Below are 71,624 nucleotides of genomic sequence, written 5' to 3'. Positions count from 1 at the left end.
AAGGATCATTGTCCTTATCATTTAAATTGTGGAATGGATGCATTCAGAAATGCAGTGTTTGATTTATAACCATCCAGATGGATCCCATTTCCATTATTTTGTTCCTTGAGATAAAACACTTACTAAAGATAATTGTGCCATTAGAGTGTAAATAATTCCTAATGATACAAAATTTAATTATATGTTAAGTGCTATTAAAAATTCTTTTCATTTATTGATCGTTTTTCATAACTTATGTTACTTAAACTTATATGTGTAGTGCATGCTTCATTTGTCACTTCTTGACATGCCAGCATATTTTCTTTTCATGTCTATATGTTTGGTGTTTAAAATGCTATTACCATATTGCCCGTCATTGATGTCCATCGAAAATTTACATTTCATTTGCTCTATGAATTTCTTAATTGTCTTAGTCTTCTTTGTTATATATCATTAGCTTCATTATATCTATTTTTGCTATAGGTTCCACCAGGTAGATAGTGATGATTTGACCATTGCTATTAACTTTTGGTGGAAATCCAACTTAATGTCTTGCATGTCAGAGCACATGGATGCTTATTATTTGCGCAGAATATTGAGAAGGTATTGGTTATGTAGTTCTTTTAAGAATTCTCATTGAATAGATACTTATTGTTAAACTGACTTTCGAATGTTGTTATTTTTCTTTTCAAATATCATTTGCCTGTTGATCCTATGGATACATTCAAAGACTGATTGACAAAGAAATGGTATGTTCTTAACTTTAATATTTCATTTACTGCAGAAAACATTTAAATAAAGGCTTCCTTTTTTATTTACTCTTTTTCTCCACTTGATGGGTGGTGGGGTTTGAAGGATAGATATTGCAGAAAGCTGATATTTTAGTTTTTCTTTTTTTATTAGCTTACTGGTGTACACATCTGCATATGCTTTCATATATAAATAGTTCCCTTTTTCAAAATTCTTCAGATGTGTTGCTTGTTTAACTGCTATTCTTTGCTTTCCTTTTTTTTGCATAAAGTATCACTTGTTTGTATAAAGTTGATTGGTGTATGAATTGGTACTTATTTTTCAGAATTTTTTTGTTGCCAAGTTTGAGTCGTAGTTGATGAAGTAGTAAGCATAGATCTTTTGATCATCCATCATTATCTCTTAAATTTTGTTCTTGAATTTGGAGAGGGGAGGCAATCTGTCATTTTTCTAACTTATCAAAGTTGGTTGATTAATTATCTAGTTGTTGCTTTTCTCCTTCATCAAAGTTTAGAAGTTTTTGTAATGGGCTTGTGACATATTTTTGCAATATAGGACAGGACCAGCTACTGCTCAAGTTGGGGAGGGGGAAAACTAGGACGTTTGAATACAAGCTGCCTAACAATGGACAAGAAAGTAAGTTATTTAGGTGATGGTATTGATGTATTTATTTTCTACAATTTTCTGCTTAAAAGAAAAATAAATTTCCAGCTTATCTTTTTGCCTGTGGCTGTTTAACTGATCTTGATAATCTGATTATCAGATCATGCTGGTGAAAACTATTCTCAGATGTTGAAAGGGATGCATTTAAAGGAGAAAAGACTTAAAGAGGGGAACACGTTGCTAAAACTAGAACCTGCTGCAGTCCAGGTGCTTCATGAACTTGTGTCTTTGGTTCACAACAGTGTTAGTGCCAGCCAGGATCAGCAGTCATTGTCAACCACTATAAATGATTGTCAACTTGTAGGGAATGATAAATGTGAGATAGTGACTGATGACTTGAAAGATGATCCAGTTGCTAAAATTCTATGGGAAGTTGAACCAGACACTCTCCAATATGCCTTTCTCGCTATGGCAGTGAGTTTGTATTACCTACAAAGCTTGCATACTTTAGAAAAGTTTGTTGGTCTTTTTGCACTTCTTGGTACTTTCAGCCTAGGGTGTTTTAATTATGGTTAGACTAAGATATTGATTTTAAGTTGTAAGTTGTAACTGACTTGTCCATGATTTTTTGAACCTAGGGTGTTTTAGTTACAGTTAGTCCATGATTCTTTCGTGTTATTCTTTGGTATGGTAGTTTCCTTGTATTTTCCTAATTTGAGTACTTGTACTGTGTTTGAGCGTTTTGTCTTCTCTGTTTCATGGTTTTGTGTAGCATCAAGCTGCTTTGTTTTCTCTGTTTAGGTGTTCCTATTTTGCTGCTGCTGGTTTGCTGTTGTCTCAGCTTTGTTTTGGTTTTGGGTGTACTGTTACTGGCCCATTATTTAGCGCATGTCCCCCTGATTTGTGGTCTTTCAGCCTAGTTCACTGTATAGTTTTGTTCGCTAAATCAACTGGCCCGCAACAATCTTAGAGAATCAGTTTGTCCTTGCCAAATAATCAGCTAGACCCCTCTTAGTTTTTCTTTTTCTAATGAATAGTTTTGTAACAAACTAAAAGCTAAGTAAGCTTTAGGTGGAGGGAGAGTGTTAGAAAAGAAAAAATATATCTTATAATATCTTGATCATATTTCTTAGGCAAGTATAAAAGATTAGTGGGAAAATTTAACTATCAACTATAGCAAGATCAGATATATCTTTTCTTGTCAATGTTGTTAGTTCCTCTATTTTCCTTGTGATAGTCATTGGGATGAAGTTGTTCGAAGTACATTAAAGGATCGCTTGAAAAAGGGTTGGTTGGGTCACCCAGATACTATTGGATATTCAGATGTAAATTGAGCTGTGGATGCTGGTGGCAGGGGTCTAAATCAAGTATTGTGTTTTTATTAGAGGGAATCTAATCTCATGGAAATGCAAGAAGCAATCAGTTGTTGCGAGATCTAGAAGCTGGGTATCAATCATGCTATTACTCTCACTGAATGTGAGCTTTTGTAGTTAAAACCCTTGCTTCAAGACTAGAAGGTTTGCACTGATATGGATCTTGTTTGTGATAACTTGTAAGCTTTTTCATTTGGAGAAAGATACTTGAAGGTGTCATCAAGACTTCTTCAGCGAGTTCCTAGGATCACCTACCAGATATCTTCCCCAAATTTTGTAGGAGTTCTAGAATAGCATATATATGTATCAAGGTGTGTATGCATATGACATACATGCTTCAGCATGAGAGGTAGTGTGGATTGTAATTGACATGTCCTTTTTATTTCCTGTTATTCTTTGATATGGTAGTTTCCATAGCTAGAATAGATATCTCAGCTGTTATCCTTTTCAATCCCGAAGTTTAAAGGATTCTCTGATTTTGTACAATGTGTATATGTCTGAGTGTGTAATGTTGACTCACAATCAGTGACAGAACTTTCTAGCATTTTCAAATAAAGTTATAGTTGACATGAGGCATTCTTACTTGATCATAACAATGGAGTCCTTCTTTGCAAGTCAAGAGATATATTTTTGTTTTGTGTTCTCATCTCCTTTGGGAATGATTTCAAGTGATTCTACTACCATGAGAATATCTTTGCTATTTGAAATAGTGGCTTTAGTAAGGAGGGTAGATAAGATGAAGGAAAGTTCAATAGTTAGAAGTAGAGGGAAACCCTAGAAAACTGTTGGCCAAACCATTAGAAAGATTCAACTTTAAATGATTTTCCATTAGAAATGATTTATTATAGGACATGTTTTGCTGTCGGTTGATCGAATGGCGGATCTCATAGTTGGGAAAAAATCTTTGTTGTTGTTGAAATGAAACTGCATTTTCTTCACCTTTCGTGTTATTTACACATGATACTTGGTCTGTATGAGATTTAGACACTTATTTATCATATTAGGGTAGGGGACCTGTGGCTAGTGGCTACTTCTTTTAGTTTTCCATAGTTTTCTAGTTGTCAATGCTACTAAGGCTAATCCTACTTCTGTAACTTAAAATTACTTTTAACCCAGTTTGTAACTATTTATCTGATAGTTGTATTATTTTTTGATTTCAAGCATATTTGACTGTTTAATATTTTCAGCAAAACTTCCCAAGAACTTTAGAGGCTCTTGTACTGCATGTACTTTCCCCAGTTGGGGCTGAAGTTCTTACAAGGAAATTTGATGAGATGGATCACCAAACTCTTGAGGAAGATCGGTACTTTCTAAATTCTAATATGTATTTTCTTCATTAGTGTTTCATGTAGTTGTTTGTCAAGAAGATAATATCCATATTTTTGCCACCTCTGTTATTACAGCAATAGATTCTATGAGGTTTTCTACAGTGTATTTGACGACCAATCTGCAGCAATGAATTCAATTCTAAAAGGAAAGGAGTCATTCAATCAACAGGTTATTGCCGCACTGTGCTCTAGATTTATCTTGTGGAATTTAATGTTCTATTCTAGTGTGGTGATTTACTTATTTGTTTTGCTAAATTTAGTTCTATATTTAATCGGGTATTACGGGTTCCCAGGGTTGCTTATTCTGTGACTTCAAACATTTATGAAAACATTTGAATTTTTTTTGCTGTTTAATAATTTGGCTAATAAGCAAGTCAATCATGTGTATTTCCATACAACTGTTCGGGGGGCTGCCTGACAAACTTTAAAAAGCTTTACTGGGGACTTACATCCGTTTCTTTTGTCCACTGGTTCATGTAATACTAGTTAGTAGGGTGAAAGAAAGTGAACCACAATTGTTTATCCATCCAATTTTTTTCTCTTACACACCTTTTATTTTCATTGCTAAAGCCATGAATGTTTAGCAGTGCTGAGATATGGTAAAGCCTTGTTCATAATTTACACCAGAAACACTCTTAAGTATATTAATGTTTTCGTTGTTAGTTCATTATATGGTAAAGCTAGGAAGAAAACTGGGAGGCTATCCTCATTCTTGTCACCACTCACCATTGCTACCTATCTCAAATGAAAAATAATCGGGCATGACAGAGGTTGAAATCATGTCTATCATCTGTGCCACAACTATTTGGCAATATTTCATTATTTAAACCTTAAAATGCATTTCAGTTCATATTTTTGCTATTCTAACTTAGCATCTAGCATTTGCATTCACACCTGTACGTTAACATTTCTATATGCCTGACCTTATTATTTATAACATATTCCTTGTGTCATTTTCAATAAGGATTCAAAATCAATATGATTTTCTGACCAGAAGAACTGTTCTTTGATTTCTCTGCATCAAGTGATTTAGACAATTTTGACTGATTTATTCAAATTTTATGTATTTTTATTTCGATTTCCTAAATATACTTTGATGATGGCATCTTTTTCTCTTTTCAAATGTCTCTATCCTCATCATTATTTCAGAGCATGAGTCTCTGGCATTGGTTGCCCTGCATGTGCAACTGAGACTTTAGTTTCACTTTCATATATGAGAGAATATGCAGCTGGTTATTAATTTTTGTAGTTCAGACAAATACACAGTCATTTAAATGCAAAGTGTGTTAGTTAAACTAATCAAAGCCAATTTTATTAGATATTAAACTACTTGAAGAAATGTGCATACTTTTGAAGCCCATGGAATGGAAATATTCATTTTCTGTTCATATCTTTCCTTTTTTTTATGACTCAGGCATTTAAGAATGTATTGGACAAATTTGTGGGAGTGAATCTAGAAAGCTCAAAGCCAGGGGTCAGATGAGATGCTAAGTGAAGTGAACCTTCTGCATGAATTGGCCCACCATGTATCTCCAGAGTGTAAAATGATGCATATTTGAAACCAGTGTTTTTCTTCGTCAGGCTCGGTACTTGGATCTCACTTTACTGTTCAGAAGATGATCATCACTAATTTGACCCCAAGAAAATGTTCTGTTGTATATAAAACCAGTTGTATGCGCGGTATCTGGTTAATGTGCTGAATTAACTTAGCCAAATGAAAAACTTTTGTATTGATAATTTGACCCCATCTGGTTGTTTCCTTAGATAAAAAAAATGCCTAGTGATCACAATACCAAAATAATGTTCCTCAGTATGATTATTGTTTCACCCTGAATATTTTTGTGTAACCTTGAGTGTGGGGTGATTCTATGCCTGAAAGAAAGCATGGTCTTCATTTAAAACAAAGGGCCAGATCATGACCTGCTTTAGATAGCCGAATTGGACAAATTATTGGTCGTAATACCAGTCGAGGAAGAATCTGCATCATCACGTTCAGTTTTGATGGTACCAGCATGCTGTTATCTTTTTTACAACTTGGATATTTTCACACCTTATATTTCTCATGTCTCTTTCCCACTTTTCTTTCTCACTAATATTTTATGAATACCCTATTTCAACTTCTACCTTGAAGAAATAAAAGAGAGAAGTGAGATATATTATAAGTGATGTTGATTGGAAAAGAATATTGAGATTGGAAGAAAAGAAGAGGTGATTTTAGGGTGGAAAGAAAATTATTATGAGTATATCAAAGTTATTTCTTTCTGAAGAAAATGATCTATTCACACCTCAATTTAAAGTTCACCCGGAGAGTGAAATAGAAGAAACAAAGGGGAAAAATATGATATGTGATGTGATAAGAAAAGAAAAAAAATAAGAAAAAAAAGTGAGTCAAAATGTCACTGTTTAAGATACAATTATGAATGATCTAAGCATATCACTGTCCATTTTGGAGAGTGAATGGTTTCGTGTGAGGATTTTGCAGGAGAAGGAAAAAGGGTAAATAGCAGTGAAAATAAAGTTCAGGTAATGATTAGCACTGTAAGGGAGAAAAAGATGAAAAAAAAGGAAGGCTAGCTTGTTGAGTTGAGGTGAGATTCCCTGGTGGAAGATGACATATGCAGGTAGGTATGTTGAGAGAGAAAGAAGAAGGGAGAGGGAATAGAAGAGACTTTTAGTTTGTCTCTTTCTCTGCTGCAGAGGGATTTGGAAAAGAGGAAGTCTCTTTAAGTAGGCAAATGGGATATATTGTACCTTAACCCTGCTGCAACTTATAAATATACTTTCTAAAAGCTAGGATATACAAAATAACACCCAAAACCTGGATATACCATAAAACCCAACGCCACCTTCTTTCGTTAATCCCCATGCTCTTTTCCTTCCCCTAGTCTCTTGCAGTGAGTGAGGATGACGAGTTTTAGTGACACTGAACTTTTTATATTCCTTTTGTTAGCTTGTAGATAGATCACGGAAGCTCAACTTTAATGACAACCTTAATAAATGGCAACAATTATGTATTTGTTTGGGTTTTTATTAGACACTTCCTCTAGCTTTCATACTTGATGTGGCTTTCCCATTTGAAGAGTATGAAAGTGGTTTTTTATTTGTTAGGCTGCAGTTTGAAACTTCTTATCAAAAGTGATTATTAGGGCTCTAAATACAAAACCTAACACGCTATATGACTATCTGTCAATTATGTTCACACTCGCTTATAAAAAAAAAAAAAAAATTATGTTCACACTCATTTAGGATCGTTGAACTGAAAATTGGCAACTCATGCTAAACATTATATACTACACTTTATGTTATACTAGCATATATCTTCTTCACTAATGTTGACTTGCCTTGGAATTTAGCTGTAACCAAAGCTATGATTTGTGGGGTGAGCAAGAGGTTGGAGGGCACAAAATTTCATAAAGGGCTCAAAGTAAAGAAGACTGAGAACTGTAATTCAAACTTTCAAAGCTACAATATCATTTGCACCCAAAAAATAAAAGCTACACAATATCATGCATGCATTTTTTTCATAACCGTTGACATTTATTTTTAAGCCTTTCCCTTTATTATTTTTTTCTCTTTTTGTTTTAATTGATTACCACCCTATTGTGTACCGGACCACCATCACACTCCGCACAAATATACATACACCGTGACCTTATTTTGCCTTTTCACTCACGCTTATAAGACTGCAGGTTTGGGAGCCTCCCTTACTCCTCTTTAGAAAAGCCTCAAAACTATCCACATTTTCCATTAATCCCTCAAAAGAAAAAGTGACTTAGGAAAAGAATTTATTGGAATTTGGTTACTGCTTTTAGGCAATGAATATGGCCAGCCCCAGTTTTCCCAAAGTTGCTAAACCGCAATTGGTTTGAGTTTGCTATCTTCGTTTCAAATGGAATGAATCAAAAATAATTTTTGCTATGAATGAACACATTCTTGTATGTAGAAATGCTTTCTTTCTTTGCTTGCCTGCTCGGAATTGTTAACTTTGTTAGCTTTATCTTTTCACCTTTTTCAATTTTCCCATAAATTAGTTTAAGGAATGATTATTACAATTACATAGTGACCTCATAGACTCACGGGTTCAGATTTGGAATTGACCAAAGAGCAAAGATGAGCTGTTTCCGTCCATATATCATGCATACAAATTCTTTAGGTGAATTTAACTTGAAATAATAATTGTCTACTTGACCTTAGTGTGGAGCCAAGTATTGCATGTCACCGATAGAGCCAAAAGCTAAGGATATGAAGGCCTTTGGCATTTAGCTGCTAAATCCAAAATGGCGTAACTTCTTAATCACAAGCTGGACAATCTACATCACTCGCTCCTTAGCTAACCCGGACCGTGACTAGGACTAAATTATTATAGAAATTATGCATTTTCAGAGGCGATGATCGAACCTCTAATCTTATAATTACGGGATGAAATGAGCTAAACATTATGCCACACTTTACAATTTACCATTGTACAGATTATGGTGGTTAATTTCACTTACTTTCTACCTATTATCACCAACATCAAAAGAAAAAATAACTTCTATAGGACTGAAATTAACTAAAAATAGTTCTCGAAGTTGTTTTTTTCTTTTTTTCTTTTGGCAGGAGTCCTCTCAAAGACTAAAACCAGCATGACTACTTTGAAAATATATTGAAAGTCAAATAAAAAACAAGAGGGATTAAAACCTATATTTTTCAATAAAATAGGGACCAAAACACTATACGTAGTTATTTGACGGTAAATTTATAGTCATAGTCAAAATTAGTCAGCCAGTGAACCATTTTTTCAATATATTTTATTTGTAATATGTTAATTTAAATGTTAAATAAATTTGCAAGGGTTAAATAAAGTCAAAATTGATCATTGTCAAAATTTATTGTGATCAATTTTTCCATTATCCATGGTATATAAAGTCTTAATTATTTGACACGCATTTTAGCTTGTTTTTTGAGTTTAATTTTTATGCAACGACGGTATAAAGTTTTTTTACACCGTCAACCAATCAGATTGTAAGGATGTGAGAAAATACATTTTTTTATTTAATTTCATTAATTGACGTGACACATCCTTAAAATCTGATTGGTTAACGATGTAAAAAAACTTTACACTGTCGGTGCATCATCATTTTTCTCTTGTTTTTTTCCTCCATCGGAAAGGTAAAACTAAGGAGCCAGCAAAGATTCACTCAACACGAGAGTCTCTAACTCAACATGGGAACCTCTAAAATCCTAACCACCGATGAAGGATCCCAAAGACCAGTCTTCACGAGACAATCCGCAACCATATTGCACTCTCTAGGAATCTAATGGAACTCCACCTCACAGTTCCTCTGCTGTAATTCTTTTATCTGCTGCAGGTGGGCTACAAACTGCTCCGAGTTCTCTTCTCCAAGGGCACACATTAACTCTGCATTATCTGACTCGCACACAATTTGTCGAAATCCCCTATCCCAGGCTGCGCTCAAGCCATTCTTCACCGCCACGAACGCGCTTCTTCCAAGCTCTTGGCCCACAACACCAAAGATCTAGCAGCTTCGGTCATCTCGAACTACACTGCCAAACCCGATGCGATGCATTTTAGCTTGTTGAATGGATGGATAATAATAAATTCAGGGGAAAAAACAAAGGTGAATTATGTGGTACCCAAAAATTATTTTGGATATGATACTCGCATTAAGTGATTTAGTAGATTATTGTCATGTGAAATAGAGTTTTAGCCGTCAAGGTTTATTGATGATAGAGAGGGCGACACCTGAAGATTATGACCGGCAAAAGATGAAAACGATAGTGTCCGACACCCTTGTTTTGAAACAAATTTTTGACAATGCAGCAGAGAAGAAGAGTTGGGAACTGTCTGAAAGATTACTTTGCAAATAATGATAATAATCTTCTTGCTATGTTTAGGATTTGTGCTGCTTTCGCTCTTCCTAAGCTATGATGTGCGGATGGAGGAGCATGCTTTTGCAATTGAAGAGAAGGTTGTGTGAAATTCTTCCTGACATGGAATTGAAGAATGGGGTCAAATATTAAAAATTGGGATCCAGCGAGGCATGGGCTTGTCAAAGATGTGCCAAAGAATCATCATGTTCTCATTACACAATTTAGATGGTGACAAGTTTGAGGAACTGAAAGCCAAGGCCAGATGAGTACTTATCACGTTCAAGTTCCTCAAGTAGGCTTGCTTCTAAATTAAATATTTAAATGTATCTCAACATACATCTTGCTCTGATGAGGTTGTGAAGATCTTGCTACAGAATACATCACCATTTTGTGTTTGTGGGTATTGTTTCACTTTGGTGTCTTCAGAGTGCTGAATGTTGTTAATTTTCTTCCACCTTTTTGCAACTTTGGTGTCGGCGGCAGATTTGAGGATTCTTCCAAATCTGCCCGTGAGGTGTTGCAAGGTGGAGTTATGACCGAAGGCAAGGTGCAGCCGGTGTAATGTTGTTTGTAGTCATGGACTCATGGATCTGTTTTGGGCTTTGGGCTCTGGAGTATTGCTCGAGGTCGGCGGTGAAGGTGGTAAAGTTTTGAGCCGATCGTGTGCTGTTCGGGGTCGTTGTCGAGTTTGTCCCCCTTAGGTTTTTATGCTTTCGCTTTCCGGTTGAAGTCCTGTGCTGATTCGTGTCCCCTCCAGTAGCGAGAGGAGCTCTGTTTTTGTTGGGTTTTGTGGCGTTTCTTTGCTTTTTCTCGGTCCCCGACATATGCTCCTTCTCATTGGTCATTTAATGCTTGATCCGGTTTTAGACCTTGTTAATGCCGCTCGTGGTTTTTTCCTGCATTTTATGCAGGGTAGGTGTTTATTAGGTGCTAGATTTCTAAAGTTATATCATTGGGCGCACTTGAGCAATTTGATTTTTAGGTATTTGTGTGTAATATTGGAGGGGATTATACTCACTTTGTTTGAGTTATTTTTGTACCATCAACCATTCCATCTAATAAAACTTTTGCTTTCAAAAAAAATAATATTAGCATTTAAAATTAAGAGCATATTTTTAATTGGTACACATCATTCAGAGCATATATGACTCAATCAGAACATGTATATTTATTGGTACACATTATTTTGGGTACCATACCTTGATCTGGCTTAAAGTACCACAACAAACGCCAAAAACAAAATAGCTCCCTTAGGTCACTTGCGACTTAATCACTAATTTTTTTTGAACAGTTAGTCACTAATATTAAAAATGTGTATTTAGCTGCTTAAACTTTTTAAAGTACGTAAAATAATTCTTAAATAAATACTTTTAATAAAACATGAAAAATCTCACTTATTTGGGTGCCAAAACTGCCTAATGTGGTAGTAAACTCACTTAATAGGGAGAGAAAAACATCAACAAAACAGAGGAAAAAGCCTCTCTAGAAAAGGAAGAACTCCCCGAATTGGGGAGGTGACCCCAAACATCTTGTTTCCTCTTTCGTTCATTTTACATCCAAACCAAACGTAGAATTAATTAGCTTCACGAAACTGAGAATTCTACTAAATTAAACACTTCGATTGGAATGAAAAAGGAGATATACCAAAAAGCCAATTTTCGCTTGTAGCAAGAGATAAAGCTGTCAAGACAAAGATAGGACGTAGGTAGCAATGCAAAAACAAAAGGACCAATCATTATAATTTTGCATGTGACATTTTCTCTGTTTGCACACTGACAACACCATCCATCGTCACGCTTCTCAACTCCATCTGTTCATTACACATGGAGTCACTGTCTGCCTCAGTTACATAAATATGAATAGTAATAAACAAAACTTTATACTTCACATTAATATGCATATGCATTGCAAGCTTACCTAGGTGCATTTTATACTACATATATAGAAAATAAATGACAACAACTAATTAGTTCAACACTAGAAGTGAAATGAGCTTCTTATTGAAAGTAACTTTAGATTTAAAATTAATCATAAAACCATTTCCAAACATGCATCAAATGTGGTTCAAAGGTGAAAATACAAGCTCATTAATAAGGTGAAAATTGGGTTGCCCATTATACCCCTGAATTTTTGGCATCACTCTCTTGTTTGTTTCTAACAATTCCCCCAAGACTCAGGGGCAGTAGTTGTCCTAATTAATCCAAAACCTTGTTGCGACTTGAACAACGAGTTGTGGTTGTGCTCGTTATAATGTGGCTGTTGGTAATCGACCCCCGTGAATGTTAGCATATCCTTCACGCCAACGCTAACATCAACCGCGCCTCCGTTACCATCCCCGGTCAGGCCTAGAAAGTCCCTGGTGTGGCGGTCGTCGCCGTTCTTGATCCCTCTCACGTTGATGAAGTGGTCAGGCACCACCGAGTCGAGCTGAGTCGTCACTGATCCGAACTCACTCATGCTGAGCTGATGAGGAGGAGCATGTTGGCCTGTGATGGCGGCAGCGCCAAAGGTCGCAGCCTTCTGGAGCAGGGCGGTGGCTGAGAGGTACGGCGACGTGGCTGGAACGTGGAGGTCACGGAAGGGGGGGGAGGCTATGATGGTCTTGGGGTGGTGAAGGAATGTGGGAGAAGAAGAAGAGAGGTGGAAGTTTTGAGCTTCAGGCTTGATGTTGTGGTGGAGGGTGGTTGTAAGGGGAGCAAGGTTGCTAGGGTTAGGGTTTTCTTGTTGAGATGGGAACCAGGGATTCATGTGGTTTTGGATATTTTGTTGTTGTTGGGTTGGGAAAAGGAAGAGAGATTGGACTAATGGGTTGGTGGTTGTGGTGGTGGTTGATTGGTTTGCTGACATTCTTGCACTTTCTTCAGCCAATGCATCACAGAATGCTCTGTGAGTTATGAAGCTGTCCTTCCTGCATTTTTTAACATAAAAAAGGACAAATGCATGTTTGTATTATCAGTAATAATGTAGAAGAAAATACTACATACCCCACATTTATATTTGGAATTGACCAAAAAGATTGAAAAAAAAAGACATGAATTAACACATGAAAGAAAAGTTTTAGTATTGGTTTATTCAATAACAAGTAGAAGATTGAATTTGAACATGGAAAATGATTTGTAAATATCGGCTTAATACAGACATTCAAACATTTAAAGTGAGAAATGAAGAAAAGATATGAGACAGTATCTATTAGATGTTTGCACTACACCGTATATTTGTAAGTTCAATTACCCGGGCCGGGAATGAAGGGAATCGGTGGTCATTTTAACTTTAAATTAGTAATATTAAGAGGTTGAGCATGTAAATGTGAAGTTTACATAATAGAGACTTATTACGTCCTTGTGGAATGTGCCCCTTTGGCGAAAAGGTGAGGGATATCATGCTGCATGGGAGAGGGTGTATAGTAGAGTCCACACGGATTCAAGTGTCCCAAAAACATTGATCAACTTAAAGGGGACATGAATTGCTGGGTCAAATTTAAAGTAGGAGAGAGAGATAGATAGAGACCAGAAATGATTAATGGTGCAACCGGTGGATATGCCCTCATGATTTATGGACAGATTACTGGTGTGATAAATCTTGGGAAACTAGCTCATGCACCACACTAAAGATAAGCAATAAGATGAATCTCATGCATGTATCCACTAATTATGAAGCTAGTTAGTAGAAAGCAACTTAGCATATCAGATTTTTTTCAGATTTACCAGACTTCACAATGATGAGAGCCCAGAGGAAAATGGCTTTTTCAATAAAATAATGAAATTGAGAAAAAGTAAGAAATCATCACAATTTTTCCAACTACATTAATTAATTATATATACTTCTTTTTACTTTTCAGTAGACGAAAATAGATGTTCATCATTTTCTTAGAGACTGCAGCCCCTCCATGTACACACATATGTGAGGAGAGAGAGAGAGAGAGAGTAGAAGTCTACAACACAATTGAGAACTCTCTGACACACTTGGAATTTTTATGTAGATTTAATTTTGTACACACATCATGCTGTTCATGCCGAGCAGACATGCAATTGCATGCATCATGAGGCTAATAAAAACAACAAAACTGCTATTGAGTCACAGATATAGCACAGTAGAAAAAAAACAAAAAATGTGTGGATTGTGTTTTTTGTTGCTGCCTCACATTCATTTGGAAGTTTTAGGATTCACAATCAGGTCAAGTTTCAGTCTCTCTTGCAATTAGACACTTGTATTAGCTTGTGTCCACTTTCTGCCATAGCATTCAAGCATTTATAGCAGGGATAAATTCCAAGAGAGACTGATGAGCTTAACCATTCTCATGTAAGGACAAAGATCCACCCAAAAAAACTTGAGAGACCTTTTTGACATAATATGAGACTCTTCTCATGTTTAAGTGCATGTTTGAAAATTCTTCTATAATTAATTTTAAAATCATAATCAATTTTTTAAAAAAGGTTTATTTAAGTAGCTTCTTAATCTTAAAAGAAGAGAAACTGAAACATATTATTGATATGACTTTGATGAATAAAGAAGTATATGGCTAAACTCATCTAAATTAAAACTAATGAAGTGTATCTTAGAAAATCCTTTTAGAATTGAATATAAAATCTAGATAAATTTTGGGAAGAAGTTTCTGTAAGTAACTTTTGGATATGAAAATTATATGAAGAAAGAGAAGCCGATCTGAACATGCTCGAACAACAAATGAATGGATTTAATAAAGCATATATAGTTAAAAATTCGGTACTTCAAAATTGTTAGCTGATATGAGTCTGCTATATCTAATACCTGGAAAAAAGGGTTCCACAATCACATCTATACTCTCTAGTACCACAGGTTTTAGAGTGAGCTTTCCAATCTGACTGAACAGCATAGATCTTTGAGCACTTGTCACATTTCCACTTCTTCTCTCCATGTTTTCTGCAGTAGTGTTTCTTAATTCCTGTAAGATCCCCAAGAGCCCTTGCTGGGTTGTGGTGAACACATGAAGGCTCTGGACAAACATAGGCTTTCTTCTTGATATCTTTGCTGTTCCTTTGCTTCAACTTCCATGGGAGGTTATGTCCCCTCCTATGAAGCTGAAGGTTCTGGTCTCTCTGGAAACCCTTGTTGCAGATCTCACACACAAATCTATTGGTAGCTAGAAGGGTCTTGGGGGATAAAGCTATCACTTCAGCATCTGGGTCTGAAAATACACCATAACAAACATTTGACAAAATTAATACATGTTTGGAAAAAATTCTAAGATTAACTTTTTTGGGAAGACGCTTGAAAACACACCATATCAAACATTTGACAAAATTAGCACATGGTTGCGAATTTTTGTACAATGGATTCTGAAGCCAAAATCAATTATGGGAAGAAGTTTGAGAACACACCATATCAAACACATGACAAAATTATTACTACATGTTTAGAAAATTTTCCACAATTGATACTAAAGCAAAAATTAGTTATGAGAAGAAACTTTTGTGAGTAGCTTCTAGTACCATAATTGAACAAACGTTGAATTGAAGGGATATGTAAGGAGATTATGAACAAAAAGTTGTTACTACCTGGGTTTCCAGGGAGGCTTCTCTTTTTCTTGATCTTATGAGGCTGCTGTGGGGAATTAATGGTTGAGACTAGGTGATTTAATCTACTAAAGTCCTGAGTTCTTGTACCAGCAGAAGAGACAGGGGCTTCTTCAGACAAAGAATTAGAATTGGACATAACTGCAGGGAACATTTTTGGCTTTGAAGAAAAACTCCAACTTGGAGGAAAAAAGAGAAGGAAAAGCAAAGATACTATATTCTAATGCATTGGTTTCTTTGTTTGTTTGTTTGCTTCAAATGCTAGCTATATATTCACTACTTTGGTTCGTGGTAGCAACTTTTGCACCTTCGGGTGAACCAAGAAGTGGAAAATCCTACTACTAATAATTATGAAGAACCTTGCAAGGGAACAGGTGGCAGAGACACAGAGACATAAAAAGGCATCATTCACTTTCTGCTAAGAAGAAATTAAGAAGAACAAAAATTATTTAATCTCGTGAAGAGAGGATGATGATGGTGGTGGTGGATTATTTTTGAAGTCGCTATCTAGAGGCCATGGAATGCATGTCTCTGAGCAAACTCTGCACAACTATTTCAAACACATCCCTTTCCAATCTCTATTTGTGTATATATGTATGCGTGTGTTTATCTGTGTGGAATTCATCAAGAGAATCCCCATGCAATAAATAAAATCTAAAATTGGAAGATATTTCATTTTTCCTCCTCAACTTTATTTCCCTCAAATATATTTGAGTGGGGAAAGAGAAATTCAATAACTGTGAATTTGTAAATATCAGGTAGGGGAAAAAAGGCGATGATGACAGTGGCAGACCAAAGAAGTGTGTTTAAATCTAGATTTAGTCCCGATAAATTCAACAAAAACACTTAAAAGCATTGGTAAAAAGTTGATGCTAATAAGGACAATTGAGGCTACTGTCAATTTAGCATCGGTATCGGGATAGACCTTAAAAGTCCCTAAGTTAATAGTTTACGTCGGTCATTTGGCTGATGTTATATTTTAGTGTCGGTTTAGCCAACACAACACATCGGTTGCCATGGCTGGTGCTAAATTGTAAGTATTAGCGTAAGTTTTAGAGGCTGAAGGTACTTTGCTACTATTAGTGCCGGCTACAACCAATGCTAACTTTCGTATTACTTTCAACACATGCAATATCGCCAACTGCATATTTGGATTGATAATTATCCAATTTCAATTTCAGCTCTTGTTTGCTTTTCATTTGTTTAAATATTTTGATCACGTAAAATATATACATGCTTAGTTGTCACAAGTATTATGCATCGTCATTAAAGACTTTGAATTTGATCATGTAACTTGATCACTTGATCAATGCGGTTTTCCTACTATCTGCCTTCATTTCTTGTTTCTCATATAACAATTAGGTAAATAAAGACGGGAAATAGAGAAATCACAATAATCAAGTGTTCAAGCTACGTGCCCAAATTTAACACCGACAATAATGATGCATGGGACCCTAAAAATATTTAAAAATATTTTAATGATTAAAACTATTCAACTTTATCTACATCTAAAATCAAAAGAGAGATGAAGTTGTATAATTGCCAATCCCAACATGAATTTGACGCTATGGTGGTGAAAATAATTCTAAAATACTATAACAATTAGAAGAGACAATATTATATTAATTATTTAATTGTCTTATTACAGATATTATTTTATTCCATGACACACTTTAAAGCTTTAACTTTAAGCTTATGAATAATATTCTCATTCTTCAAAATTTGCTTCTCAAGAGTAGAGTCAGTTTCTTCTACTTGTCTCACTCGATCCTCGCTGTTTGTAGTAACTCTCCTAGCAAGAGTTTCTCTATTAGGGTGTTCCATGACTCTACATTAATCCAACACCATTTCTCATTGTCTTTCAAATATATCTACACTGTTGTGGCTTTGATCATGGTTGTCTACTTTTTAGCTAAGGTGGTTTTGTCAGTGACAAGATGTTGTAACATTGTGCCTGTGACATTTATCCCTGAAAACGTGTTGTGTGTTTGGATGATTTATTCTAGAAGTTTTGAGTTGATTTCGTGATGAACAAGTTAGGATATTGAATAAGCTTCTGTGCGCCGCTCAAGGAATATATCAAGTGTGATCAAATCAGTTTCAGAAGATTTGATTTGAAGTTTAAATGTGGAAGTTTTTATCTTTTGTTCAAATATTTGTTGCAGATTTTAAAAGATACACTTCCTGTTGTATTGTGGACTCTTTGTTCGTTCAAGCCCATCGAATACAAGGCCTGAAGAACTGCTATTTATGAAGACCAAACCCTAGATGCTAGGTGTGCTTCGTGTTGTGTGATTAGGGTTTTGTGTTATGAGTTCACACTTGTTCTGTAACTCTCTCAACAGTTGTACGTTCTTGTATTAGCTGAGAGCGTTTGTTTAGTTGTTTGATCTTGAGATCTGTCTTTACTCTTGGTTATAAGAGATAAATCATATATTGTGGCAGTGATTGTGTGAGAAAGTGAGAGAGGCTCTCATACTTAGGGGGAGGACTAAGTAATAACCACGGGTAGGAATAAGTAAGAAGGGTTGTGAACATGAGTTGTTCATCTAAGACCTTTTGTGTACTTGATTCTCTATAATAGTGCATTATCTTTCTAGGGCGAAAACTCTCCAGACGTAGGTGATATTGAGTCGAACTAGGTTACCAATCTCTTATGTTTATTTTGTTATTTTTGCTCTTTAACTTGCATATCTGAACACTGTTAATTGCCACATGTTGTACAAGATGTCTTAGACATCGTGTAGAACATCTGTCATGTAGCTTTCAGAATTTCATAAACTACTAGTAAAAAAATAAACTATTCCACAAATAAGGTCACATATACGTCTTTTACAAATCAACATTGACAAATCTCATAAGCAAACAAGTCGCAAATAAAATCAAAAGTACTTGTACTAAAGCGATAGTGGGGGCAGTGACAACAGTAAGGAAAAACTGGTAGTGCGACGGTAAAGCAGTTGGGCGGCAGTAGGGAGGCGCGACAGTGCAGTGACATGACAACGCAGAAGTGGGAAGACAACCTTGTAGTAGATCACATGGTGGGCGAAGGAGAGAGGCAAATCCGGAGGTGTTGCTGAAAGGGTAAGGGAGGCGTCGCTAAATAGGGATGACAATATCCACCTGTATATGGGGATCCCCGTGGGGACTGCCCCGTTTGGGGCCCCGATCCTGGGGAATTTTTCCCTGTGGGGGTGGGGATGGGGACAAAAATTCCCCCGAAATAAATTTGGGGATGGGGATCACCCTCCCCGCCCCGTATATATATGTAAAAAATTAATAATACCTTTAGTAATCAAAGTCAAGTAGGTAATAAAAAATATAAAGATTAAGTGAACATACTCTTGAGGCGTTAATGTGCTATCAAGATTGGCTGCGGAGTTCAATTGAAGGTAATAAATTTATAACCATCTTTATTTTTTAAAAAAGTTTCTTTGCAAAGCTAATTAATCTATATTTGTATAATTAGGTACTTCAAAATTTCAGTTTGAACAACACATATTCAATGAAGATAAAAATGTTGATTGAGGTAAAGAAATTTATTGTTATGAGATTATAGATTATTTCATATTTGAAAGTTTATATGTATTTATGCTTGTTTTTTTTGTAGAAACTTTGATTAATGGTTACTTGAAGACTTAACATTTTGGCGATGACTTAACTGCGGGATGATTTGTATTTTTACAGAGTTTAGACTTTTTTCGGCGTTGACTTTTGTGATATTTTGGATGATAGACTTCACATTTTTTTGGATTGAATGTTGAATTTTATATGTCAATTTTCTTATTTGTAGACTTAATGTTATGAATTTTGATCAATGTTATTTGAACTTCAATATACATTTTCATGGAATTTGACATGTTCTATTCTCATCCGTGGTTTCTATACATTTGTGGTCCAGGAAGAAATTTGTGTATTTTTTATATTTAATTTAGTTTTATTATATTTTTAATGATGTGTTAATGGTCCCCGTGGGGAGGTGGGGATTGGGGATGGGGTGAAAATTTACCCTGCTGTGGGGAATGGGGATGGGGACGGGGACGGGGACAAAAGAGAGATGCGAGGACGGGGATGGGGGGGGCCACTCCCCGCCCCCGCCCCGCGCGGGTGCCATCCCTATCGCTAAATGGAGAAGGTGAGAGTGACGAAGAAGGTATGAGGAGAGGAGGTCAGAGCCGAATGATAAGATAGGGGTGATGGTGGCAGAGTAGGAGGAATTGAGGTTGAGGGTGGTATGGAGGGACAAGACCATGGAAGGGGTGAGAATGAGGTTGGGTCACATGAGAGATGAAGAACATGCCGACGATGAGGATGAAAGAAGAGGACAAAGAGGGGGAAAGAGGGAGGGAGTGAGTGTTAGGGCGGCTTGAGGAATGAGGAAGAGAATAATCTTATAAGGAAGATGAGGCGGAGAAACCAATGAAATGTAGCTTTTTCCAAACCGTTGATAACCTTCTGACCCACGAAATGGCCATAAGCAGAGCTACGTTAGTGTCAAGTAAGTGTTGAAAGAGTTTTTTCTACACTAATACTACTTTAATATCCTCAAAACTCAATTATGGCATAGGGTTTTGTCATATCCGCAAGGGATTGGTAATACTATGCCCTTCAATAGTTTTAGTAACTTAAGTAATGGGGTTTCATATAATTTTGAGTTGATATTTGAAACAAATAGAAAAATGAAAACAAAGAAAACAAAATAGAAATCAACAGGGCAGAGAACACAATTGAGATTAGATTTCATTGATTAACCTTTTGTATCATACTGATTCAAATACATATCATGTCTATGCATATGATTCATCTACACTAGTTCAACCCTACGTCATCGATGTCTCGCATGAGTGGATATCAATAACTCTCTAATCTTAAACATTGATGTCTCACATGATTAAGAAAGAAAATTATCATGAAGTTTTGATGTTTTGTGACCAACAAGCCTAATTCTATGTCTACAAATTAGGAATTAGGTGACTAACTCTAGTTCGGACTCAAAACGTTGTAGTTTCCGCTCACAAGTCGAATCAAGCAAAATATCATAGGTGATATGAAGATTAAGACAAAACCACTAAATCATAAGCAAATTAAGGAACATGATAATATAAACTGAACCAAATAGAATACTTAGAGATTTATCCACTACGTCTAACCCCAACAAGAGAGATTAACTATCCATATACATGGAAAAGAAATGACAAGAACCGAAGACTCCACGATGTCTCGTCATCGAATTCGGAACCCAAGCCACCTCTCTAAGTACTCCTAGCTTTCTCCCCTGTTTCTAAGGTTTGGAAGTGAAGAAGAATGAAAAAAAGATAAAAAATTATGGCCTAACTCATGTATGCTATGTTTTTGGCCATTTATAGAGTTTCTGTCGTCTTAGTTTCGCTCGAGCGAGTAGCTTTCTTCATGCGTGGGTTTCCTGCACCGTCATAGCTCGCTTGAGCAAGATTCTTCCCTCAAACTTTGGCTTGAGCATTTTCTTTGCTTTAAATTGAATTTCTTCACCCTCTTGTATCTTTTATTCAATGAAATCATGGATTCTAGCATCCATCCTACATAAAAAATAGGGATTAGACTTTAAATTCAACATAAAATCTATACAAAATCTAATTATTTACTAAACTACATAGTTGATGATTAAATTGATATGAAATACACACTTTTATCATAGATAAGTGCCCAAAATAATATGGAACTCAAGGTAAATTTGGTATTTATCACTAAGGCCGACACATAAATTGATTGGTGAATGTAGTGTCGGCCAAAAACCTATGTTCATCGTTGATGGGCGGGTGGCACATAGACCTGCGATTTAATGTTCGTCCGAATTGACGCTAATTGTTAGAACACTAACATTAATTGGCATCGTCAATCCGACGCTAAAATTAATCTAGTTAAAAAATTTCACGCATTGTGTTGGTTTTTTTATCCTTGCAGATGTTAACTTGTTCGGGATACAGTGGCGGATCATCCCAAAAAATGTCTTTGTGGAATTAGATCATGTGACCTCACCTTACGGGGATCTAACTTGCCTACCACTGGACCAGCACCTTGTTGGTTCGCATTGTTGGTATGCATTGTGTTGGTTAACCCGATGCTAACGAGTAAAATTTAGCGTCGCTGTCAAGACTAACACTAATTTCTGAAACCCAAACAACCTTCTCTTGTAGTGGATTGATTGACAGCAAACCAATATTTACACCAAAAACACTATCCTTCTCACTCTATCATTTTTTCCATATCACACACACGCATATATATATACATACATATATATAGATAGATAGATAGATAGATAGATAGATAGATAGATAGATAGATAGATAGATAGTGAGAGCAATGTTTATTGTGAGAGATGAGCGCATCAAATCGTGACCATTAAAATCTAACATGAATGTTTAAGATTAAAACATAAAGTCACATGATCATTAAATGACATTAAATCTCAATCATCCATTTATAATTCTATGGTCACGATTTTATGCTCTCATCTCTCACAATAAACATTTCTCTCACTTAATACACCTCACATACATACATACATACATACATACATATATATATATATATATCTTATTTCTCTTCTCTTTCTATCTCACACGAAATGTACAGTCCAAACATTATTGACTTAAATTGGCAAAAGGTTAAAAGAATTTTTTTTAAAGAATAATATATTGATAGATAGGGTTGGAAAATATCCTCTCTCAACATGGGTACAATAACTGAACCAAGTGAATAAGTCAAAAAAAAAAACCCAATTCAAACATAAAATACCTATGCCGACTAGCTCCCCATCTCCTTCTGGCCCCTACTTCACTCGTGCTACGAAGGCTTGACTTTTGGGTAAGTCGGTTGGTTTGGTATTTCCCGGCAGTGATGAAGAGGCCATTCGTGGACTTGCTAAGGAATTGAAGGAAAGTTGGTCAGTTAGCTTATAGGTTCCTCGTGTCATTTCTTTTGGTTTTTTTGGGTTGGGGGTTTTTAGTTGGTTTTTGTGGCGTTTTGTTGTTGGTGCCTCTTTGTTCCTTTTTTATTTTTTGAGTGGGTGTTTGTGCTTTTTCTTGCAGGTGTTTTGTTGTTATTTCTGGTTGGTTTCTCTGTAAGACCCAAGTTTTTAAGCTTATGCTAAGTGAAAAGAATCCTATTCACGATTAGGGTTGATGTATCGTGAAGGGAAACCTGAACAAGAGTTTACCAAATGAAATAAATTTATGAAGGAGAAAGTTCAGGAAAAGTCAAAGGATTGTATCGAAGTCGATAAAAGTTATAGCACGATCGTTTTACGCTTAAACCTAGGTCAGAAACCCTAGTATATAGCTAGTTTTCACTTTTAGGCACGACGGAAGTTAATTCCAAAAATCTTCAGAGAAATGTTAGAACTTCTCTTTTTCCATATATCACAATCGTTTCGAGGCGAAACTCTAGGATCTACGAACGTCCGAGTCCAATCATCGGAAGTTTGCCGAAACAGAAACCCTGGTATTTCAAAACCCTAGAATTACTCGACAATGAAGACTTTTTCTATTCAGAGCTTCAAATGAATATTCTACACGCGTACACCCATTTCTCTTGATGATTTCAATCTTTCTTCAGAAGGAAGTTTTCCATTCCGACATCCGATGCAAAAAGCAACTTATCGGGTAAAATAGTTTTATACCGACCATGCATTAGTTGCCAAAAATACAAGGAGACCTCTTTATAGTTTTGGAATTCTTTTGCCAAAACATATCTATTAATTCACGGAGAATGACGCCGGAAAAATCAGATTCGCGAAACTTTCATTTTCCCGCAAATTTCCATCTTCTATATATAGCAAGCAAGTGAGAAAAAAACACAAAACTCCTCCATTTTCTCTCCTCAAGGCCGCGAGCTTCACCAAGGAAGAAGGAAGAAGAATTTTCTTCATTACTTGCTTGATCGTTGATCCGTTAGTTGCTGCTTCAAGGTTTCGAGGTATAGTCGCTAATCCTTACCTCTGATCGCTTTTTCCATAGCTTTTCTGTAGACTTTTCTGAGCTGATAGTTTATGGGTTTTTGCAAAACTATCCCGAATCTTTCATTTCTGATTCTAAACCTCTTCTTTATGTGCCCAAGATCACTTCTGCCGGATTAGATTTTCCGTTATGTCGCCGGAATTCCGCCGGAATCAATTTTAGCCTAAAATACCCATTTTTGGAGTTTTTGGAGTAAAGCTTCAACCTTTAGGCTGAAAACTATCGCCATAGCTTAGTGCTAGTAGGATTAGTTGTCATAAACGTCGTTGGTGACGTCCCTGCAAAATTTGGTTTTTGGGATTTCAGTTTTGAAAATTCTAAGTTAAAAATCATGACCAAAATACCCCTGCGACAGTTTTTGATCCGATAATTTTTCCGAGTTCAGAATAACCTTAGTTACGGCTAATGATAGCATAGGAACCAAGTTTGATCGAAGAAAAATCGAGCCCCACAATTGTGAAAAGTGGCCGAACCTATTAGGGGGGAGGAGGAAATTTCCTTTTCCGAAAACTTGTCCTTTCGCGCTAGATTATCGTACCTTAGAGTATAGATTACTTCGAGTAACCTTAGTAAGTATCGATAGCTTAGTTTTCGATAGATTCTGATAGTATTTCTGTGGTTTTGCTCTAAAGGTGATTTTGAGGAATTCCCAGAGGAGCAAGCCTCTGATTGTGAACAAGTGTTAGGAGATCGTCCTGGAGAATCTACAGGTGAGGGCTTCTCACTGAATCTCTAGTTAATGCTTAGGGTCGATGTTTTCGACATTGTTTACTGTTTATGCACTGGATTGTGTGTGATTGGAAAATGTTTTCTGAGGCTTCGGCTGACAATGTAGATGATGAATCTACTGAATGCTTTTGAGATTGAATCTTCATGCTAAGTGCTAATTGGGTAATTTAGGATGTGTGGTGCATGCCTTATATGCTAAGTGCTATGTGGTTATTGCTTAATATATTGATATATGACATGTTGATTGATTGTGCTGAGTTATTTATACTTATGCAATGAAATCTGAGTTTCTGAACGGTGAGAATAGCGGGCAGGTCATGCCGATTTTATTTTGAGAGTTTTGAGAAAGTTTGATAGGACGAATGAGATTCGGGCCTTGTTATGATGTTTATGGATCGAGACATTCTCTGGAGTCATTTGGGGATTTGGAGATCCCGAGAACTGATAGGATTTGCGATAAGACTAAAAGGATATTATTTTGAAAAGAAAACTCATAAGACATTAAACAACCTCTAAATCTTTAAGTAATGATAACAAACTCGAAAGGAAGCTTCGGATGCAAATCATAGTTTTGGAAAACGAGAAGTGTCGTCGGATCCGAGTGTTGAGAAAATTGAGAGGCGTTGAGCATGTGTTGTTGTTGTGCTGTTGGAGCAGCGTTTGTTGTTGTGCTGTTGGAGCAGCTATGTTGTTGGGCTATCCTGGGGATAAGTCCGGGAAACCGTTAGTTTCCGAGAGTGGGATACTCTGTGCTCGTTGAGCAGTTGTGACCATCGGATTGAGATGAGTCGGATGATTTGGAGATCATCGTGGATTACGTGTGTTGGGAAGAAGTGTCTTTTGTCGCAGAATCGACTTTACCTTAGGGTAAGCTTTTAGAGACATTAATTTAGCTAGAACACGTGGCGACGTGTCGAGTGAGGTCGGAGACGTTGTATGGCTAATCACTGCATTGCATGCACTCATTAAGTGGTTTAAACACGGCGAGATACCGGACCACGGCGGATTCCAAAATTGGTTATAAGACCAGGATTTCCGCGTAAGAGCGCTGTTAGGTGACTCTTAGTAGCAAACCGAAATGGCAGACCTACGGGTTTACTGCTGATCTGGCTACCTTGGTTTGGTGTAAGAGACACGCGGGCAGAAATGGTCCCACCGTTGCTGGTGCTAGGATTAATCCGGTTGATGTCCATCCTAGAGGCACGCGAGCAGAATGGTCCCACCGTTGCTGGTGCTAGGATTGACTCGGTTGATGTCCATACCTATGTTTGGTGTAAGAGGCACGCGGGCAGAATGGTCCCACCGTTGCTGGTGCTAGGATTGATCCGTTTGATGTCCATCCGTTCCGGATTGCATATTGGTTGACTGGGTTAACCTGCATATCATTTCATGCAACATGCATACTGACTTAGTTGATGAGTGTGTTTGATACTTGTTAATTCTATTTGAGGCATGTTAACTGTGATTTACTGTCGTTTATATTCATTGTGGAATATGCAACCCTAGGATGTTATCCCTAGTTATAAGCCTAAGTGGCTAATCTTTTATCGGTATCTATTGGTGGTATTATTTATATAATTCTTTGGAGTTGACCCTCGCGTCTCCTGTGTGTGCTTTGGCGGACAAACGCCCTTTGTCAGATGTCTTTGGCGGGCTGGTTCACGACGGTTCACCCTTCGGGGGGAATTAGGGTTGAGACGCTGGAACAGGAGCGCATCGCGGTCGCGAGAGGAGGACGGATGGTGTACATAGACTAGGTCGTTCTGGATTTCGAATTCGGACGACGATCATGCTAGCATGGAGGATTGAGTGTTAGTGTGAGCTCCTCGAGATGGGATTAGTGTAGGAGTAGAGTCTTAGCTCTGAACATCATTTGTTTTCTTTGGAAACAGGGTAGTTTCCCGCCGATAGCTTTTTGTGTGGTTTCTTTACGGGAATCACAGAGAGTTGGTTGGACTTAGGAGGTCTTGTTTTAGGCCATCTGGGCTGACTTATTCTCATTTTGAGGTTTTGTGTTGCGAACACTTACCTTTTCTTTGGTTTGTATATATTGCCTACGGGCGCTACACTTTCTCTTTTCCGTCACTGGAGGTTTACTCGTGACGAGGTTGGGTACTTACAGCGGGGGCTGTGATTTATAATGTATATTAGTTCTGTTGTCTTCGCAATTGCGTTTATCTTTATTTCAGTCTTGTTTATATTATCGATCGAAAAAAAATATTCACGTTTTTCCGCAATAGATTACTTTTGGTTACTAAAGTGACGCCACCGAAATCGGGGTGTTACATTCTCCCTCTCAGGGGTGTACTCTTATTCTGTCTTATTAATAAAGCTCTTTTGCTCTCGAAAAAAAAACATAAGATACCCAAAAACACGTGCATAAAACGCCTAACAAAACATACCCTAACAACACTTCAGAGTGACAAGATCGACCCAAGAACCACATCCAACTACAAAGCACGAACCACAGTGACAGGTGCATCTATAAAACCCAATAGAAGAACCACCAAACCAAAATGTGGCTTCAAAGAGCGCCAGAAGGAAAAACAGTAGCGTGGAGCAGCAACAAAACATAGTCAGCAAGAAGCAAACAAGAGAAAACAACCAAGAGGAACGGAAAAACCCCAGATTCAACAACTATTCAGATCTACCCTGCCTCACCTGACCAGAAGCAAAGGAGCAGAATGGAGCGTCAACAAAACCAAACAAAACCCACAACACCAAGTGTCCAGCAAACTTGATGCACCCACTCCACGGAATTGCCCTTCTTACCAGGGCAACGAAACAACCACTACGACCTGTGGAATGGCCTGGAGGAGACCCAACCAAATCCGAAAACACCAAGCGAAACACCGCCACAACCGGAAAACACACTCTTAAGTGAATACAATAGAAATTCAACACACATGAGTTAAACTAAAAAGAAACTTGAGTGAAAAAAAAACTCAAGGAGACTAAAAACTTGCTTAGTGAAGAAGAAATCAATTATAACACGTACAAACTATTCATAAATTTTTTCTCAGAATTAAATTAAATCAATTATAGAAATATTTCCAAACTTGCACTTAAAGGTGGACAGTGGGAGCGACCGAGCAAAAACTAGGAAATATCCTATAACCATTAATTGGATCAAATTTCCCTTTCACTCTTATACTTTTTTATGTCACAACTAAATCATTCCCTATTTGAGCAAGGGCCTAGTAGTACTTTTTGTTTTCCTTGTTCATGTAAGAAACACCCAAATCTCAAAAAAGAGCTTCGGAATGATTTTAAAAGTGAGGCAATGAAAATGGCTTCAGCAAAGATGAAAGAACAATATTAGACAAAGGATAAGCAAGAAAAGGTTGTGAAAGAATTGGCAGAAAGATAACCCCGCAAATAAAATAAGACCACTTACAATGGATGTTTAAAATGTTTGTTGAGTTTTGTTTAGGGGTTGCAATGGGTGTGAAACTTTGTTGAGAGTGATTCGGAAGAGAGAGAAACGGGTAAAATGTTGAGGAAGCTCAACATTGTTGAGCCTGCTGCTGCACGCCACGCGTCAGCGTCTGGATGGCCTCTCCCAGGCGCGTGGGCCACACGGCCAGACAAGGCGCGTGACGCGCCTCGGAGGAGAGAGGGAAATTATTTTTTTTGCTGCAGCCGCCACGTGTCACGTTTCTGTTGGCTGTCCGGATTTCTTTTATCCTTATCTTTTGAACTCAATTATTTCATCAAAAAAAATATTTTCTGAAAAAAAAATATACCAAAATTCATGATTTTTTTTCTCTATAAATACAGACTTGGTTCGTTTGATTTGAACACAGAAAAAAAAAACCAAGTTTTTTCACTCTCTTATTATCTCTCTCACTATCTTACTATCTTTCTATTAGCTTTTTCACTCTCTTGTTGAGTGTTTATTATTTAATTAAATTTAAGATAATAATTGTAATTTTATGTAAACAATAAAAACAATAATATAAAATTAAATAAAAATATAAAATAAAAAGTGGTGGGGTAGGGTGAGTGGTGGGGTAGGGTGTTGAGAGAGAAAACCATTGGAGTGGGTAATTGTTGAGAGTTTGTTGAATTGGAGAGAGAAAATGATGTGGAGTGTTGGGAAGAGAAAAAGTGAGGTAGAAAATGGGTAAATAAAACTTTTGTTGTTTAACCATTATGAATGTTCTAATATAATTGATTCACTGATTGGCATTCAACTCATACAGTGAATATATGTAGTTGATCTGACCATCATCATATCGGATAAGACAATAATAAATCCATACCCGTTTCTTTTTAACTTTTAACATGAAGTAAATTAACATATTAGTTAAAGAGTAATCTCACATTTGTGGATTTTATTAGAAAAAATACATTTATTAGAAAAAATATGCAATTGTTTTTCGAATAATGTGAGAAGGAATTGTATGTCCCATTAATAAAAACTACCGTTTGTGCCAATAAATATATATAAAATGCTTAAATTTTATATGAACTTTAATTTATAAAATTGGCACAGTCTTGCATCTTTTCGATGACATATACAATAATTCATTACTCAGAGAAATAGCATGTTCTCTCCATCATGTATATAAACTTTCCTCAAGCTTATTATTTGGTTCGTGGAAGTCACTTTGACATAATTGTTTTTTCATTATATTCTTGAGGATTTTCTGCCACTCTATCAGTCTATCTATCTTTCAGTGTTATTCTCTCACATCCTAGTTTGTAGAGAAAGTGCTCTAACAAGCCCCACTAAGGGGGGAATTTGCAAAGGTTTCTTCTTTTTCCCCTTTTCTCATTCTTTATTCCAAACCTAAATCTAAAGCTACGAAAGGATAGCACATATTGTCAATTTTAGCCGCTCCATTAATTAAAAGAAAAATGATTTATAGATATTCGCATAATGCAGACATTCAATAAATAAATTTAAAATGTGAAAAGAAAAGAGAAAAATAATGAAAATAATATATGATGAATGTCATAAGAAAAAAATAAATAAAGAGAAAAAAGAAGTGCGTAAAAGGATGTTTGCATCATTTAAATTTTATCATCACTGCCAACAAAGTTTGTTATTTAAACTTGCCTTGGCTTTAAGGTCAAAATTTCCTTTGTGGGCGCATAAACATTGGCATTGGGGATTGGCTTACTTTAGGGGCCATGCGTGGGCTACTACCGTAGCAGAAGCCATGCAAGCCATACCATAAACTTAAGCGTGTATGAAATAGGACCCAACATAAATTAGACATTTGTGATTAGTATAGAGCCAGTTTCAGATTTGCTCTCCATAGATAAAATTTGGAATCCAATGTGGGTTCTTTCCAATGAAGCTTTTTGAGCTGGATTCATCTTTTGCTTTTGTTAGTTTCTACGAGGAAGATGAGGGTTGTACCGCTCGCTTTGAATTACCATCTCAAATTGTTAAAATTCCATGTCCTTTCTTCTCTGAATTTTTTTGGTTATATAACAACTACATTTTAGAGGTTCCAGAGCATTCATATCTTGCATGTCCAGCGGGAGAAGAATAATACAGCAGACGGATTAGCTCGGGAGGCGGGAAGAATTGGCTCACCGACCCAAGTTTGGGGGAGACCACCTTCTTTCATTTGTGACTGCTTGTATTTTGACGCTGTTAGCTAGTTTTCTTCTGTCTTTTGTTACTTTTCCTCCTGTAACCAAAAAAGAATAGAAGAGTTATTGCGTGTTTGAATTGATGTTTGTTACATTTGGTTTTGTTAAAATTAAATTCATTACAATAAAAGTGAGTTAAAAATGAAGTGATTTATGTTTAGATACATTTACGAAAATGAAATTTTTAATGAGTAATGCTCTGAGATTCAATTGTAAAATTTTACAAAAGATTATGTTCATCGTCGTATAAATTAAAAATTACAAAAGGTGGCAATGTGGGCCAACTCACCTTGCCTCGCTTTCAATTCACCTAAAGGTGATTGAGTCGAGTTAGCCCTCTAGAGGATATGAGTTGGAAATATCAACTCGTCCTGCTTAGTTTTGGGTCGGCTCGCGAGTAAAACAAAAAATTTAAAAATTAATATAATGTAAAATAGTAAAAGCATTAAAGAAGTATTTTGTTGATGATTTCACAAGTTTTGGCCCATCAAAACTCACCCCAAATACATAAAAACTTTTAAAAATTCATTTTAAAAAAAAAAAGATAAATTAGCTCGCAAGTTGGCAAGTTATGCGGGTTTGCGAGCTAGATTGACTGACTTGCCCCGCCTGCCTCACCTCGCCTGGCAGGGTTAGCGGGTTGGCTCGGCGGGTCGAACTCACATTGCCAGCCCTAAATTATTATATAATAATAATTAACCATTCATACCTTATTTTAATTGACATGATAAGATTTTATTAGTGGAAAATGAAATTGAGATATTATTTGAGATGAAAAATCTAGATATCAAAAAAAAGAAGAGAGAAAGAAAGAGAAAGTTTGTGGAAAAGTAATGGAAGAACAAGTAGAGATCAAAACTCTGTTCATTCCAAATTCTGCCTGTTATCTGAAAAATAGAGAATTGATCTTTAGATAATGACCTATAACATTGAGGTATAACAACTAATTTGATTATGTAATTAAGATAAACTTTTCAAAATTGGTCTTGAGTTGGACTGATTCTCTCCAAAACTCGTGCAGAAAATTGATAAATTGGTGTAGAAAGTTAGGTAATTAAATTTGTTATGGAGAACTTTCAGCACACTACTGAATGACCTTTCTATTTTGACTAAATTAAGACACTTGATTGGGATGTGGACGCCTAACTTATATCGTTTTATGTAGAAAACTCAGTCTTTTACACTAATAAATAAAAGGGAAACATGCAATATTTTCCGCCTTGATTGCAATTGGAAATTAAATAATTAATCCAATGATTTTATTTTTGCAACTAGCTAGGAAATAATCCAATGGTTGATCTTTAATTATGTGGAATGTATATATCAACACAATCCCTAGAATCGCGTCAACTATATGTAAGGTTAAGTTTTATTCCTTGAAAGAATGAATGAAAAGGCTAGTTGCATTTGAAAAGTACAACCACACGCATTCCTTGATATATGAGCGCACACTTGACACCATCATACATGGACATGCATGCCAATTGCCATGGATCGATCGATGCACATATTCAAGAACCAGTGAAATTTACTTTATGAATAGTGCACGCTTTCAAATTATTTGACATTTTTAGATGATGATGATGATGAGAGCATACACACACATATATATAATGATATCTATGAATCTTCCAAAGTCGATTGGCTAATAGATAGATATACTCTGTTTTCCTTTCTAAGATATCCATCGATGCTCACATATGACGTGATGATACCAATTTCATAAGTGTTTCAGTGCTTCTTTTTTTCTAATTTGATCTAATTAATTAATTCTCTTACATTATAGTTCTGTTACTGTGTAGTACTGCAAAACTGGAAATTAAACCCGTGCAACGCACGGGTTTGTTTTTACGTTATGTGTCTATTACTAGTGTTTTTTACTTGTGCGTTGCACGGAGAATATGTCTGTCGTATTTGATACATCAATCAATCCCTTGACTATTAAAAATATATTAAACAACAGATGAAATAGAAGAGTCTAAAATACTAATCAAAGTGGACAAAAAGACTTCTCTTCTAAGCCTGATCTAGATCAATATGAAACTCATTTAACATTTTTCATGAACATGAAGACAATAGCACAAATCATAGATATTAGGAATCACCAATAAAGCATACGATAAACACATATCAATCTTAGTAGCACAAATCAGGATTGTAAAAGATAAATCATGAAGTATGACATCATTGTGTTTATACCAAGTCATCCAAGTTTGAGCCAATGTGCACGTGGTGTTGTCATATACCAAAATTAAAATTTTAATAGAAACAAAATAACATACAATAAAAATTTTAAGTAATGAAGTACCTGTAATATTAAGCGTTTTCCTTCTTTATGGATTCATTAATAACCTCTGTCTTTTCTTTTTACCAAAACACGATCTATAGTTCTAGTCAAATCCATTAGAACAACTTTACATTGAACAAATAACTCATGCATTGAACAAATTTGAGCATGTAAGACCCAAATTTTGCATTTAGACAGACATAGCAGATAAGGGAATATTATTCAAAGAATTATAGTCTTGCTACCTAGATTGGGCGAGACCCCAAAGTCCCTCGCCCAGGGGACCCAGCCTTAGGCGCGGAACATGCCTGGACCTTGGGCCGCTCTCCCCAAGGCCCAGCCGACCCATTTAGACAGATTAAAGGCACGAAGGCCCAACCCCAAATCTATAAATAGGGGACGGTTACCAATTGTAAGGGACTCTTAGCTCATTTGACAATAACAATATTGAAATTCAGTTATATTTTCTCTCTCTAAGCAGTTATGAGCTCATCTCTCTAAGATCTCCGATCACATTCCACACACTCTTGGCACTATGCCTTGATTCTATGTTCTTGGCGAGAACATTGGCGCCGTCTTTGGGGATCGCTAGATTTCAATTCCCGGACTACGTGGAACGTGATTCAGTTGCGTGAAGCTCGTCTTCTTTGCAGTTTTTCTTGGAAGATTGTGATACAGATCCTGCGCGATCCACGATTTGATTGGGAGACGTTCGATTTTCTGCAAGAATTTGCGTGAGTTTGTGTGGTTGAATTCTCAGCCAGTCAACAAAGCCCGATGGAGCCTTCTTGACAACAACAAGGCAAGGAGCTGGAACAAAGCTACATCTCTTCCCCGCGCACTTCGAGGTTGAATAGGCACCGCCGCGCAGAGGCACGCCGTGCTTTAAGCAAAGACTTGCGATTACAAAATGAGTGTCTTCAGGAACAATTGAGTTACTATCACCTTCAGCAGTGGAATCAAGAAGGAAATGCAACGGAGGCCGTTGTTGAGGTTAAGCCTTTCTTAGCAGCAGTGCGGGAGGTGACAGTGCCCGACGGTATGACACACCTCGCGTTGGAGGCGTACGACGGGGAAACCGATCCGAAGGATCATTTGCTTCATTTCAATGCAAGGATGGCAATAAACGCGGTTTCTGACGCGGTAAAGTGTAGAATATTCCCATCCACGCTCTGAGGAGAAGCTATGGATTGGTTTGTGGCTTTGCCTCACCCCTAGCCAAGTTCCGCGACTTCTCATCAAAATTTCTTGATCACTTTTCTGCGAGAGCGATCGAGGACCTATTTGACATGCGGCAGCGGGAGCGGGAAACCTTGGAACAATATACGAAACGATACAGTGTCGCGTCCGCAAGGTGTGAAGAGTTGGAGCCACGCATGTGCGTGTGCGCTTTCAAAGGTGGTTTATCCTGGGGAAAGTTTAAGCGCGAGCTAAGCAGGGAACTCGCAAGTTCAATGATAGAAGTCCGCGCGAGAGCGCAAGACTACATCCTCGAAGAAGGAATTGAAGCGTACAAAAGGAAGCAAGAGAGGGCAGCAAGCGTAAAGATGGCGAGAGAACGGATACAGGAAGAGAAAGAAAATCATGAGCGAAGGTCTAAAAAAGCTGATCGACCTGTTAAGAAAGGCAAGGGAAAACAACTCAGTCGGCGATCTCGCCGAACAGTTGAGGCGAACCGGCGAATGAGGCTGAAGGGACGCACAGGTAAGGAGCTAACAAAGTCCTCTTGGAAGCAGGAGTCGAGGACGTAAGCAAGGAAGGTAAGTGCAGCACGAAGCTAGGATGCGAAGTGAGGAATAGGCTCAAATGGTGTGAATATCACAACTTGGAAGGCCACGACACCACCGACTGTTTTACACTCAAGGGTCAAATCAAGCGGCTAATCAAGGCGAGACAACCGTGGATGGCGAAGAGAAAGGAAGCTGAGGAAGTCGAAAGCGGCGAGGATGAAGGAACTGTGGAAACGACTAACGTGATCATTGTTGGGGGCCACGGGGGCGACGACGGTACACCGATAAGGGGGCAAAAACTAACAGGGGAAACACCGCCGATGGAAGTCTGCTCGGCTTGGTTCGAGGACAACCACTCAGACATAATAGTGTCGTCCGTAGATTTTGAAGGAGTCGAGACCCATACAGGCGATCCCTTAGTGGTAATGGTAAGAATCAGGGGTTTCAACATGAGGAGGGTGCTGTTGGACCAAGGTAGCTCAGCCGATATAATCTACGGGAATGCATTCGAGCAGCTGGGACTGGGGGACGAAGACCTAAGGCCATACACAGGGAATTTGGTGGGATTCTCAGGAAAGCAAGTTCAAGTGCGCGGTTATGTGGAACTGGACATGGTTTTTGGAGTAGGCGAGGATTCCAAACATCTGAAGATAAGGTACTTGGTCTTGCAGGTTGCGTCAGCTTATAATGTCATTATAGGGCGGAACACTTTGAATCGCCTTCGTGCAATTATATCCTCAGCTCACCTCGTGATGAAATACCCGCTACCCTGCGGACGGGTGGGAAGGATAACAATAGATCAGGGAGGAGTGAAGAAATGTCGCGACCATAACCTTAACTTGTATGGCCGAGAGAAGGATAATGGTAGACACAGGAGTCACGAGAATCGAGGGACTGAGGGCAAGCAGGGACATCCAGCGGCGCAGTACCAAGACGTCGCGGGCGAGTTAAAAGGGCAGGTCGGCGAAAAGTTGGACAGGGGAAAGAAGGTAAAGGGGTGAGATAAGGAAAACAGTAGAGGAATATTGGCGATCGAGCCCAGGCTCACCATGGAGCAAGAACGACGTTTGGGTACACTGGTAAAAGACAACATCGATTTGTTTGGCGGAGAACAAGGAGGAACCTCTCCCAATGGTTCCCTTCCTCCTACGGCGAGAAAGTTGGACTGGGCGACGAGAATGAGGTGCTAGGTGTAATACTCTAATCAAGGAAGCAGCCAGAAAGTTAGGACTAAAATAAAGATGCACTCTTTTTCTCCGACACGGGAGTTTTTTAACGAGGCATCCCTCGGTGTAAAAATTTAAACAAATCAAATACAAAATGATATTATTAGCAATACTCCTAGCTATCGAACTGAGACGGCAGCCCGGTGGGAAAAATTCCCTGAAGGTGGCAATCCCAACACGACCTTGATGTCTGGGGATCGCTCCGGAAAGTCCGGCGCTGACCGTAGCCCATGCAGGCGACGTGTCCGGATGAGCTTCCCGTCGCCACTGGTTGGCGGCGTGCGCGAATAAAACTCTTTATCCAAAGAACCTCCCCGAAATTTGGGCGAGTCAAGTCTTCCTGAAACGCGGGAAGCACTTTTAACTACGCTAAAAGTCTGGGTAAATCCATATGGCCATTGGGCCCCCAACGTTGTAAGTCCCCACCTAATAATGCTGGAGGGGCCGCACCTGCTCTTACGGGAAATATTGGTGCGAACGAAAGCCTTGGTAAAATACCGAGCGAAAGTCCTAGTTCTGTGTAGCATACTCTCGAAAAATTACTGACACTGAACCGGGAGGCTAGCGTTGAAAACACGTGCTAGATGACGACGAACAAAAGGCGGAGATAAGTCGCGGGCCGCTCGCCTCGCCCGCATAATTACTTTTTGTTCATTTAAATATTAATTTCTTCCTTCATTGATTTGTTTACGTCGTTATGATTTCCTAACTCAATTATTTGTTTGCTCGCATGATCTTATTAGTGCACGACAAAACAATTCGGGACACAAACTTTTATTCAAATACTTGACTTAGTACATTTAGAAGGGAGAGTCTTTCTTCATTCTCCTACATTCTTTGCGCTGCTCTGTTCTCTCGAGCTCCAACCGGTGTTGCCTGTACCCTTAGTTACAGAGTTTCCGGCTTAACTCCTCCTTCTCAGGACCTTCTTCTACCGCCTCCAGAGCTGTTATCACCGTTTCCTTCTCCTCCAGCAGATCCAGCTCCCGCTGGCAGAGCTCTTGAATCTCTTCCACAAAGGAGAGAAATTCCCGGAGGATGGCGTCCATTTTAGGGCCCAGATCCATTCCCAACAGTTTGTTGGTCAAGTCGTAGACATTAGGATCTTTTGGATGCCTGACGTTGATGAAGAGATCTTCATCAAAAGCTTTTTTCCTGAGCTCTTCCAAACAAGCGATGTAACATGCCATTTCCTGTGGCGTTTGATGTTTGAAAGAGAGATGGAGTTTGATGTTTCAGGAAGATGAGGAGATATGAGCTTTACTCGACGGTTAGACTTTAGTTATAGCTTAAGTTTTATCTTCGGAGAGTTAATAATGAAGCAGTTTTACGAGGAGTTTGCCTTGAAAGGAGGTGCAATTTGTGTTGAAAGGCTTAAATGCCCAAGGACGGTGGTCAGCAATAGACTGTTGGGATTTGAGGAACGTGTTGGATTTATGGAACGTGTTCTAGGAAGTTAAAAAAAAAGGGAAGAGAGAAGAGCGCGAAAGATTCTCATTCAAAAAGTAAGAGGATGGGGCATTAATACAACAAAAGTTGTTAACATTTTCATGGTCGTTCTACATCTTCGTTTGATAGGAAATGCTCGGCAGAGAAGCCTGGAGGGTCGGGGTCCCCAATTAGCCCTGCAGGAGTAACCTTTTTGAACGCCCCCATCTGGCTTAGATCAATCCGAGGATGGAGATGCTCGATTTAAGCCTTGGCGAGGAAAAACCTCGGTCGCGTTCGAAAAGGGCAGCGGTAACAACTTCGGACCTGATTTTCGCCTCTAAAGTTTCTGCGTCGAAAGGGGCCAGTGGCTTCGCCAGGGACAAGGCCTCATCTTTCTTTGCCAGTTCCTCGTCCTTCTTCGCCAGCTCATCACCTTTCCTCGCCAATTCATTGTCTTTCCTTGCCAGTTCAGAGCGGAGATTCTCAAGGTCAGCGTCCATCGAAGCTAATAGATCTGCCCTCGCATTTGATTCCAGCCGCACCTCTTGCTGCAGTTCGGAAAGTTTCCTCTCCAATTCAGAAATCTTCCTATCACGAAACTCCAAGCTGACTTCAGCACGGGAGGACTGCTCGTTTAGCTCTTTGGAAAAGGAAGTCTCGTTGGCGAACAACTGAGTAGTGAGTGCCTCACGTTCCTTGGCAAGTTGGGCGTTGAGGGTGTGGAGGCGAGATACCTTAGATCGCAACTCCTCAGCGTCTCGGGCGGAGTGACTATAGCAGTGAAAAGTGTGGAGAACCATCGCCAACACGCCTTCGGACACTCTGCCTAGTCCGTGCTCTTGAACCCTCTCATTCATCTTAGCCACCTAGGCAGGCGTAAGGGATATGGAGTATGGCAGCCCTCGACTCTCAGAGCTCGAAGAGGGAGCATTCGGCGGCGGCGGAGGAGTTTCGCCGGCCGATGCCGCGCCTTGACCAAAGGACGGCGAGATAACTGTTGGCTGGGAGCAGGCCCTATCCACGGATTTACTTTGAGAATTTGGAGGGGAAACCGGCATCACCCGAGAAGATTCGCCAGGGCAGGTTAAGCTGTTGGAAGGCTGTAGCTTTTTTAGGGAAGGGCGATGAGATTCCTCGCCAAGAGGTCGCTTCTCGCACGCCTGGATTTTCGGCATGGATGCCTTGTCACCGTTCAGATTTACTCGGGGAGGGAAGGAAATTTTTTTCTGATTCTTGAACAAACCTAAGATCTCCCTGTAAGATCAAGTTTTGATCTAGTAGTACAACTTTATGTTTTGATGATTACAAGTTAACCTTTTGATATGAACAATTATGGTACTCTAACGTGTTTTTCTGAGTGTGCTATTTACAGGCTCTGACCTCTATTTTATCTCACACAAATCATAAGCACTATGCTTAAAGAGTGACCCAAGCAACGCTTTCGCATTCTCCATGTTCAGTCTGAACAGTGGAAAAGCTTCAGAAGATCTGAAGTAAATCAAGCTCTGATAAGGACTCAGCTCACTTGAAGCTCTGATGATCCAGACGTTCTAACAACCTAGAGACTCTGAAGGTTCAGAAGTTCTGATGGTGTAGAAGACTCTGAAGATCCAGAAGCTGAAGAGTGAAGACTCTGAAGTCTAGAAGCAACTGGCTCTGAAGATCATGTACTGATCCTCTGAAGTGAAGATCAGAAGGTACAGCGGTCAGAGGATCCAAGCTTCCTTCTGACTCTGATCAATCCGCTTCACAAGTTCCAACACGAAGCGCTCCTCTGATCAGAAGTCTACGAGGTTAAGTTCAAGTCACTATCCAAAGTACAAAAGCAAAGTGTACTATCCTGACGACCTAACCTACATCCTCAGCCACAGCAGAAGCTGGAATTTCCAGAACTGCCCTCCAACGGTAGCATTTCCATGCAACGTTCAAACCCTGATCCTTGGAGTATAAATAGAGGCTGAAGATTGAAAGAAGCGGCTAGAAGCACTTACACACGCGCAAGCAATATTCAAACCTTCTAAGCTTTCTTTCATCTTGAATTTCATTGTGTTTACTATAAGATTTTTAGAAGCATTTTCTTTGTAAACAAGAACTTCATATACAGTTGTATAGTTTGCCTTTAGGAGATCAAGGTTGATCGGATCCTAGAGAAGACTAAGAGAGTGAATCTTAGTGTGAGCTAAGTCAGTGTATTGTTAGTCACTTGTAGGTTTCAAGTGCAGTTGTAACACATACCTGATTAGTGGATTGCCTTCATTCTAAGAAGGAAGAAATCACCTTAACGGGTGGACTGGATTAGCTTGAGGGATTTATCAAGTGAACCAGGATAAAATCCTTGTGTGCTTTTCTATCTCTTATCTTAAGCACCTTTTGAGTCACGAAAAGATTTGCTAAAATCTTAAGGTGGAAGTTTTTATTTGAAAACGTTATTCAAACTGATGAGCAATATTTTACCCATTTTATATAGCCTTAATTTGTCATTCTTAATGATTATTCGTAATTAATTGACCTTGCTTGACAGTGATTTCTATTATTTGGTCTAATTACGTTTATTCTTATTTTCAGGTTTTATTTGACATCAAGGGCATTTTGGAGATTTGCGGAATGAAGATTTAATTGTGCTGGAGTGAAGATTGCATTTTAGGAAATATTAGGATTTAATTTCGGAATAAATTAAGTTTGATATCTTTCAGATTCAAACTTATTTAGGTTGTTATTTTAAAACTCTATCTTTAGGATTTGTTAGGATTTGATTTTGATATCTTTTAGGATTTGATTTTGATTAGGATTTGTGATCTCAGCTCCTATTTAAGGGTTTGTGCTGAGAGAAACAAAAACCTTTGACCTTCTACATTATTATTTTATGCAATTTCGAATTTCAGTAATTATTAGAGTTCTGCTAGGGTTTATGCTTTTAATCCCTATTCTCTTCTCCAATATAATTGTTGAACTCGCCCCATTCATGGAAGGCTAATTTCCTTCGAACGAATTCCTTTGCAAAGTATATCGCGCTCTTGAGGTATAGTGCTTAATAGAATTCAACTGATTAGTTTTCTTCATCCTTAATTCTGGCTTAGGTTTGCTTAATTCCTTAGGTTCACGAATTAGAAGATGATGTATGTTCGCTTAGTTCATATTAGGGCGTAAAGGACTCTTAATCGCTTAGTTTAGGAATCTGTGAATTAGTTATCGCTTAGTTAATTAATTCTCACGAACTAGGAAACTAATAACAAGAATTGATCCTTAGATACCCGTGATTGAGCAGCGATATACTGAACAAAGGGATTCGTCCGTCTTTACTTATCATATTAATCTGCTTTTACTTTCTGTTAGTATTTTTAAACTGAATCACAAAACTCCCCCCAGTGTGTGTGCGTTTGTTAGTATTAATATTGAGTCTTTGTTGAAACGATAATCCTTGGGAAACGACCTAGGAGTCACTTCCTAGTTTACTACAGTTTTCTAATTTAATTATTTGTATCGGGTACGGCCTCGATCACAAACCCCCCATTTCTACCGTTTTTCATACCTTCACTCCCCACTGACTTTGTGCATTTCTCCTGGGATAAAAAGAGCGAGGGTGAGGTAGTTAAAAAAAAGAAGAAAATAAAACGTAAAGTAGAAGAAAGGAAGAAAAGTTCACCAATCATGCGGGCACAATCTGAAACCGGAAGTTTGGCTAAGAAGCTGATAACTGCTTTATTAACAGAAGTCAAGGAGTCCTCGGGCAGGTCTATCACCTAGTGTACTTCTCGGGTCCAGTAAAGCGGGAATCGGGAAACCCCGTCTCTATGAGTAAAAACCTCAGGATATTCATGGGAAACCACAACTTTGAAGAACTTCCGAGCCATGTCGACAGTAATGTTTGGCCAAAAGGGGTTTAATCGCTGCCGATCGGTCCTAGCTTCCAGAGCAACCCAACTACATGGGGAAGGGGGCTGGACAAGAACGTGGTAGAAGTAGAAGAATTGGGAAGGTTCAGGCTCTTGCTGAATTGCGTCACACATAATTTCGAAGCAACGCAAGAAGGCCCAGCTGTTGGGGTGAAGTTGGCTAGGGGCGACGTTGATGCTCTGGAGAACTGATCAAATGAAGGGGGAAAAGGGAAATTTGATTCTCAAGCTTGTGAACATATACTTGTAGGTATAAAAGAAGTGAGGGGCACCCACGAAGCGATCCGAGGGGTGAAGCCAAGGGCGTTCAGTGGGCGAACAAGTGCTAAAGCGCATGAGACTGTCAAGGGGCTTTTCATGGCAGAATCCACTAGATTTCGAGGAAATCTCCCAAATGGACGATTCCTGCTCTATGCTACCTGGATAGGGGCCTTCAGGGATTCCCAGGTTTTTATCCGGAAATAAGCAATGTCTTTTTCTTCAAGAGGAGCGCCCCCCGGAGGAGGAACATACCGAAGGGGAGTAGCGACGGTAACGTCACGATTGGAGTTCTTGGTCTGACGTTTCGGCATCTTTACAGGAAAATGGTGGAGTGTAAAGGTCACAGGGGCAATTGGAGGAGCAAAAGTAGAAGACTAAAAAGACGTAAGAGTGGTTGCGAGATTTTGGGGAGTGGGAAGGACGCATTAAGAGAAAAGCTGTAACCGTGGACGTTGATTGGCTGAAATTCAAACTGACAGGTTCTGAAACGAACTAAAAAGACGTTTCGAAATTGGCAGTTGAGATTCAGTGGATTTTCTGACTTAAAAACTACTTCAGGGCGCAACGCGTGGCGAACGCACGACACCCATCAAAATCTTATGATTTAGGGCACGTGCGCAGTGCTGGCAAGGCGAGCAGGTGAAGTGCCATCACCCTAGGACTGCTTTTGGACTCAGTTTGCCTAGGAAAGGGATGGTGCAGTGAAAAGTTTGGAATATGAAGATTTTTTGATTTTATTCTCCCGGCCATGTTGGCAATTGTTTTTTCATTTTGTTAAAAACTTTAGGTTTTATCATTGTTTAGTCTTTCATAATCCTCGCCTTGGTTTCTTCTGTTTAAAGACACACTCAGCTCTCATGCTTCGAGTTCGGTGTCTTGTGTAACACCCCTAATTTCATACACTATAAAGTACATATATTTAAAATAACGTGTAAAAAGAAATAATTATATTTGTGTTAAAATACTTAAGTACTAAAAATCGAGTGGACAAATAAATCTATTTTTTTAATAATTCTTTCAAAAGTACATTATTAGAGTCATGAAAATAATTTTAAAGACTACTTATACACGTGGTGACCTATATCGTGACCATGATCCGACTACCTGACGTGTCTCTAACTAACTACTTGTGATCATGCGTACATGACACATACTCTCATCTACTATCTGGAATGTCTCAAGCGAGTTGCTTGTTTTCTCTGAAAAAAACATGAAAGTGAAGGAATGAGAATTTTACAATTCTCAGTGATAACCATATCCACTCTAAAAACAAACATAAATTAAATAGTTATATGGATGATAAACATTTCAAGAATAGATACTAGTTTCATCAATGAAAATCACACATTTAATCCTCTTTAAAATTAAAGATCATTCTTTATTTCATTATTATCACTTTCTTGGCCTTTTCGACCACTTTTGCATATTCCCAACTGCGGCTTAGAGCTCTATCCGAATGCAAGGGCATCCCCCTACCTAGGAACCTGTGTTCCAGGAACTATGCAATTAGATCACCTCAACTGTTGGAGGATCATCTCACTTAGAGTGTTTTTAATTAACATTTCATACTTATGTCTTAACACCCAGGATTTGCCTTTCAACTAGATCCGACCTTTGAGTATCTAGGTTTGCCCTGCAGTGTTGTTCTTAAATAACATTCGGGATTTGCCTATACTGGTCATATTAAGGTGGTCAGGTTTGTCCCGTAATGTTACATGATCTCTTAAATGGTATCAGATAAGTCAAACTGAGATTGTACAAAGTATGAAATACTAAATGAAACTAAAACGGCATAAAAGTCGTCTATGACCATTTTTTATTTAAGATAAAACAATTAAATAGTAATAAGCTAAACTTTTTAAGTAATTGGAGAGAGAGGCGGTAGAGCCGACCATTTCAAGGCATAAAATGTAATAACAAATTATATTAACTAACAAAGTTAATAAAATCAATATCATAAGAATAAACTTGATATTAAAGGAGAATACATAAATCAAAATAGTAGTTATAAGGTAGACAAAGTTAAGTAGAACTGACGTGGATAAAAGAGAGTATATGTAATCATAAAATTAAAATTGAGTATACATAGTTAAAACTAGCTTAGACATACTTATAAAAATATAGAGTAGATTTAATTAAAAGAGAGTAGATATAGTTATCACCTTACTAATTTATCTTCCCATTTCTTTCATTTTCCCCTCCCTCAGGCATCTTTGGACTCTCTATTTCTTCTTCTTGCAAGTCACATACTCTCTCTTCCTGTTCCAGTCAAGAACATAGAATCAAGGCATGGTGCCTAGAGTGTGTGGAGTGTGATCGGAAATCTTAGAGAGATGAACTCCTAACTGTTTAGAGAGAGAAAATATAACTGAATCTCAATGTTGTTATTGCCAAATGAGCTAAGAGTCCCTTACAATTGGTTCCTTCCCCCTATTTATAGGGGCTGAGTTGGGCCTTCGCGCCTTTAGTCAGTCCTAAGGGGCCAGTTGGGCCTCGGGGCGCGAGGCCCAAAAGACCTGGGTCTATCCTGTGCTTAAGTGTGAGCATCCTGGGCGAGGGACCCTAGGGGCTCGCCCAGTCCACAAGACACCGAGCTCGAAGCATGAGAGCTGAATGTGTCTTTAAACAGAAGAACCCAAGGCGAAGACCATAAAAGACTAAACAATGCCAAAACTTATCAGAATTAAAAAGCAATGGCCAACATGGCCGAGAGAATAAAGTAAAAAATCTACATATTTCAAAGTTTTCGCTGCACCATCCCTTCTTCAAGCAATTTGAGTCTACAAGCAATCTCACGGCGATGGCATTCGACCCGCTCGCCTCGCCAGCCCTGCGTACGTGCCTTGAATCATGATATCTTTCCAAGTGTCATGTGTTCGCCACGCGTTGTGCCCTGAAGTGATGCCTAAGTCAGAAAATCTACTGAATCTCAACTGTCACTTTTGAAATGTCTTTTCAAATCTCAACGAACCCACGACCCAAATTTCGACCGATAACCTTCCGTTACTGTACCTTCCTTTTAATGCGTTACGTCTAATTCTGACATTTTTGAATTCGAACCAATCAGCATCAACGGTTACAACTTTTCGCCTGACACGTTGCCTTCATTTTCTATCTTCTCATCCTTTAAATTCTCTTCCCCACATTTCCCCTATTTCCTTGTTAACTATCTCCCCACTCGCTCTTGATTCCTGTGCCGGCCTCCTTTACTAATCCTGTGAATCTCTTGCTCCGCTTCTTGCTCTTCCTTCCACAATCCCTCCTCTGGTTAGTTCTTTTCTCTCCTCCTCCTTATTTTTGATGTTTTCCACAAGGGCCCTATCCTCTCTCGAGGAAATCAAGACTCACCGCTTGGCAAGAACAAGACCGCCCTTGGCAGCACCGAGAGTTTAACGATCTCAGATACTCTCACTTTTTCTTTATCCATGAATACCTATTCCTTGATTTGAACATAAAACTTCCCTTCTCCCCATTCCTCACCCTCATGTTGCGCAACATCAATGTTTCCCCTTACCAACTTCACCCCTGTTCATGGGCCTACCTACGATGTTTCGAGATTCTTTGCCACAGTGTTGATGTAGCGCCTTCTCCTGCCCTTTTTTCCCTCCTTTTTGAGGTGGATCTTCAAAGATCTCAAGGTTGGGTCGTCTTGACCCCTAGGCCCGGTTGAGAACGATTCACTCCTTACGGGGTGGGCTCGGAATCTTATCTCGCTCGAAGATACTTCCGGATCGTTATCCACCCCGCCTACCCCTCGTTATTCACGGAGAAGGAAGGAAAAACCCTTTTCCCTCTTTATTGGACCTCATCCCCTCGATCTTTAAATGGCCCCCATACCATGTCTCCTTCCCCCAAAGACAGTATTGCCCTAAAAACCTTACTTCAACTCCCGCTCCTGAATTGTGTTGACCTGCTTGATGCCCCCCCCAGATCTAAATTGCTTCCCCGATTAGGTCCTGATTTATGTATGTTTGTCGCTTACTTTCTTGTTCACCTTTAGCCCTGATGACTGTTTTTCCTTTCCTTTTTCAGGTAGAACGATGAAGTTTTCTACTGCTGAATTGTTGAGTGCCTTTGTTCTTAGCAGCTCCAAGGCCTCTTCCTCTGCCCATGCCGGGGAGAAAAGATAGGGCTTGCCGACTTTCGAAGGTGCCCCAAAGAAGAGTAAGGCGAGCGAAGCGAATCCCTCCGTCATCTCCCCTGTTTTTGGCGAAGAAGGCACCATTCCCATCCCTTGTTCCTCCTCAGATGCGGGCAAGTCTCCTGCAGCCGATCATCAGGGCGAGGCGAACGCCTCTGCTACAGCTCACCCCTCGCCGTCTGGTGATCGCCCGAACTCTCCCACCAATGTTTTACCAACTCCTTCTCCAAAGAATGTCGATGGGGGGAAGGAAACCTCACCCGATCGCCCAAAGGCCCCCTCTGGCGACTCCAACTCCGATCCATTTTCCTTCCTTCTCTCTCATCCATATCTTGAGAAGTTGAGGGAAGTTCCCAGCCAGAACCCGCAAGATGTGGTTCAAGAAGCTGTGTCGAACCTTCTTCGCGCGGGTTGCCTGTTTGCCCAGGTAGCTTGGCAAACTCGCCCCCTATCTGGCGCTGCTGAGCTTCGCCAGGAAGTGGAGACTTTGCGCACCGCCAACCTTCGATTCGATGAAACTTGCTCCAACCTACGCCGCCAGCTAGCTTCTGAGGCGGAGAAAACGTCAAGTATGCAAAAGAAACTTGTTGAGGCAAAACTGGCGCGGGCCGCAGCGGATGAGAAAGAAGAGCATCTGGAAGCCAAGATTGGCGAACTCAAGCAGACCCTTGATACTAAGGATGCCGCCCTCGCTGCTCAAGAGAAAGATCTTGTCAGCAAGGAATAAGAGATTGCCCAACTGCGCAAGGATTTATCTGACAAGCGCAAGGCTCTCGCCGACGCTCATTCGGATCTAGAGTCCAAGTGCAAACTTCTGGCCGATAATGATGCTCAAACCAAAATTTTGGAGGAGCAAATGAAGAACGACGCAGCTCAGACAACAGCTGTTGAACGCATCTGGGGCTTCTTGATCGCCATGGCTCAAGTCAAACATCTTCATCCTGATGTTAACCTTGACTCTTTGGGAGTTTTTAAGAAGATTACACCTGCTGGGCTGGAAGGTGCTGAAGATCCTCCGGGGGTTGCTGGCGTTGACCTAGGGGATGTTGTTCAAACAGGAATGAGAATATAGATAAAAACAATGCTTCTTTATTTATTTGGATTACTGTATTTTAACTTTGAGTTGACTCATTTCATTTTTTACTTATCTTTGTGTTTTATGCATGGTTTAATGTTTTCCGATTTTTATTCCCTTTTTTCCCCCGCTTGTTTATTAATTTCTGAATTACGTTTGACGACATTGATGGTGTGCTGGGTTCGACTAGGGCTCTTGGCTCAGTTTCTGAACTGAGGCTTTCTTTCACACGCATATTTCCCGTAAGATCAAGTGTGGCCTCGCCAGCCTTATTAGTCGAGGACTTATAATTGCTCAGGGCCCAATGGCCATATGGGTTTACCCGAGTCTTTTGAGCCTAGTTTGAACAATGCTCGCCCATATTTCGGGGAGATTATCAGGATAAGAAGCTTATCCGCACACATCGCCGACGAGTGATGGGGAGCTGCGTCAGACTTTCCGGAGCAATCCCCAGACATCAAGGTCGTGTTGGGATTGCCACCTTCAGGGAATTTTTCCCACCGAGCCCTCGCCGCAATTCAGTGTGATTGAAATTGCTGGATACAATTTTTGTATTTTCAATCAGACGTGATAGTCAACAAACTCCCGAGATGGAGAACAAGAACGTGTCTTTGTTTTTACCATTCAGGCACTTTCGGCCGACAATTTCTTTGAACAAAGTACAAAAGGATTTTCCCTCGTCAAGTTTGCTGCCGATCTTTGCATCGGATTCAGCGTTTTTCATTGACCTCGTTAACTGTAGTAGTATTTTAGACTGGTAGCGTTCCACGATCTTGGCATTCGCTTCCCATCCAAGCTTTCTAGGTGATAAGCTCCCTTCCCTAGGACCTTCAAGATTTTGTATGGTCCCTCCCAGATTGGGCTCAACTTGTTTCCCGTGATCCCTGTTCGTTTCTTAAGCACCAAATCCCCTGCTTGCATCTCTCTTGGTTGCACCTTCGTGTCATACTTAGCCGCTGCTCGCTGCTTCATCGCCGCTTCCCTTAGGCGAGCTTCGTCGTGTGTCTCTGACAGCAGGTTCAGCTCCATCGCCATATTCGATGCATTCTCGCCCTCAAACTTTGGCGTTGTTCGCCATGAGCTGTTGTCGATTTCCACGGGGAGCATAGCATCTGCCCCGTATGTCATCCCGAACGGTGTTTCTCTCGTAGACGAATGCTGCGTCGTGTTATATGACCAAATCACGATCGGAAGTTCGTCCAACCAGGCCCCTTTGGCATCCGAGAGTCGGTGTTTCAATCCTCGCAAGATGACTTTGTTCGCTGACTCCGCCTGGTCGTTGGTCTGAGGGTGTTCCACGGACGAAAATCTCCTCTGGATCCCCATTTCTTCACAAAATTCCTTGGTCTGATTGCTTGCAAATTGCGTCCCATTGTCCGAGACGATCGCCCTTGGCACTCCATATCGGCACTCAATCCTTTTCCAATAAAAACTTATTATCTTGGCTGCCGTTATGCTTGCTAAAGGTTCAGCCTCTATCCATTTAGTAAAGTAATCCACCGCCACGAGAATGAACTTCATTTGCGATCTGGCAGTGGGAAAAGGCCCGACGAGATCAACTCCCCACATGGCGAAGGGCCAAGGGGAACTAATCATGGCCAATTGCTCCGGCGGGGCCCTGGGTAAATCCGCGAATTGTTGACATTTCTCGCACTTCCTTACAAATTCCGCACAGTCCTTTTTTATCGTGGGCCAATAAAAACCTGCCCTGAGGACTTTACCCGCCAGAGATCTTCCCTCGATGTGGCTCGCGCAAACCCCCTCGTGAACCTCCGTCATGACATCCTCATACTTTTCTGGCGGTAGGCACCTTAAGAGGGGCGAAGTGAATCCTCGCCGGAAAAGGATGCCATCGAGCAACGTGTAATGCCCTGCTTCTCTCATTTGAGCCTTTGAGTATTTTATCACATCGCCTGGCTCACCCGCCAAGATATCAATGATGGGGTTCATCCAAGTTGCCTAGCGATCTACTGAGGCCACTAGTTCTCCCTCTATGCTGGGGTTGGTGAGTGTTTCCTGAATCACGCTTCGGTTATTCCCGGGTTTTCTGGTGCTAGCCAACTTAGCTAGGGCATCAGCCCTTTGATTCTATCTCCTCGGCACGTACTCGACCACAATCTCCTTTATTCGACTCATAAGCGATCGTACGCGCTCTAGATACTTTATCAAAGCCGGTTCTTTGACCTGGAACTCCCTATTAACCTGATTTGCCACTAACAACGAGTCCGTCCTTACCAACAAACTGTCAATTTGCACCTCGATCGCCAGCTTTAGTCCTGCAATTAGAGCTTCATATTCCGCTTGGTTGTTATTGGCCTTGAACTGGAATCTGAGAGATTGCTCCAACACCAGTTCTCCCGGCCTCTGCAGTGTGACTCTAGCTCCACTTCCGTTGTCGTTCGACGAACCATCGACGAACAACGTCCATTGTGTGTTTACTCTTTCTCCTTCCTCGGGTGTCAATTCCACCACAAAATCTGCCAAGGTCAGCGCCCCAAATCTCCCCCTTTTATCATATTGCAATCCATACTCTGACAGCTCCACTGACCATGCGACGAGCCTTGCCTCCTCATACGACAACCCCACGTCCTCCTCCAGAAACCTCACCTTCACGCGCAGCTTCCCCACGCGCGTGTTCAGCAGGTGCGCGTTCCGGTTCGTGGGCTTGTTCAGGCCGCGGACACTGACCTCTAGGAGGAACTGTAGCGTCAGACGTAGGCAGAGGTTGACGTCGGAGAAGAGGAGATTCGGGCAGCGGAGTATGAGGCCGCGAGACTCTTCGGCGGTGGCGAGGAGGTCGCCGGAGAGGAATCGGAAGACGGGGGCGATGTCGGAAGGGTCGAATGAGGTGGAGAATAGGTGGGGGAAGTGGCGGGCGAGGCGGGGGATGTCGACGTCGGAGAAGGAATGGGATTTTAGGAAGCTGACGGTGGCGAGGATGTGGTCGACGGCGTCGGGGAGAGTGAGGTTGTTGGGTTGGGTTTTTGGGTGGATTAAGGTTAATGTTGTGAGGTAACGAAGGTTTTCGCGGTAGGTTGTTCTAAACTTGATGTAACCGTTTGTGTGTGGGTAACGGTTGGGGATAGGGTTCAGAGAGTGAGTGTGAGAAGAAGAAGTAGATGGAGTTGGAAGATGCAGAGAATAGAGGATCATCTCTATTTGTTGGGTTTAGCAGAAAATGTATGTCAAAGTTTTGTGTGGTTGGTTGATAAGTTATGATAGGATGATGATGATATGCAACCATCTCTGATAGATATTTTGATCTGTGATGATGATATGCAACCATCTCTCTTTTGAGCTTTTGTTTGTTCATGAAAGTTGTAATGGTGTTGCTAATTTTCTGGCTTAGAATTCTAGCTCTTTTCTCAATTTTGTTTGGGTTGAGAAGGGTTTTTTTTCCTTTGTTTCAGCTTGATGTAGTGGCTGGCTCTTGAGCCGGTTTAGTAGGGGGCTGGTTTCGCCCTCCCAACCAGCTAAGTACAGAACAGGTTTGAAGAAAGCGAAGATAAATTTTTGATACTCAACCTAGCCTAACATCATCATCGGGGTTTGGCAACTTTATTTCTTAATCTTATTCACTTAAATATACTTTTAACTACAATAAACACATTTCAATTCAAATGATCTATAAAAGTAGACATGAATCTTAAGAGTATAAGAATTGAATCAGTTTGGATTCAATTTTTTCACTAATCGGATAGGAGTCAGCGGGTACCCATGAGAGGACCAAGACCAACCGTCTATACCTCTGTTTAGCCACTAAAATTATCATGACAAAGATAGGACATTCGATCTACAAGATTAAATCATCAGGCTGTTGACCAAAAGCAAAATTTATCAGGCTAAGATTAATTCACTAAACTATGTCTTCAGTTCATTAAATTATCAGGTTAATGCAGCATACAACAACTGCTGCTTGAAAACTGTTTCACAACCTGGGAAGTTCAGCATATGTATTCACCCAGATTCAGGACTAGGCCAAATAAAACCATTGTCATTCTTATCACAAAATATTTGCTTTATTCATAGTTAATGAGATAGCAACAATGCATCTGATACCCAAAATCATAGCTACCAAAGTACATACTACCCACTCATACAATTTGAAAGAATGTGACAGCTGCGGTGGCCACGAACAAATAACCACATAACTGCAACTGACACCAGCCATATTTTTTCTGATATTAGTGCAACATTCTCAAAGACCCCTGTCATAGTACAATAGAATATATTAGCACAAATAGAAGCAAAATACAGAAGAAATCATCTGGCCAAAGGTAATGAAGGTAGCACAAAATCCACAGGATGTCACGATATAATATGCATTGAAGCCACAACATGAATAATTTTATTCTAACTCCCATACTAAGCATTAAAACTCGAAAGAATAAAAACATGGCAAGCCTCCTTGAAAGTGGGAACAAGAACAATAAACGGTTCCTAGGTAACAAGTTAATATCAAAATAGAGTTAGAAAGTACCCAATGTTGTGAATACACCGCAGAATCGATATTAGTTAACATTTCTGATTCCAAAGATGATGGCACTAACTTGCAACTCCAGGAGAAACAACTACTAGCCATAACCAGAAATTGCCTTAACAATGGTTGGAAATAGCCATAGGAGTTTAATGTTTTCCCCTTCAATCCTTCTATTTTTTTTTGTAATAACTAGTTTGAAATATAATAAATCCATTCATATATCTCTATCAGCTTAAACTTTTTGGATAGTTGGTTCATAACAGGTAATCAACCTCTATGACCAGAGTGGTCTGGAGTTTGATCCTTATTGACCCCTAATTCTAATAAAAAGTTGAATTTCAGCTAAAGAATTGTGGGTTTGTGCATTGTCTACACTTCAAACCCAATGAGCTCTTATGTAAAGAGGTATGTTATGAGTATAATATAAAACCATTCATGTGTCTTCAACGAACAGCTTAAGCTTTTGTAATCATTTGTTCATGACACCATCAATTCAATCCTTAATTTTTTTTAATAACTCATGTCATGTCAAGTCAAGAGTTTTTTCAATAGTTTCCAAGAACATGCATCCTCATGCATTACAAGGTTTCATATAGGATAACAGTGCTTCCAAAGTTAGAATTGATTAGTGAACAAATCAAAAGACCAAAAAATAACATCTTCTAGGTCAGACATTGCAGGCTAAATGAATAACTAAGCAAGAATTTCCACTTTAGCCAAAAAAATCATATTTCACTATGGTCAGAAATTGCAGGGGACAATATCCCAGGCAAAATTAGTTCACTTCAGCTAAAAATTCACATACCACTATGTTCAGATATTGTAGGCTCTAGATAGAGAGGATGAACCTACAAGGTAAGCATATTTTTATTATCTTGATCCTGTTTTCTCTCAGAAATTCCTAAAAGACCAAGATATCCTTTCCCAAATAACTGAGGTAAAGGGGAGAAAAGCTTGACACTTGCATGGAATTTTATTGTCAATAACTAATAATAGCAAGGGGACTATTGTTTGCAGGATAACAAATTAAAAATATCGCGTTAAATATTCACATCACTGCAGGATATTTTCAGTAATTCAGCTTACATCATGTATTTAAAAATGCAATGCAGAATGAAGGAGCATATTTTTGCAACGATACAAGGGAGAAAAATTGGTCTTTGATATGCAGATATAGGGGCCAATCACCTTCCTTTTTATTATAATGGCCTTAAGTTTCTTAGCCAGGTGCATATTTTTCTATGTTCAATGGAAGAGATTGCTCTTTGATATAGGCACTAATTACCTGACTTTCTTGATCATAATAGCCTTAAGTTTCCGGGCAAGGTCCTCAGATCGAAGTCTCCGCTCCAAGTTCTTTCGGGCTAAAACACGCTTTTCAGAGTTTTTGATATGGAATCTCTGTTCTTTCTTTATCATTCTCTCGATCCCACTTGATGTCATCTTACGCTGCATCAATGCCAATGCCGATTCCAAGTTCCCATTAAAGACCCGCACTCGTATGCCTCTGCATTGCTGAAGTTGCTGCAGTTGATGACGCCCACTATTCAAGGGTTCAGTGGCGCAAGCTGACTTCCCAAATAAGCTTGATAAACGCTTAGCAATTGAGTTCATTTCTAGGAGAGATGAATGTATTTATGACTTAGTTTCTGAGAACAAGTAAAATAGTGAAAGATGAAAAGCTAAAATTTTAAAAACAGAAGCAACATAATAGTAAGGATGAAGCTATTTCTTGGAATCTCCATTTGTGAATCGACTAATTTAGTGGCACTGATTAACTGAAAGCTATAATATATCTATATATTCCTTATGGCTTTAAAAAGGAATCAATTGATGACAATGTCACCGTTATTTGAGGTTCTGGCATGTTCCTAAAAGTATCTCGCATACAGCAGTATCGGCTATACACAAATATTCCTAAAAGTCTGAAATGCAAGAATGTAACAAGCACAAGAGATGAAGGTGAAAAACTTAAAACTATATGCACTACTCTGATGGCTCGGGGACCTGAGGATATATCTTATGCTTTTAGGTCATTACCCTTTCCTTTTTTTTTCCTTGGATGAAATAAATCAACAATTTAAAGCTAGCTACAGGTCTACACCCACTCCAGTAGCCAAAGCAGTGACATTATAGTAAGTTTGGTATTATAAGATTGTCATGACATTTATTCTGGTTGAGTAATGTTCATTTCATCTGATTCAAAAAAAAAAAAGTTCATTTCATCTATAATATGGAACAGAGCTACACGAATCATTAGTGTTAAATAAGTATGAAAAATCCTACACTAATATAATTCCGAGCTATCTGCAGGGTGCACATTACCATCAAAGCTATTATTATTCATCAAAATATCACACAACCTGATGGTAACAACAGCACATCAATTGAAGTAGAACTAACTACATAAACCCTAATTGCTATATCAATTAATCTCGATAAGTTCAATAAATGTGCAATCAGAGGCACAGTGCACATCATAGAAACATACAAACTGTAAATCTACTAGAGGCTCCAATAGCACATAAAACGGCATCAGGAACGGCGAAGAGCAGACGAAAATGAAACGGCGAAATTACCTCGGTGGCTGCCGGTGAGATCAGAAACGGCGCGCAAAGATCTCGAACGGCGAAGAGAAGGCGAGTGCAACGGGGTTAAGGTTTGTCTCACTACTTGTATATTAAGGGTATTTTTGAAATTTCATATAGCGAGGACACAATTTTAGCGGGGAACAATGAGTTTGGATCCTCTCCAGCCAAATCTCACACATACAATATATCTTTATATTCAAAGGTTGTGATTCGTTCTAAGTGAGAGACTATAGTTGCTTTAGTGTGCAACTCACTTTTTTACACTCTTGGATGGTCTAGCCGCATGAGAGAATCTAGATCTGCGAGCGATTTGGGTATTTTCACTTTTGACTATAAAGACCAATCTTTATAAAAGTTTCGGTCTTTCTCTTCATAACAAAATTTTCCTCTCCAATAGGTCATCGTCCTCTAAAATCCCCAACTTGGTGTGGTGGAGACGGTGCGATGATGTTGGGCGTCTAGGAATGAAGACATTGTCGATAACCATGGCAGTGAGCGACCTTTGACATCGCATGGAGAATGAGCAGTGGACCCAGTCGTAATTCACGACGGAGGGGCACCATAAAATGGTGAGGTTTTCTTGATTCTTCCTAAACTTTTTTACTTGCAACCATTGGTGATGAAGTATGTAAATTTTTTAAGATGTAGTCTGTTGTGAAAAAATATTGAAACTCTTAAAATATTGGTCTAATGTTTATAGTATGGTGCATTTGTATTTGGGTTTCCCTGAGAACTGGTTTTAATCGCATGAAAAAAAGGGTTCCAAAGGTGGAAGACGAGTGACCAGAGGTGGAGGAGAGGTGATGGAGGCATAGGTGGTGTGAGGTTGGGTAGTGGCTAAATATCATGTTGAGTAAAGGGTCTTTTTTTGTAATTTATAAAACAACACGGAAAACAAAAATACCTCTAACCTCTAACTCCTTAGGGTATACCGCGGGGCATACTACTTAGTGACCCATTTTAGAGAACATTGTGAAATCCTAGTTATTAGATACCCCAAATTATACATAGTTCACTACACTAGAAATACAAATTAATCTACAAGTTCACTCGACATTAGCTTAGAATAACAATAAAATGTGTGTTTCTAATTAAAAATGAAAGGGGTTGTGGTGTTTTATTGTGTGAGACAAGAATAAAAAAAGGAACAATATCATTTGTAATGGGACCGTGAAGGATTTTGGCTCTCTAAAAAACATCGTAGCCAACGTGTTGACAATGCAAGTGGATAAGAGCTAAGGAAAACTCACATACAATATTAGTTTCTACCATATTTTCTGACCACCCTGCCACCATTCCCAACCTTAAGAACCCAACACGACAACATCATCCACCGTAAAACGAGCTCAACCCATCAACCACCACATACCTTCACCACTCAATGTTCCAACCACTGTAGTCCATGTCATGACCATCGAGAGCCAAACCTCCAACCACCTCTCATTGTTGCGGTTGTAAATCTATGACGAAATATCTCTCTCTAAGTATCCGTTGCTAATCGCTTCAAACCAAGGACATTGTGACGGCTTAATCTTCCGTCGCAAACAATCCCATATACTAGTAAATTGTTTCTAAACTTTTTTTAGTAAATTACTTAATTTTTTACATTACATCATCATTTTAAAAAAAGAACCGCAGATCTTAGCATAATTGGATACACGTCCACGCAAAATCTAGAGATTCATTTCGTTTCATTTCTTGTCTCTGCGCTTTAAACTCTTTCTTTCAGACTTCCATTCGGATCCAACCCGAACCCGAATCATGGTATCCAGTTTGGAGGCGGTGGTTGCTGATCGGAGCCGGTCCAGCTCCCGGACGCCGAACCATTCGCCGAGGCTTGGCCCGAGCCGCCTCTCCTCCAGCTCCCATAGATCCCATTCTTCTTCTTCTTCACTTTCCTTATCATCATCATCATCGCATTGGTATCGAAGGAAAAAAGTGCTTCTGGCGCTTATGGTGTTGCTAGCTTTCTTCTTCTTTTTGAATTGGATTATGCTTCTCCGCTTACAGCACCACCACCATGAAGAATATGAACCGCATAAACGTCGTTCTTCTCTTTCTCTTTCCCTTCTTCAGGTCAGTGTTTGATTCTACTTTGTCATCATTCAATTGAATGATTCTGATTGGATTGGACTCACATGATGAGATGTTTGATCCTTGAGGTTTCGATAATAGTTGTATAGGTAGTGTGTGTGAGTTTTTGGGCGTAGAAATAGAATACAGCATTTTTAGAAATACTGATGTGATGAGATATGGCTTATATTTCTTGGCCTCTGAATGAGTTTCTTCCTTTTCGTTCTGTTGTGTTTTACAGGGAAAATGGAACAAGACTGGAAACAGGAAAAAACCACAAAAGGGTAATTATGTGAGGATGTTGGCATTGGCTGCCCACGCCTTAGCAGAGGTATATATAGAGATCCATGGCTAGTTGGGGTCCTACATGTTGATTGTTCTTCTTCTAGAATCAAGAAAAATGCTAGCAACACTCGCTTTAACACACTACCGGATGAAATTCATGTGGATCCCACTTTCAATTTAGTGGGGTCCACGTGAATTTCAACCAAGCAATGAGAGTGTAAAAAGAAGAATGTTAAAGTGAGGGCTGCTAGAACTCCTCATAGAATCAAATACTATATGTATGTTGAGTAGTCCTACATTGACTAGATATATGACCAAGATAACCCATGTTTATTGGAATGCAATCCTCACAGCTGGAGCTAGCTTTTGGGGTAGAGTTAGTCATCCCAACTTCTAATATGGTATCAGAGCCTATCATGGATCCATTTAGTGGGAACCACCTGTATATGGTCCCCCCACAGTTGTTCATTTCTGCATATTCCACTTACTAGTGTCCAGCCCTGAGCGTGAGAGGGTGTGTTGAGAAGTCGCACATCGACTAAAGATATGGCCAAGATAACCCTTATATGGCAGACATCCAAATTTCGAATACTATCCAACAGAAAAGCTAAAAAAATTCATTTTTAGATTTGGTTCTACTCTCTGCAGAGTTTCTTTACTGCATATTTGAAAACCCGGTAGGTTTTCACGTTGGGGGGAAGAAGTGATTCCTGGATAAGCTTCAGAAGTAGCTGTCATGGAGGAGAAGTGATTTTTGGAGGGCAACCGTGGGTCCGATCACAATGTGAAATGCCAAATTAACCAAGCAGCATTAAAACTTATGAAACAGAGGTTGCCTAGTGCAAGCTACTAATTGCATCTTAGCCAAATAGTCTGTCACTCTGTCGGTAGTCATAAGACTCAAGTTATAGAATGATTTTCCAATTACTTGGTAGAGTAAAATTTCTATAGGAGCAAGTTTTCAGAAACACTGACTTTTTGTATGTTATGGGACAGAATAAAAGTGAACCAAAAGATTTGTGGCTTGGTTCCTGCTTCTGCTTGGAGACCTTGTGCTGATCAGCGAAATTGGGAACCTAATGGTAAGTGTGTCTGAACTTTAATTTTTGTTTATATAATGCCTCATTGATTCATAAGGTGATGCTCACTGTCTGCTCTCTTCGACTGTACTCCAATAGAAGGAAAAATGGATATATTTTGGTTACCGCAAATGGCGGGATCAATCAACAACGAGTAGCTGTAAGTATTCTATATTAGGCTGCTTTATTTTATTATGATCATGCTTCTGAATTAATAGGGTTTAGTTGATTTTCGAGGAGAAAAGGCCAAGCTTTATTTTAATGATTACTGTGTAATTTGTTTTATTTTGATTCATAACAGGTTTGTAATGCTGTTGTTGTGGCCCGGTTACTCAATTCAACTTTGGTTATCCCCAAATTTATGTACAGTAGTGTATGGAGAGATGTGAGGTAATGTTCTTTCCAGCTCTCCTTCTTCTTTCGCTTCCTCCTGATCCTCACATATTTTTCTGTTTTATTTTCCTAATATCTGCTTTATTTAATAAAACCGAATATCTAGCTAGGACTTTGACCAATGCTCAGTTCAGACATTGATGATTAGTGGGATGTTATAATATGCATCTGGGCTTTGATTAGGATATATAAAGATTTATGAATAATTTTGGTTGATAGGTTGCTCATGACTTAAGAGTTTATTTCTCATGTATTTGTGGGGCAAAATAGCTTATTGGAATTTCTAGTCTTTGCTTTTGTCATGTATTATTTCAATGCCACATGGCCCACATCTATTGCTTATTGTATACTTTCATAGTCAATTCAGCGAGGAGTATTTTATCAATTACTTGATAGTCAGGGAACTTCCCAAGAAACTACAGTCTTTGGACTTGGAGGCGATAGGCAGTGTTGTAAGTCACTTCCTGCCCATGTGAGGAAACTGATTAAACTCGACTTTATCACTTGTATTTGTTTTTAATTGTTTAGAACATGTTTCCAGGTATCAGATGTTGACATGGGGAAGGAGGCCAAGCCAAGTTTTTACTTGAAACACATCCTACCTATTATACTTAAAAATCAAGTTATTCACTTTGTTGGATTTGGGAATCGCTTGGCATTTGATCCGATACCATTTGAGCTGCAGGTAAATGTCCTTTGATGCTTAAACATTACAATATATTTTTCATGATTTCAAGCTCTGCAATGGTCTACTATTACCATCTTTCTGATTTCAATCTACTATGCTCTTCCTAATTGGGAAATTCATTTAGAGACTTCGTTGCAGATGTAACTTTCAGGCCTTGCAATTCGTTCCCAGAATACAAGAAACTGGTGCTTTGCTTCTTAAAAGGTTACGGGAAGATACAGCTCATATTGGACCATTGGATCATTATCTTGTTGGTTCATTTGCAGAATCAGTGAAGGGGAAAAGTGGAACTAATTCCAAGAAAGTATCCAAATACCTAGCTTTACATCTCAGATTTGAAATTGACATGGTAGCTCATTCTTTATGTGAATTTGGGGGAGGTGAGGAAGAGAGGAAAGAATTGGAAGCATATCGTGAAATCCATTTTCCTGCATTGGCACTACTGAAGAAGACTACAAAGTATGCATCATAATCCTTTTATCTGAAACTGTTTCCAACTTATACTACCAGGAATGGAAAGATTCGGCGTTCATGCTTATCTTCTTTTACATACCATGATTTTAATTTATGATGAGAAAAGCCTTACTCTTCAAGTCTTTGACTTAAATTAATTGTAATCTGTGCAGATTACCTTCTCCTTCAGAGCTCAGGTCTGAAGGCCTATGTCCTTTGACACCTGAAGAAGCCATCCTCATGCTTGCTGCACTTGGTTTTAACCGCAAGACACACATATATGTAGCTGGTTCTAATCTGTATGGAGGTCGCTCACGGTTGGTTGCTTTGACCAGCTTGTACCCTAAATTAGTCACCAAAGAGAACTTACTTTCTCCAGATGAACTGAAACCGTTTGCTAATTATTCATCTCAGGTTTGTTGCTATTGTCATTCCCGTTTCATATGTGTTAAACATCTTACAGATCTAATTGAGTCCCTTATTATGGGAAATTTTGTTTTATGCGTTACTTTTTGTACATTGCTCCTCATACTCAATTATTCAATTTTTGGCATTAATCGGGCATGGTTACCTGCTTATCACTCAGTTTTTTTTTTGCCAACAAGATAATTGAAAATGAACACTGCATTTGTTTTGGTTCTACTTTCTATTGTAATTAGCCGCATTGGATTTCATAGGCTGCATTGCCTCGGATGCATTTGCCATGACCGATTCAGGAAGTCAGCTATCATCTTTGGTATCCGGGTATCGAATATATTATGGTGGAGGAAGAATGTGATAGGAACCCAATTATTAGGAATAGGCCCAATACTACTAGAGTCCATGAAAGTAAGAGGAAGAGGTGCAATGCACCAAATCTTTTCCCTTGAGAGGAGTAACCGCTTGCTGAGGTGGCATGAGCTGTGCAGGTAGAGAGAGAGAGAGAGATTGGGGATTATATAAGCATGTATTGTGTGAGAGAGAAGGTAGGCTTGATTTGGGATTAGGCTTGGGAGAGTAGAGGCACTCTCGAATTGCCTCAGTTTCTTATCTTTAATTTTCTACTGTTATTTGTAATTCCCTAAAACACTGCTTCTGGGTATTTTCCAGAGGATTCAGTGTTCATCTATCCTATTTTCACTCTTAGTCATTGTGCTATTTTCTAGTTCCTAACATTGGTATCAGAGCACCGATCTAGGTGCTGTGGTAGCCATTGATTCATGAAGATGTTTCCAGAGTTTGATGGGAGATGGGCTTATGGATGGATCATCACAGTGGAGCAACACTGTGAGGCCAAAGGAGTATCTGAAGAAAAGAAATTCTCAGAGGCAGAGAAGGCGTTGACACATGATGCGCTGATTTGGTGGTATGACTGGAAAAGAAGAAATCAGAGGGCAACATGGATGGATTTTGTGATAGCATTACTAAGAAAATTCGAACCAGATTCTGATTCGTTCCTACCAGATCCAGTTCAAGATACAGGGGAGGAAGAAACTCAGAGGGATGAAGCCAGAATAGCCAAAGCCACCAACCTGGAACTGAGAAGAAATTGGTGTGAAGAATGGGTCCAGTTTCATAGCAGTGAAGATGAACGGCTCGAAGATGACGGAATTTCAGAGAACAAGAGAAGTGAGGTGATTCCGACGGAGATCATCTTAACTACGCCGGAGGAAGAAGCTGGAGCAAAAAGGAACGAGCAGCAACCACCACCTAAACCAACGGATCTGGTTTTAGTAGCAGGGGTTCACGCGGTGGGGAATCTGACCAAGGTTACGGAACGTCAAGATCGCGGTTCAGCTCCGGCAAGGTTCACCACCATGGCTAATCGGCGACCACCACCCAAGCCGCCAAACTGGGTTTCACTAGCAGTGGCTGAGGAGAAGCAAATAGATGCGACCTTGGAAGAGGTAGCATCAAACGCGAAAAAGGATTGCGTTTTGGGAATCAAAACCCAGGAAAGGGTAAAATTGGAATTTCAACATTTGAGCTCCACTTTTGACCTAATGGGCTTGGCCCAACAGGTTAGTAGTTGTGTTGTAATACAAAAATTGTTTCAAAAACCTCAAAGTGCTCAGGGCAAAATAGAGTGTTATTTAAATAACTTGGGCCCAGTGTTTGACACAAGGTACCATGGCCCAACAGTAAGTATACAAAACAAGCCTTTCAGTAAAATAAATTCTGAAATTATATTGGCTCAAGTTGGGAACGCTGTAGATGGAGAACAGGGGGCAGCTTACGTTCTTCACCCTAGAGCATCAATCATTCTCCCTTCTCCTATTTCTCCAGTGTATGTGAGTCAGCTAGAACTACCCAGGCCTGAATTGCATATGGATGGGGTGAGAGAAGTTATTCCAAGTAAAGACACTCCCAGGGGCAGAGAGAACATCGGAGTGAAGAGTAGAATTGATATTCAGACATTTGCTGGTACCCGTGTTTCATCTTCATTAGCAATTGCAAACATGCAGAAAATCCAACACTCACCCAAAACTTTTGATACCATGGTGGGGTCATGCCTATGGCAAGGAAAACCAAGCTATAGTTGTACTGAGTTACATAGACTGAGGGGGGGACTTGAACAGAATTGGAAGCATTGCCAAGTGATAGTCAATTATTGGGAGAATTTGAAGCTGCAACCTCATGAATTAGGGTCATTAGATAAGACATCTAATCAGAATTTAAATGCTGATGTTGGCTCTAAGGGAAGTTGTGTTTTCTCATTTGCCTTGAGCTTTACACATTGGGATCCTGGAGGTTGTTCTTACTTCTCAGCAACAATTGGGTCAACAAGTGTTGCCTCATGTTGGCTCATTGTCTCTACCGGATTAGAATTTGAATTTCAAAACCGGGGTTCACAAGTTACTGAGTTCAACAAAATAAAGGGAAGACAAGAACATATTGCGCGGCATCAACCTTTTGGGAGTACTTTGAGTTCTTTTCACTTTTGTTCGCATGGAAGTAGAGGGCTGATTTTTCATGGTGACTCTACTACTGGTCGAGTTAAGGATTTGTGGGCTCATTATATGTTTGATAATGGGGAATACTGCTGCTTGCTTCTTGTATCATGGTTAGAAGAGCTAGTACCTGAAATGTTGAGTACTATTCTGAGGGCACTAGATCAACTAAGTGCTCAAGCATATCAGCTGCAAAGACCACTGGAATTGCTGACTGGAAATTGGCTAAATTCTCTGTCACAGCTTCATAAATCAAGGTTACTAGCTGAGGAACCCTATCAGGCATTCAATGTTGGTTCTCATGGGAATTTCAAGGAGATATTGAGCATGGGAATGGAGGAGTATGAGCTGAAGAAGACTTTGGCAACTCCACAGCAAAATCAACCTCTTTTGCTTATGTTCTTAGCAGAGAATGAACTGTCAATACAGACTGCACAAGCGATGACAGCAATTCTAGGTTCTCTGGTTGCATTACACAGATTGATTACATGGCAAAATCTGCTGGACCAAGATGATTTAGCGGTTGAGTCAAAGGGAAATTATGATCTCGCATATGCCCGAAGCTTGTCTTGTTTTACACATTGGAATTCAAGGGGCTGTTCTGATTTTTCAGCAACAACTTGGCCCACATCTTTTCAACAATGGGATCCAGGTGGTGGATTCTATAGTCCATACCCGTATTCTGCAGGGAAGTGGATCAAAGGGAGGCTGTTACAGGTCACTTTGGGGGCAGCAACATACATTCAAGAAGGATTTTCCACATCCATCCTTGAGGACAAGGATGTTTGGAGGGGGGGAGTGATGATAGGAACCCAACTATTAGGAATAGGCCCAATACTACTAGAGTCCATGAAAGTAAGAGGAAGAGGTGCAATGCACCAAATCTTTTCCCTTGAGAGGAGTAACCGCTTGCTGAGGTGGCATGAGCTGTGCAGGTAGAGAGAGAGAGAGAGATTGGGGATTATATAAGCATGTATTGTGTGAGAGAGAAGGTAGGCTTGATTTGGGATTAGGCTTGGGAGAGTAGAGGCACTCTCGAATTGCCTCAGTTTCTTATCTTTAATTTTCTACTGTTATTTGTAATTCCCTAAAACACTGCTTCTGGGTATTTTCCAGAGGATTCAGTGTTCATCTATCCTATTTTCACTCTTAGTCATTGTGCTATTTTCTAGTTCCTAACAGAATGCCAACAAACGTCCAAATAAACGCAGGCTTGCTGATATATTTATGAAGAACTCTTCCATAGAGTGGCGTGTTTTTGAACAGAGTGAGGAAAGCAGTGAGACAAACTAAACATGTGCAGACAAGGCCAAAGGCCAGAAGTATTTACAAGTACCCTAGGTGTAAAGAATGTATGTGCAGGACAGATTGATTGATTTATATAGTTTGACTGTAATTGCCCATTGTAATTTTGCAACATTATTGTTCAATGTTCATTTTCCCACTCATTTTTTTATCTGGCTAAATTGGTCAGTTCATGTCATTATAACAACACTCATAACCATTACTTAGGATGAGACTGATCTCTGTCAGATAGTGACAGTTGTCTTATGTTTTCTTGATTTCATCACGCTGGTTAGGCCAGAAAGAGAGGTTGTGAGAAATTCGTTTATGAATTCCTTCCTATTATAAATTTTTGACATTGTTTCATTTCATACATACGACCCTGGTATCTTCTTGTAGCATCAAAGGCAAACCCAACATGATTATTACCGTAAATAAAATCTGAAACTGACTTATTGTGAAAAATCGGAAGTTTAGAAGATGAATTATTATTGTAAAAAAGCCCGTATTCGACCGAGCTTAATATATTGAATATTCAATTTTTCAATGTACTGAAACTGGTAGAACTGACAATGTAATTCTTACAATGTGGTTCAAGTTTCCTATCAAAACAATCTGACCAAAGCTAAAATTTTGCGTTGGTTGGATGACAGTGAGCTTTATTTCAAGTTCTTGTTTTCCTTGTGGACTTATGGTAAATAGAGTTGGGCACAGGTTGACTATAGTTCCATTTGGAGGTAGAACAGAGCCTATGTATGTCTCTGTATAGTTTCCTACATTCATAACAGTTCTCCGCACAGAAGCTGATCCTCTCAATGCAGATATAGTTACGGAAGGAAGGTTTAGATTGAATGGATAGTCAAACGGGTTATGGCATTGTTCTCCAGTGGTTGCATTTACCTTGCCCTTGTCGACGTTTGGCACGGAGCACAAGAACCTGATGTAGTCTGCAAATCCTGTTTCATGACCATTTTGCTCTCAGTACAATACAATAACCAAGGGGAATAAGCATTGAATTCTCTGGCTCTAATTCTACTAGTAGTAGCATACCTGATGGAAGTACCAAGCCTGGATCTCTGGCCCAGTTGGGGTTCACAATGCCTGCCCCATAGTCAAAAGGAGTGGAAGGATACAAGGTGTTGATACCATAGCCTTCAGCCATGATAAGCTCTCCAAGATTATCATACTTTGTGCTGGTTGTGGTGATTGCTGATGCTATCATTGATGGATCCCATGATGGATTATACTGCTTGATAAGTGCAGCTATTCCAGCCACATGAGGCACGGCCATGCTGGTACCAGAAATTATTGCAAAATTGTCTCCTGTATGTGTTGGCAGTAAAAGAGTTAAATTACAGTGTCAACTGATTGAACTACTGAACTCCCCCCCATTAATCACAGGGACCTAGGATTAAATTCCTTTGTCTCTGATTGATGCTAATAGCTTATTTAAATATCAGTTCTATTTGCAAATAATAGTTATAATGTACCTCTCAGCTCAGGTGCTGTGACACTCATGGGGCTCCAGGCTCCCCATATTTGGTGCCCTGGAGCAAGAACATCAGGTTTAAGTACATCAGCAGGATCTTTGTCCTTGTCAATGATATTTGGACCCCTTGAAGAAAATCTACTCACAACGGGTGATCGCCCCGTGAAAGAGGCAATTCTTCCTTCCCCCACAGCTGCAACAGCACCAAATTCTATGGCAGTTCCTCTCTCATCCCTCTTGGTATGTTCTTCATAGTACTGTAATAGAACCTACATTTCAAAGAAATCTTTTTATTTATCTAATTGCATAGCTTCTGTTTAAATGATAATTCTATTATGTTATCTTCTGTACCTGAGCATCAGCCACACGAGGGATCAAAATACCAGAAATGGCAAAAGGAATTGGCTGTCCAACATAATCACCATAGGTTGGGTTTGCAGCTAGAATAAAACCCTCGAATCCTAGAGCCTTTGTGGTGTCAACAATGGCAGCCAGAGTTGATGTTCCATTAGAGAAACCTGCTGAGAAATTGCAGATAACGACACTTCCTAACACTATCTTAGGGTCCAAAGCTTCTGGATGTTGACACTCTTCTATGTACTCTGGAGTCCTTGGGAATGTTCCATTTGTTTTCATTGCATCCTTAGCCAATACTAGCTTAAACAAAGCTAGCAAACTGGGTCCTGTAGTGTAGCTTAGTTAGAATCTCAAACGCTGAACATTTGAAGTGGTACACAAACACAAGTATAGATTAACATTGAAGGATTGTTTAGGGGTGCAGAACAGAACTACCTGATAGTCCAACTCCATCGATTGTTTGGCTATTTCCAAGGTGAAGTGAAGCATGGTACTTTCTATCTGTGTTGCAAGCGCCAACACTCACACTCCAGGGACTGAATGACATTACAGATGAAGGTGCTGGACCTTTATTCCCTGCAGCTTCCACCACAAAAACTCCTGCTTTTCTTGCAAATAGCAAGGAAATCTCAAACAAGCCCAAAAAGGTCAATGTGTCTTCTGGGGGTTCATTTGGTCCAATAGAGAGATTTATGATATCCACCCCATCCATCACAGCCTGTAATCAAAACTCAAACAAGCTACTTTAGTGTGTTTGAATTTCCGTTGAGCTCAGGGTTTAGGGTTTACTTGATCAAGCTGCATGATGGATCTAATCGGTTTGAGATAGACAGTGTCACTTACTTGATCGATAGCTGCAATGACATCTGCTTCAGTTCCCGCTGTTGGATAGACAGCCTTATAAACAGCAATCCTGCAAAAAGAAAGCAACATTCATAGCCACAAGTCTGATCCTGTGGTGTAAATATTACACAATTTCTTTATCCTTTCAGTGGCATTGGTTGAAGCTGATGTGAAACAATGATTTCTCATCTCACATCCAACACAACCAATATAACCCTGATAGAAAAAAACAAGCAGAAAACTGACCTTGCACGCGGCGCCATTCCGCTGGATCGCCCATAGAACAAACCATTTACAACAACAGGAACACCAGCATTTCCAGCAGCAATAGATGCCACATGACTGAAACCAATTAGACACAACAAACAGCGTCAAGAACCTACTATCCCAAAAGTTTAACAAACACACGCCCCATCTTAATAACTATTAATTAACCAAACCTGCCATGTCCATCTGCATCAAACGGTGAAAGAAAATCTACTGAAGCATTGAGGGTGGTAGCAGCTTCAACCCCAGCTGAGAAGTACCTAGCTGACACTATCTTTCCAGTGCAAGACGTGTCTGGGAACATTGGACCAGATTGACATTCACCTCTGAAAGGAGAGGGACTTGAATTGAAAGGGTGCAAAGGGTTGTAAGCAAAGCTTGGGTGATGTGGGTTGATGCCAGTGTCAACAAAACCAATAACAACTCCTTCCCCTGCATTTTTGACTCCTCCTTCCTCTGCCCATATTCCTTTTGGTAAATTTAGAAAGTCAGGAGTGTAAGTTGTCATCTTTTTAGCTCCTCTGTCTTTTGCTACCAACTTCACTCCCGGAACACCTTTCAACTTTTTAGCCTAATATTTTTTGAAATATCAGGGATTAAATTTTGGTGATTTCTAAAATTATTAGGAAAATCCAAATCAAACAGAAGAAATGTGGGGATTAAAGTTAAATATTTCTTGCTAGAGAAGAGGACCTTGGAAGGGGTTGTGTGGACAGAAAAACCATTAATAATGTGTTTGAAACTGTGGAGTTTATTGTAGCCTCCTTTGTCTAAAGTGCTTTGCAGAAGTAGATCGTGAGATGCCAATAAGTGATTTGCACGCGCCTTCGAGGCTTCGCTGTATAGTTAGCAATGCACAAAAAAAGCAAACACACTATTAGTGTAAGGTACACATAAACTTAAATTGTGGGGGCGATTGAAACATAATTATATAAATTAATCACATTTGTCTCCCCCGAACTAAGAAAAGCGCGCGCACACACACACACATATATATATATATATATGTGGTTTACAAATTAAAATGACATTTCTACAAAGTATTTTTAGCACGTATAAAACATATTATAAATAACATGACTGAATATTAATTATATTAGTTGTAAAAAAACATGATTCAAGGGTGAACCACTATACAATCAACCACAACAAATTATTACTTTCGTTCTTTATTAACGCCTACTTAGGAAGATTCTTTTTTATTTCTTTATATTTGCTCACTTAGAATTTTAAAAGTTTATTAATTGTTGTTTTCCATATAATTTGTTAGGAGAAAAATAAATGAAGAGCTCTAAAAATACACTTTAACCTCTTCTAAGAATAAAAATATACTTTGAAAAGTAAATTAGAAAGAGAACAATTTTTTAAAAAATTAACCTTATTAATTATATTTCTTAATGTATATGTTTATTCTATTTTTAACAAAGAACAAAGACTTAAATATTTAATATATACTATTATATACTACTACCTTCATTTCTTATTAATTGTCAACTTTGAAGAAATATTTTTGTATCTATATATCTATCCACTTAGAATTTCAAGAAAATATTAATTGATGTTTTTCCAAATAATTTTCTTGTGTGAACAATAAATGAGGAAAAATAATACATTCTAAAGGGTAAAAATGAAAACAAATAATTTTTTTCTAATAATTAATAAAATTAATCGTCATTCTTAATATGTATGTTTTTTTTTCTCTTTTTGGATAGTTAATTATGAACAGAGTAACTAATAATTAACACATTAATTATATATCAATACACATTAATTAATAAAAGTATAGACATTAACTATTAATTGTTTAGGAAGAGAAAAAAAATACATATTAAGAAATGCAATTAATTTTATTAACTTTCTTAAAAGTATTATTTACTTTCCTAATTTTTTTTAAAAATTGCACTTTAACTCTTCTCATTTATTCACAATGCATTATTTGGGAAAATACTAATTAATTCTCTTTTAAAATTTTAAGTGGACAGATAAATATGAACAAATTTATTTTCTGACATAAACAATTAATAAAAAAGAGAGGAAATGGAAGTAATTTACGATCTCAGGAATTTCATTGTGCAAAAAATCAATGCGTTTCAAGTGCTAATGTATAATCAAAGAGAAATTGCCAGGTGGTAATGTATAATCATGCCAAGCCTTTGTAACTAAAAGGATCTTATTACAGTACAAGCAAACCACCCAATAATCCCTAATGCACTTTGATTTGGAAGATATATGCTTGCTTGTTTTAACATATAGCAAGTATAAACTTTAGTGGGCTGTAGAAGACAAAATACAATTTAACATCAATTTTAAGGTGGCCTTAATTTTTTTTAGTGTAAGGATATCTCTTAGCCAATGACCCTAGATTAACACCTTTCGAGGCACTGAAATTATGGAAGTACATTTTTCCTTTTTCAACAAATCATTTTTCATACACATAATCAACATTTGAATAAAAAGTTTAATTTTTTGACATATAAAGAATTTCACGGATCAATAATCATTTATAAGGAAAAAAGGAGAGAGTAAATTGAAGAAATAAGATACGGTATATGTAATTAACCTGTTGGGGTCAATTCTTGATGAATCTCCATCACATAGGCCTTCATGAAATGCAACCCCATTTCCCTCTAATAAGACCAAGTATATCGATCGCTCTTCTTGAAAGCAAGTTATGGAAATCAAGAAGATGGAAATGAAAATGCTTAGGAATAATGGTAAAGCCATGGTAGCAACACTCCTTTTGGCCATGGTTGCAACAAGCTAAATTAAAGGTGTAGTTTTAATTTGGTAGTTTTGAGTTGATATATAGTGATCACGAGTCTAATAATATATATAGATGCAAGCAGAGAGAGATAATTAACTCTAATTAATAACCTCAGTGTTAAAGTGAACAAAGTTTATCTTTAAAGGGAAGAAAAAACGTGAACAAAACTTTGAATATGACATCCTAAGTAAATTTAGTATTCTAAGTCCAAGCGTTACCATGTTTTACTCATCAAAGTGATTCAACAAAAACAAAAGCATGTGACCGTATCACGCTAGGCATGCAATATCATGTGGATGGCTTCAAATTAAAGAAAACTAACTTAGATTAGAAACGCGCCCTGTGCAGTTATAGTGTTGAAATGGAAACAACGAACCACTTATTAATTGAGTGTGTCAAATCTTGGCAAAATCATATATGGTGCGATATCATTGCTAGTGCAAATTTCTAGCTATTGGGTGTGTCCAATAGCAATTTTAATGGAAGGATTGAATTTATTAAATCAGAAATATAATGCGGTTATTTGGGAATTGATTCCATTCGGTTGATTTGGTTATGTAGAAATAAAGCCATCTTTAATAACTTTTTTTTAGGTGAATTTGTTGCTGTTCTAACAAATATGAAATTTAATTTTACTATGTGTGGAACAAATAGGAATGAGTACCCTCATTGATTCATGACCGGTCCAATTATCCGAACATCAATAAAAATAAAAATTGGAATCAAAGATACCTTTATATAAGCTGGTTAAAATTCAATAAAAGCCAACATATATGTATATATGAATCAATTACTGGCCTGGAAGATTGTATGTAGCAAAAAACGCAACTACAACAAGAAATGACATGTCACTATTTAAGGTATGAAGAATAGGATTAGATATCTTTTCGTTATCCAAGAGGCTATTGCAGGCGTTAATTCCATCTCCAGCAGTAAAGGCATCATAGTTTGCACTTGATGGGTCCCTAACCAAATCAGCCAATGAAGCTTTCAATTCGTTAACAAACCCGTCATAGTAAACAGTTGCACATAATTTCAAGGCTTCAGAAGAAGAGTTCTTCTTCATCACTTCATTGAAATAATTATGGACTTTTGTTGCATTCTCTATTGCCACCTTTAGGTAGAACTTGCACAGTGTAACATAGTCTTTAGCCGAAGTGATTTGAGGGTAAGGTTCCAGAAGTTTTAGGCAACGGTTGGTGATTGGGCAGGGATTGGTACTGGAGGTCGAATTTCCTGTATCAAAACACACTTTTTCATACAAATTAGAGGTGACTGATGGAGGTAAACAATTAGCAGCATAACAAATATTGAAGATCAAGGAAAGAAGAAAAAACAACGATAGGAGCATTATTGAGGGTTTTATTTTTCAATTCTTAGCGGCGCATGATCATTGTATCCTTATAGTTGTTTATAACTTTATATAGATTAAGAACCTAGCTAGTCCTTTCAATGGTAAATTATTACTTCACACATTGTACGGAGTAATTGATAAGCATAATATTGTAAATTAATTGTTTAAGAATATTTGAATAAAATAGTAAAAAATTGGCTAAAAAGCATTTTTGGCCCCTGATATTTTAAGTTTGTGCAATTTCTGCCCCTACTCTATTTTTGTCGACGTTTCTACCCCTCATGTTTTCAAACAGTGCACCGTCTACCCCTTCGTTAGTCAGGCTTTCTCAAGAGAGGTTCCTGAGTCACTGAGTGGATTGAAGAGATGAAAATGAGTATATGAAGTTAATGATGATCAAGGAAATGATATAAATTAAATTTGCTTAATGTGTATATCAATTATGTATGTAACTGAACTGATGAAATGCATGTTTTGCTACTTACAGGTCTTGAATTTGAATATCTCATGCCCTCTTTTTCCAATTTCACTTGTAATTTCCACATGGTAGGTCCAAAAAATATGAAAAGAAAAGCCAAATCAGCTCATTTCATTAGTTTTTTAACGTCTGACTGACGGAGGGGTAGATGGTGCACTGTTTGAAAACATGAGGGGTAGAAACATCGACAAAAATAAAGTAGGGGCAAAATTTGCAAAACTTAAAACATCAAGGACCAAAAGTGCATTTTAGCCTAAAAAATTATTAAATATAATTGATTCTCATAATGGTAATATTGTTATTACATTCTCTGATGAATCATTACATATATATATTTAACCAATTACTTTAAACTTTTTTTTGAATGGTACTTTAAACGTTATAGAGAAAAAATTCAATAAAAAATATTTCTCCAATCATCCATATTCTTCTTTTTATCCATCCATATCATATCATATATCATATACTATTATATCAAATATTACATACTATATCCAAAACAAAAAAGGGGCAACTCCGACAAGTGTTACCTCCTCGTTTTATGTCTTTCTTCATAAGATTTATCTCTCATACTATAATTAGTAGGTAGATGATGTCATATTTATATTTTCTGATTTTTCATTAATTTAAATATTAAATAATTTAATATTTTAGAAAATAATTAATATTGCATTTAATGATTATTAATGACATTAAAATAATTAATAAAAGTCAATTGTGACTTTTCTACTATTTGATAACAAAAAATTTATGGCATATTTAATATCATTTTAAACGTCAGACTTTTTTATTACATTCAATTTTTTTTGTAATATAAAAAATAACAGTAATCATTGAAAAAAGACTTTGTCAGCATACATCTTAATGGTAGAAAAGTCATAATTGATTTTTATTAATTATTCAAATGTCATTAAAAATCATTAAATGTCAAATTAATACAGTAGTTATTTTCGAAAAAAGTTACAATTGACTTTTTTAATTATTATAATGTCATTAATAACTATTAAATATAATATTAATACATTAATAATTTTCAAAAATATGGAATTAATTAATATTTAAATTACTTAAAAATTAGAAAATATAAATATGATATCATTTACTAATTATAGTATGATAGAGAAAGCTTATGAATAATTAAAGACATGGAATGATGGGGTGACACTTATCAGAGTTACCACTTCTATCACCTATAGGATAGGATATAGGAGGGTTGAAAGTGACCTTGCTGGCTAGGGGTGAACATGGGCCGGGTAGATCCAATGAACTCGTCCAACCCAATCCGATCCAATAGAAAAAATGCGGGTTGGATCGGGTAGTCGGGTTAATCGGGTTAATCGGATGAATTTTACTACAACTCAACCAAGTTCGGATCGAATTTCGGATTCAGTTCAAATCCATCCAACCAAACCCAGAATCCATACATATAATAATAATTTTTTTTTATAATTTTACCCATACTTGGAGTGCTAGTGTTGGAGTGATGACTTTTTGAAACTTTGAGATTTAAGTATTTGTAGTTATTTGTCATATTTGAACTTAGAGTATTTGTTTGTAGTTATTTGTTACATGTATATATATATTATTTGGCATGTTGGAGACATCTAAGTTCTAAGTGTCATGACATGACATTTAGTGTTGTTTTTCACTTTTTAGGTACTATTTATGTTAGATTGTTTCATGTCATTTGGTAATGAAGTTTTATGTTTTCATGATATTTGGTTATATGTCATTTATGTGATATTATTTCATGCTATTTGGTATAACTTTTTGTGTCATTTTCATGCTATTTAGTATTATAACATATTTAGTATTTTTTATAACTTTTTCTGAATTTATAATAATATTTGCAAGATTTTTTAATATTTCAGATATATTATTATTTTAATATAGTGACCAAATCAATCCATTCAACCCAATCCGAACTTCGTCGGGTTGGTTCGGATCGGGTCCGAAGAAGAAATTCGTGAAATCTAA

General features: G+C 38.5%; 6 protein-coding genes and 1 pseudogene across 6 annotated transcripts in view; 2 read left to right on the top strand and 5 right to left on the bottom strand.

The window, feature by feature from the left end:
- LOC130717752 (lysine-specific demethylase JMJ31) overlaps window positions 1-6,087 on the top strand; it is an 8,636-nt gene extending 2,549 nt beyond the window's left edge. The window contains exons 9-15 of the mRNA XM_057568105.1: window positions 463-582; window positions 710-728; window positions 1,290-1,365; window positions 1,493-1,806; window positions 3,893-4,008; window positions 4,109-4,202; window positions 5,448-6,087. Of these exons, the coding sequence (XP_057424088.1) occupies window positions 463-582; window positions 710-728; window positions 1,290-1,365; window positions 1,493-1,806; window positions 3,893-4,008; window positions 4,109-4,202; window positions 5,448-5,516 (808 nt within the window). The 3' untranslated portion in view covers window positions 5,517-6,087. The remainder of the gene's footprint in view (window positions 1-462; window positions 583-709; window positions 729-1,289; window positions 1,366-1,492; window positions 1,807-3,892; window positions 4,009-4,108; window positions 4,203-5,447) is intronic.
- A 5,798-nt stretch (window positions 6,088-11,885) lies between these two features.
- LOC130721277 (protein indeterminate-domain 12-like) lies at window positions 11,886-16,041 on the bottom strand. Its single transcript, XM_057572041.1, has 3 exons — window positions 15,442-16,041; window positions 14,675-15,071; window positions 11,886-12,815 (listed from the first exon to the last, which is right to left on the bottom strand). The coding sequence occupies exons 1-3, from the start codon at window positions 15,611-15,613 to the stop codon at window positions 12,062-12,064; spliced, it is 1,323 nt and encodes a 440-aa protein (XP_057428024.1). The 5' UTR covers window positions 15,614-16,041; the 3' UTR covers window positions 11,886-12,061.
- A 31,886-nt stretch (window positions 16,042-47,927) lies between these two features.
- LOC130719613 (uncharacterized) lies at window positions 47,928-48,992 on the bottom strand. Its single transcript, XM_057570231.1, has one exon. The coding sequence runs from the start codon at window positions 48,990-48,992 to the stop codon at window positions 47,928-47,930; it is 1,065 nt and encodes a 354-aa protein (XP_057426214.1).
- An 865-nt stretch (window positions 48,993-49,857) lies between these two features.
- Window positions 49,858-52,953, bottom strand: LOC130720523 (uncharacterized). The gene is made up of 3 exons (XM_057571170.1): window positions 52,899-52,953; window positions 51,605-51,935; window positions 49,858-50,047 (listed from the first exon to the last, which is right to left on the bottom strand). Exons 2-3 carry the CDS (start codon window positions 51,931-51,933, stop codon window positions 50,038-50,040), a joined length of 339 nt encoding a protein of 112 aa, XP_057427153.1. The 5' UTR covers window positions 51,934-51,935; window positions 52,899-52,953; the 3' UTR covers window positions 49,858-50,037.
- A 1,621-nt stretch (window positions 52,954-54,574) lies between these two features.
- LOC130720060 (O-fucosyltransferase 15-like) lies at window positions 54,575-59,018 on the top strand (annotated as a pseudogene).
- A 3,620-nt stretch (window positions 59,019-62,638) lies between these two features.
- LOC130719612 (subtilisin-like protease SBT2.4) lies at window positions 62,639-67,799 on the bottom strand. The gene is made up of 10 exons (XM_057570230.1): window positions 67,612-67,799; window positions 65,745-65,889; window positions 65,225-65,622; window positions 65,031-65,126; window positions 64,785-64,854; window positions 64,377-64,659; window positions 63,936-64,267; window positions 63,586-63,853; window positions 63,146-63,418; window positions 62,639-63,051 (listed from the first exon to the last, which is right to left on the bottom strand). The coding sequence occupies exons 1-10, from the start codon at window positions 67,797-67,799 to the stop codon at window positions 62,639-62,641; spliced, it is 2,466 nt and encodes an 821-aa protein (XP_057426213.1).
- A 764-nt stretch (window positions 67,800-68,563) lies between these two features.
- LOC130716766 (uncharacterized) lies at window positions 68,564-69,172 on the bottom strand. Its single transcript, XM_057566772.1, has one exon. The coding sequence runs from the start codon at window positions 69,164-69,166 to the stop codon at window positions 68,606-68,608; it is 561 nt and encodes a 186-aa protein (XP_057422755.1). The 5' UTR covers window positions 69,167-69,172; the 3' UTR covers window positions 68,564-68,605.
- Between the last annotated feature and the right edge of the window lie 2,452 nt (window positions 69,173-71,624).

Source organism: Lotus japonicus, chromosome 5 (assembly GCF_012489685.1).
Source record: "Lotus japonicus ecotype B-129 chromosome 5, LjGifu_v1.2".
NCBI classification, from domain to species: Eukaryota; Viridiplantae; Streptophyta; class Magnoliopsida; order Fabales; family Fabaceae; genus Lotus; species Lotus japonicus.
The sequence above is the reverse complement of the archived record's forward strand: the minus strand, read 5'-3'. Positions and strand labels throughout refer to the sequence as shown.

Coding starts and splice junctions, on each gene's coding strand:
- LOC130719613 (XM_057570231.1), bottom strand. CDS start 48,992: ATGATCCTCTATTCTCTGCATCTTCCAACTCCATCTACTTCTTCTTCT.
- LOC130720523 (XM_057571170.1), bottom strand. CDS start 51,933: ATGAACTCAATTGCTAAGCGTTTATCAAGCTTATTTGGGAAGTCAGCT.
- LOC130721277 (XM_057572041.1), bottom strand. CDS start 15,613: ATGTTCCCTGCAGTTATGTCCAATTCTAATTCTTTGTCTGAAGAAGCC. Junction 15,072..15,441: donor AAGCCTCCCTGGAAACCCAG/GTAGTAACAACT, acceptor GTGTATTTTCAG/ACCCAGATGCTGAAGTGATA. Junction 12,816..14,674: donor TGTGGAACCCTTTTTTCCAG/GTATTAGATATA, acceptor TAAAAAATGCAG/GAAGGACAGCTTCATAACTC.
- LOC130716766 (XM_057566772.1), bottom strand. CDS start 69,166: ATGCTCCTATCGTTGTTTTTTCTTCTTTCCTTGATCTTCAATATTTGT.
- LOC130719612 (XM_057570230.1), bottom strand. CDS start 67,799: ATGGCCAAAAGGAGTGTTGCTACCATGGCTTTACCATTATTCCTAAGC. Junction 64,660..64,784: donor TCATTGCAGCTATCGATCAA/GTAAGTGACACT, acceptor TTTTGATTACAG/GCTGTGATGGATGGGGTGGA. Junction 63,052..63,145: donor AGGCTTGGTACTTCCATCAG/GTATGCTACTAC, acceptor GTCATGAAACAG/GATTTGCAGACTACATCAGG.